The 66,236-nt window shown below is 56.5% G+C and overlaps 5 protein-coding genes across 10 annotated transcripts; 2 read left to right on the forward strand and 3 right to left on the reverse strand.

Moving 5' to 3' along the window:
* Positions 1-936: 936 nt before the first annotated feature.
* RING1 (ring finger protein 1) lies at positions 937-4,832 on the reverse strand. Its single transcript, XM_070361273.1, is given in 9 exon segments — positions 937-1,354; positions 1,587-1,863; positions 2,040-2,373; positions 2,376-2,428; positions 3,278-3,299; positions 3,302-3,492; positions 3,592-3,752; positions 4,457-4,579; positions 4,674-4,832. Coding segments are annotated over 8 exon segments (1,218 nt in total). The 5' UTR covers positions 4,535-4,579; positions 4,674-4,832; the 3' UTR covers positions 937-1,252.
* Positions 4,833-6,577: 1,745 nt separating this feature from the next.
* On the reverse strand, positions 6,578-8,830 carry HSD17B8 (hydroxysteroid 17-beta dehydrogenase 8). 2 transcript variants are annotated; one of them, XM_070361274.1, is made up of 9 exons: positions 8,620-8,830; positions 8,247-8,464; positions 8,023-8,139; positions 7,794-7,907; positions 7,627-7,712; positions 7,450-7,534; positions 7,194-7,236; positions 6,965-7,039; positions 6,578-6,761 (listed from the first exon to the last, which is right to left on the reverse strand). In XM_070361274.1, the coding sequence occupies exons 1-9, from the start codon at positions 8,663-8,665 to the stop codon at positions 6,745-6,747; spliced, it is 801 nt and encodes a 266-aa protein (XP_070217375.1). In that variant the 5' UTR covers positions 8,666-8,830; the 3' UTR covers positions 6,578-6,744. The 2 variants fall into 2 exon arrangements, with proteins under 2 accessions (XP_070217375.1, XP_070217376.1); XM_070361275.1 differs by having other exon boundaries at positions 7,815-7,907; positions 8,620-8,808.
* A 54-nt stretch (positions 8,831-8,884) lies between these two features.
* SLC39A7 (solute carrier family 39 member 7) lies at positions 8,885-13,476 on the reverse strand. Of its 2 annotated transcripts, XM_005891390.3 has the most exons (8): positions 13,334-13,476; positions 12,611-13,025; positions 12,353-12,521; positions 12,142-12,195; positions 11,844-12,008; positions 11,555-11,695; positions 11,152-11,348; positions 8,885-9,744 (listed from the first exon to the last, which is right to left on the reverse strand). In XM_005891390.3, the coding sequence occupies exons 2-8, from the start codon at positions 13,019-13,021 to the stop codon at positions 9,472-9,474; spliced, it is 1,410 nt and encodes a 469-aa protein (XP_005891452.1). In that variant the 5' UTR covers positions 13,022-13,025; positions 13,334-13,476; the 3' UTR covers positions 8,885-9,471. The 2 variants fall into 2 exon arrangements, with proteins under 2 accessions (XP_005891452.1, XP_014332364.1); XM_014476878.2 differs by lacking the exon at positions 13,334-13,476 and having other exon boundaries at positions 12,611-13,325.
* A 153-nt stretch (positions 13,477-13,629) lies between these two features.
* Positions 13,630-20,344, forward strand: RXRB (retinoid X receptor beta). 2 transcript variants are annotated; one of them, XM_070361271.1, is made up of 10 exons: positions 13,630-14,028; positions 14,679-14,926; positions 15,426-15,582; positions 15,926-16,105; positions 17,227-17,399; positions 17,945-18,074; positions 18,286-18,418; positions 18,519-18,622; positions 18,941-19,046; positions 19,157-20,344. In XM_070361271.1, the coding sequence occupies exons 1-10, from the start codon at positions 13,797-13,799 to the stop codon at positions 19,302-19,304; spliced, it is 1,611 nt and encodes a 536-aa protein (XP_070217372.1). In that variant the 5' UTR covers positions 13,630-13,796; the 3' UTR covers positions 19,305-20,344. The 2 variants fall into 2 exon arrangements, with proteins under 2 accessions (XP_070217372.1, XP_070217373.1); XM_070361272.1 differs by having other exon boundaries at positions 18,531-18,622.
* A 1,148-nt stretch (positions 20,345-21,492) lies between these two features.
* On the forward strand, positions 21,493-50,867 carry COL11A2 (collagen type XI alpha 2 chain). Of its 3 annotated transcripts, XM_070360942.1 has the most exons (66): positions 21,493-21,796; positions 24,531-24,680; positions 24,798-25,008; positions 25,790-25,952; positions 27,386-27,577; positions 28,518-28,595; positions 29,244-29,306; positions 29,967-30,146; positions 32,242-32,301; positions 32,401-32,442; positions 32,674-32,736; positions 33,050-33,124; positions 33,546-33,632; positions 33,896-33,952; positions 34,115-34,168; positions 34,261-34,314; positions 34,404-34,457; positions 34,587-34,640; positions 34,843-34,896; positions 35,023-35,067; positions 35,180-35,233; positions 35,569-35,613; positions 35,810-35,863; positions 36,060-36,104; positions 36,206-36,259; positions 36,498-36,542; positions 36,761-36,814; positions 36,938-36,982; positions 37,318-37,371; positions 37,717-37,824; positions 38,790-38,843; positions 39,137-39,190; positions 39,278-39,322; positions 39,410-39,463; positions 39,585-39,629; positions 39,759-39,812; positions 39,907-39,960; positions 40,171-40,224; positions 40,630-40,737; positions 40,881-40,970; positions 41,147-41,200; positions 41,409-41,516; positions 41,631-41,738; positions 41,869-41,922; positions 42,025-42,078; positions 42,225-42,332; positions 42,533-42,586; positions 42,785-42,838; positions 43,023-43,076; positions 43,331-43,384; positions 43,697-43,804; positions 44,164-44,217; positions 44,395-44,448; positions 44,543-44,596; positions 45,280-45,333; positions 45,576-45,683; positions 45,775-45,828; positions 45,947-46,000; positions 46,223-46,330; positions 46,464-46,517; positions 46,818-46,853; positions 47,039-47,092; positions 47,186-47,453; positions 48,610-48,722; positions 49,016-49,222; positions 49,909-50,867. In XM_070360942.1, exons 1-66 carry the CDS (start codon positions 21,715-21,717, stop codon positions 50,047-50,049), a joined length of 5,211 nt encoding a protein of 1,736 aa, XP_070217043.1. In that variant the 5' UTR covers positions 21,493-21,714; the 3' UTR covers positions 50,050-50,867. The 3 variants fall into 3 exon arrangements, with proteins under 3 accessions (XP_070217043.1, XP_070217044.1, XP_070217045.1); XM_070360943.1 differs by lacking the exons at positions 29,244-29,306; positions 29,967-30,146 and having other exon boundaries at positions 49,909-50,866; XM_070360944.1 differs by lacking the exons at positions 28,518-28,595; positions 29,244-29,306; positions 29,967-30,146 and having other exon boundaries at positions 49,909-50,866.
* The last annotated feature ends 15,369 nt before the right edge of the window (positions 50,868-66,236 follow it).

Here is a 66,236-nt window from a genome sequence, read left to right on the forward strand (position 1 = left end):
GATGGAGGCTCCAGGAAAGGGGAGACGGGGCTCCTCCCGGGAGGAGGAAGCCGGTGTTGTCCATTTCTGCAGGGTGAGCGGTTTCAGGGGTGGGCGCCCGGCCACCAGGGCTGCAGAGGACTCCCCGTGTCCGCCGCACAGAGGGTGGTGGGCACGAGAGGACGCCAGCGAGAAATGCTAAGCGTGCAGTGGGGTGCCCTTTGGGTCAGCAGGTCAGACCCCCAGGCTGACCCCTCCGCTAGGAGGGCCGAGGCTGAGCCAGCCGCAGGAGCTGGGGGCGCATATGGCGACAGAAACAGGAAGTGTGAGGGTCAGAGAGGCCGAAGCGCGGCCGGGGGCAGCTTTGGTCCCTCCTGGAGAGGGACCCCTCCGCAGCCCGGCGCCACACTGCCCAGATGCAGCCCCGCTCTCGAGGTGAGCGGGCAGCGAGCGCTTCACCGAACACCCCCAGCCCGCTGCTCTCAGCCACCTCTGAGACGGTGTGGAACTACAATCCTGGGTAGGGAGGCGGGGTCGCAGCCCTCCCCACCTCCGCACATTTTCTCTCCAGATTTAGAACCAGCTTCTCTGGCAGGGTCAAGGAATCATCCCCCTTCCAAACATCAAGGCCCGCCATGTCTACAGACATACCTTCCTCTCTTAAGTTACTTTTCCTGTGGTACTGACACCCCTGATCCCAGCCTGGGCATTCAGGTCACAGGGGCAAGCTTGGGAACTGACTTCACACCTCTCCACTCTTCCAGCTTCACAGATTGTTTCTATTTTCCTACGTATTTGCTGATTTGAAGATTCAGGAAAATGGGCCCTACACACCATGAATAGCCTTTGACATCTCCTCCCCATTTCCAAGACTACATGATTTCTAGGGTTCTCTCCCCAATCGTTGTTTCCATCTCCTTCTAGTACACCCCTGATAAAGAGACACAGAACCGCAGGTTTCAAAGAGGAAAAAAAGCAAATTTGTTGTTGTTGGTAGGAGGGCACAGAGGGGAGGGCTTTTCACTCTCCCCAGCATCTTGTGGACGGGAGGTTGAGGGCAATAGAAAAGGCAGCAGACGGGGGCCAAGCCCCACTCTGTACAATATAGAAGAATCTGATATAGATACTTTGTATAAAAGCCACTTGTCCTGTTTGTGTCGTCTTGCTGGCTGGTCAGGCTGGGGGGCTCTGGGGGACAAAGAAGCCAGGCAAGGGGTGGGCCAGGACTCTGGGACACCCCCTGGCCCCCATTCTCTGGCCGTCCCTTGTGGGGTCACTTTGGATCCTTGGTAGGGGCGTAGCAGAGCTCCAGTGGTCGGGACACCTTCCAGAACTTCTCATTTACCAGCTCCAGGGTCAGTGAGCCATTCAGTGTCTACAGAGGCGGCGGAAGGGGGAGCAGAAAAGTGAGATGAGACGAAAAGGACCAAAGGGAGAGGAAAGACAAAGAAACAATAAACGGGGTAAAGCGAGGACCCGGATGATGGGGAAGGAGGGACACAGAAAGGAGACAGGGATGCAGAGAAGAGGGCAGATGGGTGAGGGGGTCGGGTCTGCGGCTGCGCACCCGCCCCCCTCCCCGCCCCCCGACACTCAGGGGCGCTCACCGTGAACGCCCCGCCCCCGGGAGCGATGTAGATGGTGTACTGCTTTTCGCTGACGCCCTCCAGACTGGGCAAGGCAGGCTCCTCAGGGCCGTCGGCTCCTCCGGCACCCCCACCCTCCCCACCGCCCCCGTCAGGTCCCGCGGTGGGGTCAGAGGTGCCCCCTCCAGGCCCTCCCGGTTCCCCCGCCTCTTGCTGCTGCCTCCGCTCGAGAGCAATGCGCAGGGCCAAGTACTTGGAGAGATGGTCCACTGTGGCATTCCCAGTGGTCTTCACATACCTGCGGTAGGAAAGGGGGCAGACTGAGGGCACAGACGCCTCAAATGGAGCAGCAAAGTGGGAGATGCGCACAGGGCCTCTGGGCTGGGGACTCTTTCTGGGTCTGGGCGAGGCCCACTCGTGATGGAGACCATGACCCTTGGTCTCTCAGTGGTCTGGGGAGGACGAGGCTCTCACCTAGTCTGGCAGTATTCTCCCTTCTCCACGAGCAGGGGGTGCGGCCGGAACACGAGCTCGATTTCTCCGCCTGGCTCTGGGGGGCTGGGAGCCCCGGGAGGGCTTGGGGGGCCCAGGGTCCCCCCTCCCAGGGTTCCTCCCCGGTCACCCGAGTCTTCAGAGCCGGCGCCCCCACCCACCCCACCAGTGCCACCCCCCCCTGTCCCTACACTGCTGCCCCCTGCACCCCCTCCACGGGGTCGCTTGGGAGCAGGGCCTGGGGCAGAGTCCGGGGCCGAGTCTGAGCTCACGTCCTCTCCATCCCCCTCTCCCTCCCCGGGCTCTCCTTCGCCCCACTCATCGTAGTGGTCTGATCTGAGCCGGGCATCGGCCGCCTCACACGCTGGGCCCTGTGGGAGCAAGTGGTCGAAATTAGAAAGCACCAAGGATAAGGGCTTTAGACTTTAAACTTCAGAGAGTTAAGAAACCAGGGCAATCTTAACGATGATCCCTAATATTTATTCCATACTAATTATGTGCCAAGCACGTTGCCAAGTGTTTGCACTGATTGCCCCAAATTATACAAATCCTACAGACACAGATAGTTATACCATTTTTTTAATGGCTGACGAAACTGAGGCTTAGAGAGGTTAAATAATTAGTCTGAGATCATAGTCCCTTTGCCGCTCAAAGTGTGGTTCGAGGCCCAGGAGCACAGGCTTGGAGAAACAGAATCCAGGCCTAACTCCTGACCTACCGAATTAGAATTTACATTTTAAACAAAACTCTCAGGTAATTCAAATACACATTAAAGACTGAGTGATGCTGCCCTAGGAGGTGATTTAATTCCCGGCAGTGTGAACCCAAAGCTTATGCTGAAAAATCACTCTACTGCTCTAACTTCTAGAAAGTTAGAAGGTGAGGAATTAAGAACAGTGCCAGGGACTTCTCTGGTGGTCCAGCGGCTAAGACTCGGCACTCCCACTGCAGGGGACCTGGGCTGATCCCTAGTCAAGGAACTAGATTCCACATGCTATCACTAAGACCCTCTGCAGCCAAATAAGTAAGTATTAAGAAAAAAACGATAGTAGTGCTAGTTGCCAACGAAAAAGCTATGGTTCACATCCACGACCTCCAGGCATGACAGTTAGATGGTGGTCGGCGCTCACGATGCTGAGGCCTAGAAGCAGAGACCCCCAGGTGTCTGACCCGTGGCTCCGTCCCATCGCCCCGCGTCCACCTCCCTGTGGCCCCCAAACCTGTGCATGGCCTGCATGCGCAGCCCTCCTCGATGCTGGAGCTCAGCGCCTGCTGGTTGTGCAGGCGGCTGAGGCGGATGAGCACCCGGTCTTGGTGGGCCTCATACTCCTCCCGGCTGGGGTAGATCTTAGAGATCAGAGCATCGAAGTTGGGGTCTGGCCGCAGAGACCGCTTGGATACCAGCTTCTTTCGGCAGGTAGGGCACTCCTTATTCCTGGGGTGGGAGAAAGGCGGCCCTGAGCCTTTAGTCACAGGGGACAGAGGCCCCACTCTCTCCCTCTGCCCCCAACCTCAAACACGTCCCTCCTGTTACCCGCTACGCAGTGCCGTGACGATGCAGTCAGAGCAGAACCGGTGGAGGCACTCCTTGGTTGTCATGGTATTCTTCAGCATGTCCAGGCAGATGGGGCACATGAGCTCTGAGTGCAGTGACCGGGGGGAAACCGCAATCTCGGTGCCATCCATGATGGCTTCCTGGAGACGGCAATGAGTGGAAAGGTGGTGGTGTAAAGAGGTAAAAAGGATCTTAGAAACAACTGGTTCATGAAACTGTTGTCTTGAGAAATACAGTGAGATGGCAGAATCTGGGTATCCCATTTGGCTATTTGAGGAAGAGAGAAATCCTAAGAGTAGATGCTTTGAAATAGGATCATCTGAGGTTTGGCGATAGGCCTGGAGATGGGCACGGCACAGATTTTCCTTCTAGGAAAGACTTAAGTCAACAGAATCTCTTCCAGTTCGGTCCTGGTACTGCCTATATCAGAATCCCCTATGGTGCATGCTACAAACGCAGAGTCTGGGGTCCCATCCCATTACTGTTAGTGGCGAGGGGAGGGGGGGCGGTGTGTGTGTGAGATCCGGCCCAGAATTCCATTTTCAATGAACTCCCAAGGGGAGTAGTAAATGCACTGACTTATGCGGAACTGAAGACTAGGTAAGTTAATTTCAGCCTGTTTACTATCTTTCAAGCGAAGACAATAATACTTGGCTCTACCTCTCTGGCACGTCAGTTTTGAGGATTAAACGAGCTAAATGTGAAAAGTGATTCCAAAGCAGGGCAGGGAGTGAGAAGCTGGGCAGAAAGGGGCCAAAAGTGGGAAAGAGGCTGTGAGAAGGGGGTCTGCGGATGGAGCGGTCTAGTGAAAGGCAGTAAGTTGCAGTTGGAGAACCCCTGTCACCTGCGGGGTCCGGTGGAGCTCATACAGGCTCAGTTCCCACGTTTTGCTGGCGTTCTGGGCGTTCGCCGGCGTCGTCATGGTGACCGCACCAGGGCTGCCCTGCCGCCGCGCCGGAGAGGTGGGCTGGCGGATGGGGGAAGGGTGTCAGGGGGCCCGGCCCTCGCGCGGACCCCGCCCTCGAGGGCTCCCCGCACCGCGCCCCCGCGCGGCCCCTCACCCAGGTCCCGCCGTCGGCGCCCCAGCTGCCGCAGCGCCGCTCCCGGGGCCGGGCTCCCCGGCCGAGGCCGTCCGGTCCCCAGCCGCCACTCAGACAGCAGCTGGCGCCGCCGCCGCCGCCGCCGCCATGGCCCGGGCGCTGGGCCCTGCGTCACTTCCGCCCGCCCGCGCCCCCCCCGGCGGCGGGGACGTCACCCGGAGGCGCGCGCGGGTGGCAGCGCCGTGGACGCCGGTCCCCCGCCACCGCCGCCGCCATGGTCCGGGCGCTGGGCCCTGCGTCACTTCCGCCCGCCCGCGCCCCCCCGCCCGGCGGCGGGGACGTCACCCGGAGGCGCGCGCGGGTGGCAGCGCCGTGGACGCCGGTTCCCCGCCCCCGGGGCCCGCGCCGCGCGGGGACCGCGCTCCTGTCCCCGGGCTGGGGCCGTCCCCTCCCCGAAGCCCCCGTGGAGGCCTCCGCTCCGCAGGGCTGGGCCTGGTGTCGCTGAACCCCTGGGAGGGGACGGCGGGCGTGGGGAGAGGGGCCGCCTCCCCCCGGCGGCTCTGGGGGCCTGCGTGCCCGCTTCCCCCGCACGGCTTCTCCGCAGTCCCAGCCCGGGATCCCCGGGCGGAGGCGGGGAAAGCCGCAGAGGAGTCTCTGCCGCTGCCGTCCTCCGGCCCCGTGAACACTGCCGAGTCCCGACTTGCCCAGGATCCCCTCCCCACCCGGGGGACCTGCGCCGCCCTCCGCCTTGGCTCTCCCTACACCCTCCGACCCGCTCTCCCCCTCGAGGTTTGGGGGCGACGGCTCGGGACGTCCAGACTCAACTCTCGGCCAGAGCTAGAGACTCGAGAATTGCGTTTGGACAATCAGGAGCCGCGGCCCGGGGCGGGGGAGGGAGGCGCCCGGGAGGTACAGGGGGATGGAGGCACCACGCGGAAGCAGGGACACACACGCACCCGCACGAGGTGGGGCCCCTCTCGGGGACCGGGTGTGCGCGTGTCGTGGCGGGGGCGGGGGGCCCGCCAGGGGCCGAATGTCTGGAGTGGGAAGCGGGCATAAGCCTCCTCCAGGACTTCGCAGTAAAGGAAGGGTCGGGGAAGGAAGAGAAGAGGTAGGGGCAGACCGGTCCCCATTGAGGGCAGGGGATGAGAGGGGTACGGGGGGCGGGGTGGGGGGAAAAGATCGTGATGGGCGTCCCGTCTCCTCCAGCCTGAACTGGGGTTCCAGGACTTGGGCTGCAACTGCCAGGGGGTGGCCTGTGTCTGGGGCAAGGCCGCAGTGGGTCCCCTCACCCCCTCCCCCGGTTCCCCCTACTTCCCTGTCCTCTCCTTCAGTCCGTGGCCAGTCCTTATGTGGGCTCCAGAGTCGATTAGCGCGGACCCCCTCCCCTTCCTCCTCCTCCTCCCAGCCCCCTCCCTTCCTTCTGCTCTCCTCCAGCCCCTTTCATCGGCTGGCCCACTCCCCTAATCCTGGCCCCCTCCCCTAATCCCCCCATCCGACCCCTGGCCGGCTGCAGCTATTGTAAGGTGGAGAGAAAGGGGAGGGGGAACTCAGAGAAAGGAGAGGGGTGGGGGAGGGCCACCTGTTCCAAGACCCCCTCTCAAGGCTAGACTGGACACCAGGATGGGACCGTGAACAAATCACCCTTGGGGACTGTAAGGACCCAGGGAATTGGGGGAAGGGACTAGGGCTACAGGATCAGTGGCAGGGGTGGGGCAGAGACCCCTCCCTCCAAAAGACCCAGAGTGTCACGCACACACAGGCACACACAGGGACACACACTCTCGCCTCTCACACCCGGCGGCGGGGGTTGCCCTGGGAGACCAGGCAGTGAAAGGGAACAATCCTTCGCAAAAGGGAAAGGAGGGGGAGGTGGGGAAGGGTCTGAGGACTTGGACACAAGAAGAACCGGAGGTGGCAGGGAAGAGGTTTTGGAATTTATTAGGGTCACAAGCACCCCTGCCTCCCATATTCAGCATTCCTGAGCCATACACAGCCACCCCTTTTGTAGCCTGGGAACTCCGAGTCCTCATCAGCAGGAGGCCAGCAGAGCAGTGGGGGTGGTGAGCAGAGTCCAGGGTCCTTGAGGCAGTTACATGAAAAGACCTCCTGGGAGGGGCAGAAACATTTGGACAGATGTGTAGGTGGAGACAAGCCGGCAGCAGGGGAGGCGCCCACTTCTGTCCCTGGCCTCTGGGAACTCCTGCCCTGCCCTTCCCTTCCCTCGGTGGCGCCAGACTCCTCTCGTTAGCTTTCTCCTATCGTCTGGGTTCGACTTCTCTGCCCTCTTTCTCCCCACGATGGCCTCATACCAGTGACTTCCACTGATGCCCCTGTGATGTATCCACTGTCTTCAGATGCCAAGAATGCGACGACATCTGCCACATCTATGGGAGTGGAGGGGAGTGGGCAGAATCCTCACTCACAGACCCAAAGTAGCTGTCACCTCCCACCAGAATCCTCCCTAACCCCCCACTACCAATCTTGGTGAGACCCCCCCCTCAGATACCACAGACTTTGGTATCTTCATTCAGTGCTCACCCTCAGGGTTCCCCATATGTGCCATTGGGATCATTCCAGTAACCTGTAAGGAAACACTCATATGTGAGTGAAAGTTTCTTTTGTGGGTTTTCTGTAGGAAAAGGTGTGATTTTTGGGGGGGACGGGGGGCGATCTTCATTCCCTGTGCAGTTGTTGACTATCTGCTGTTTGCCTTGCACTGGGCCCAGCATCCTCTCTCTGAAGCCCAGAGAGGCTGGCCTCTGAATGGTTCTGCCCTCCACCCACAGTCTCCTACCTTGTCCAGCACTTTCTGTGGCACTTTCTGGGTCATGGGTGTTCTAATGAATCCTGGGAGGACACTGTTACAGCGGATCCCGTGTCTGTGGAAAGGAGAGTGTCTGCTGACTCCAGAAAGGACTGAACACTGACCCCTTCCTCTGACTTTTCACATGCCCCCAGGCGTCTGACCAACCGTCCAAGTTCCCGGGCTGCAGACTGGGTCAGCCCAATCACTCCAGCCTTGGATGCTGCATAGTTTGTCTGTCCCATGTTCCCCACCTATGGGTGCGCCGGAGATGTGGGATGAGTCAGGGGTCACAAGGAGGGGCTCTCCTCTCTGTGCCCACTTGACTGGCTCACCTCCTCCCAGCTCAGCCTGACCTTGCCTATGATGCTACTGATGTTGATGATGGAGCCAGGACAGCCGCTGGACACGAGGGCTTGGGCTGCAGCCTGAGTGACTAGAAAGATGCCCTGGTGGTGGAGAGGGAAAGTCACAAGGCAGGAAGGATCAGTTGGGGTGACGGTCCTCCAACTCTTTCCCCAGGCTAGAGGACCCAGAAGTCACCGGTTCAGAGGTCACCACCACCTTGAGGTTGACAGCTATGACTTTGTCCCAGTTGTCCTCAGACATGTGGAGTAGAAATTCATCTCTGGTGATGCCCGCACAGGACACAACGACAGACGGCGGGCGAGAAAAGCAGGCCTGTGGAGGAGGGGGTCGGGGGTTACACACCGAGAAACCGTGTAGAGCCGAGGGCCGTGGAGGCAACGCTATAGGGCTTTAAAAGGGCGAGGGCGTCTTGCTTTCACCTGCACTTGCTCCAGCAGGCGCCTAGCGGCCCCTGCCTCAGACACATCAGCCTGGAAGGCGGCGTGGGCTCCGCGGGGCGCCCCCTCCTCGGTCCCCGGCCCTCCCAGCAGCTGCACCGTCTCCCGCGCTGCTGCCCCGTCCAGGTCGCAAGCGGCTACGGCGGCCCCCTCAGCGGCGAGGCGCACGCTGATGGCGCGGCCAATGCCGCCGCCCGCACCTGGGACGGGAGAGGACAAGCGGGCGCGGGGTCAGAGGTCAGTGGGGCGCAGAGGTAGTAAGACCCGGGCCGGAGATCAGGGCGACTGCGCGGCCGGACGGCGAGCCCCGACGTCACTGTGGCGCCCCAACCCGCCCGGTAGAGGAGCCCCTCACCTGTAACCAGGGCCAGCGCGGAGCGCAATCGGAGCGGAGACGCCATGACGGCCGGCGGCCAGGCGGGGCTCCACGCTGGGCCACTCCGAGCGCAGAGGGGGCGCGGCTAGCGCGAAGCCGAGCCAATCGAATCCCCGCCGGCGGCCACGGGCGGGGCCGGACCCCGCCGCGGGGGCGTGGCCAGGCGCCGCGGCTTGGGGGACCCGGGGAGCCGAGGGAAGGGAGCCCCCAACCCCCCGAAAAAGACAAAGACTGCGCGTGGAACGAAAGGTCCGAGGGCTTTATTTCCGGTCCCCACCACTCCTCTATTCAAAGTAATATAAAAGAATAGAAACAAAAAAAAAAAAATTAGGCCGTGAGATTAGCAACTAGCCGTCCCCGCCCCACCCCCCAATCACTCCCAAATCAGGTCACACGATTGACGTTTATCCCCGACTTCTGCTACTCCCTTTGTCGAGGGCTCTGGTCTTCCCTGGAGCCTCCACCAACAGGCGGGAGAGAGGGAGGTGGGCCCTGGAGAAGCCTGTGTGTGGCAGCTTGGTCCTCTGTGAACAGGTGGGGTGGGGGACGTGGGGCAGGCTGCCATGACTCCTCTCTCAGCCTTCTGGCTTTAGTCCTCAAACCCAACAACATGGTCAGCACGTGCCCAACACTATGGTCCCTCTGGGCGTCATCCTCACCCCTGCAGCCCCTGTATGCCAGATCTTGACAGCCCTCAAGCCAAAGTCACCATTTCCCTAGGATACAACTCTCTCCTTTGGTAGATGTCCCAGGCCAGGACCCCCAGCTTCCACAGACCCCTGACCTGGAGGGCTTAGAGGCTAGAGGTTTGCGGCTGGTTTACCCCCTCTCTCACTCGAGGTGGGCAATCAACACCATCATGACAACTCCCCCCAGCAGCCCCAGCACCTCCAGAAGTGACTGCAATGGTGATGCCTCCCTCAACAGCTCAGGCAACACCGACACCGTTGCTACATAGATAAAGCCACCAGCAGTGAATGGCAGAATCCAGCCAGGACCTGCGCCACCTGCAACTTCACTGCCCACTGCCCCTCCTTCAGTTAGAAGGGCACAGGCTGTGCCTGCCAGTGCCCCTACTGCCGTCAGTAGTTGCAGACGCATCGCCTGGTGGGCAGAAAAGAGAGAGAGGCACTCATCAACGTCTAAAGGTTATCAGTGGTTTAGACATGGCTGGAATGGTCTAGGTGTACATGAATTGGGTGCATGTCCTTGGAAACTAAAGAGTAAAGCAAAAAGGGGGGGGCTAGAATAGACACTTTCTGAAAGATCTTATAACAAAGAGTTCCTTTTCCACAGACCTTCTGACTCAACAGGTCAGGGTAGGGGGCACGGTGTGAAAGACCCTTATACTATTCAAATGGTTTCTGCATCACAGTTCAAGAACTACTGAACTGCAAGACAAACGTAACTTCTTTTCACTACTAGAGAATCCACTGTCGCCAATACAGGCATACCTCAGAGATACTGTGAGACCATCACAATAAAGCAAGTCACATGAATTTTTTAGTTTCCCAGTGCATATATTTATACTATCCTGTAAGTGTGCATAGCATTATACCTACAATGTAAGAGCTAATTAAAAAATACTCTACTGATTAAAAAAGGCTGCTGCTGCTGCTAAGTCGCTTCAGTCGTGTCTGACTCTGTGCGACCCCACAGACGGCAGCCCACCAGGCTCCCCCGTCCCTGGGATTCTCCAGGCAAGAACACTGGAGTGGGCTGCCATTTCCTTCTCCAATGCATGAAAGTGAAAAATGAAAGTGAAGTCGCTCAGTCGTGTCTGACTCTTAGCCACCCCATGGACTGCAGCCCACCAGGCTCCTCCGTCCATGGGATTTTCCAGGCAAGAGTACTGGAGTGGGGTGCCATTGCCTTCTCCATCACCTAAGCCTTCAGCAAGTTGGAACAAGGCAATGGCACCCCACTCCAGTACTCTTGCCTGGAAATCCCATGGACGGAGGAGCCTGATGGGCTGCAGTCCATGGGGTCGCAAAGAGTCGGACACGACTGAGCGACTTCATTTTCACTTTTTGCTTTCACTTTTCACTTTCATGCATTGGAGAAGGAGATGGCAACCCACTCCAGTATTCTTGCCTGGAGAATCCCAAGGACGGGGGAGCCTGGTGGGCTGCCATCTATGGGGTCGCACAGAGTCTGACACGAGTGAAGTGACTTAGCAGCGGCAGCAGCAGCAACATCAAAGATCACAGATCAACGTAACAAACAATAATGAAAATGCTTGAAATGTTGCAAGAACTACCAAACTGTGACACAGATGTGAAGTAAACAAACAGTGTTGGAAGAAAGGTATCAAAAGGCTTGCTCAACAGAGGGTTGCTACAAATCTGTAAAAAATGCAGGATCTGCTAAGTGCAATACAGAAACACAATAAAACAAAGTATGCCTGTAGTACAATTTCTTTGGAACTCATGAGTGGCAGTCTGGGTTGGGGCTAGGTGAGAGAGGGTAAAGGGCTTGAGGCAACCATGTTTGGTGTACGCCATCACCAACCTGCTTTTTGCTGCAGCCAGACTGGACCAAGATGGCAAAGTCTCCGACTTCATGGGGCACCTCATGGAGCAGAACAGTCATTGTGGTCAGGATCCCCAGCCCCCGGCCCCCTCGAAATGAAGCACCAATGGCTAGACCATCTGTGAAGTTGTGTGCCAGGTCTGCAGCCAAGTTCAGGTACCCTGATACACGCAGGTCTTTTACAGGAGAAAAGGAAGATGAAACAGTTAGAGGCATTCATCACCCCTAGTCCCAGCCATGATCAGCCATTATCACATCTCCCCAAGAAACCACTTCATATCCAGCTCCAGTATTTCCCAGACACCTGCCATCACCCACAGCACTATTTCCAGCAATCCACAACTATGTCTCTTGCCCAAGCCTATGGAACCCTGGCTCTCACCTGACCCTGCTTTCTCCTCTTCAGCATTCTGAGGTCTCACTGGCCCATCTTTGGGCCTTGTACTCCCCCCTCTCCTCTTCCTCAACGCCCCTGCCTCCTTTTCTTCTTCCTCTGAGCTCTGTTTCTCCTTCGAAGAACGCTCTGTACGTGAAGAAAGGAATTGGTGTAAGCGGAGAACAAAGATCTGCCAATGTATCCTCACGAGGGTAGTCTCCCACTTCAGAACCTTAAAATGAGGAGATCCAAAGGTAGGCAATATGGCTTTCAGAAAGACTGTTCCTGGGCTCACCCTGTCTTCCATGTTCATGACTTCCATGTGTGTGACCATGAGCATGTCCATGTCCGTGACTGTGTCCATGTCCTCCTTTTACATGTCTCACAAATTTCTCCACCACAAGAAAGGCGACAATTCCACTGAGGACCCACAGTCCCACAGAGAGAATGGGGCCCTGGCCTGGGAATAGATGCATTGAGACATTAAGGGAGACGTGGATGCCAAACTCTTCCTCCCCAAGCATAGGAGAAGAACAGGAGAGAGAGACCTTCTCCAGCACCCCAACCCATGTCCCTACCCGCCCCTTCCTCACCACTGTGGGAATGTCCATGTCCTGGCTGCTCTGGAGGGTGGTGAGAATGAGGTTCTGGAAGAAAAGGGAGAAAAGGCCAGGTGAGGGAACCAAGCAAGGGGTGTGTATTTGCAGGTACAATGGAAGGTCAGGGGTCACAAAGGGGAAAGAACAGTCTTGCCCAAAGACTAAAATTCATTAAGATTTAAGGTAGAAGCGAAAGATCACTTACCCAAAGCATGAGGGATGAGGTGCAGGAAAGCATCTCCCAAGAGCCCACCAGAAGCAAAACTCAGCAAGATCTGGAGCAGAGAGCGGTGGCGAGGGGAATTTGACTCCACAGGAATAAGAAAGAGGACAAAAAATGGAGCTGCAGAGATCAGCACCGTGGCCCCCAGTGCCTGGTGAGGGAGAGTCAGGGGTTAAGAGGTGTGGGGTTTCCCAACAATACAGCATTAGCCTCCCTCTGCCCCATCCCCAGGGGACTCACATAGGCCCAGAGAGTGACAGTGTCCAGGTCCTGCTTGACGCCTGGAGCCCCAGACTCCCCAGAGCCTCCATGGCTGTGCTCATGGTCATGTCCGTGTCCTCGGTGGTGGAGGCTCTCATGGGAGTGGCCGTGACTATGTCCATGGTGCAAATCCTCGTGTAAATGTCCGTGGTCGTGACCGTGGGTATGCCCATGCCAGATGCTCTCGTGAGTGTGGCCGTGGCCATGGGCATGGCTGTGTCCGTGGTGGAAATCCTCATGTGAGTGCCTGTGGCTGTGGCCGTGGAAGTCCTCGTGCAGGTCTTCGTACAGGTCTCCATGACCCCCGTGTCCGGCCACTAGCAGCCCCAAGGCCGCCCAGGTCAGCAGTCCCACGGCCACCCAGCGGGGGGCCCCCAGGCCTCTGGCCATCACGCTGACCAGAGGGACAGAGAGAGTGACTCCACTTGGCCCTCACTTCTACACCCATGCGGGGTCCGCTTTACTCCGTCCGCGCCCACCGTCCACTTCTATGGGCCGCTCCCCCATTCCGTTCTGTCCCCACCCACATTGTTCCCGAGACTCTCTTTATCCCCGAACCCCTTCCCTGATACAGGGCCCCCGGGGCTCCGCTCTAGGCTTTGATCCTCCACTTTATGGACTCTCTGGGCTCTCGTCTCTATGACCCGCAAGGTGAGGAAAAGGGCCTGGAAAGGACAGTAGAGAAAAGCAGAGAATTCTCACCGGCTCCGGGATCCTCTCCTCTCCCGGTTTGCTCGGACGTGGCAGTCCCGCCCCTAGCTCCCGCGAGAACTGGGAAGTCCCGTTCTACCTCGGTCCCAGTACCTTTACCAATATGGCCGCACTCCGGGCTGCGGGGATGCGGGCCAGCCCTGGCGCGCATGCGCGGACGTGGAGGTTATTTGAGGGGATGCCGGGCGAGACTGGCAACAGGCGGGAGAAGACCGCCTCCTCCGTTTCCAACTGGACGAGGGGGCGGGAACTAGCGCGAAGACTTCCCGTCTATACCAAGATGGCTGCCACATTGGCGCTGTCATTTTGGTACAGGGCCGGGCGAAGCGCTTAGTTTGACCTGGTTGAAGCCAGAGTCGTTTTCTCTGGGGCTTCCTCGTGCTCGGCTCGTCCCCCCGAGCGGTCCTCGGGAATCCCTGGTGCCGCTCGGCGTCCTTACACTCTGCCGGGAGTCATGTCTTGGGCTGCGCGCCCGCCCTTCCTCCCCCAGCGGCATGCCGCAGGGCAGTGTGGGCCGGTGGGGGTGCGAAAAGAAATGCATTGTGGGGTCGCGTCCCGGTGGCGGCGGCGGCGGCCCTGGCTGGATCCCGCGGCGGCGGCGGCGGCGGCGGCGGCCGGAGGACAGCAGGCCCCGGAGCCGGAGCCGGGGGAGGCTGGACGGGACGGGATGGGCGACAGCGGGCGGGGTGAGTGAGCCCGCAGACGGGCCCGGGCGCCGAGACCCCGACGCCGGCGGCCCCTTCCCCCTCCCGGGCGCTCTCCCGGGCGCCCCCGCCCCCTTGTTTGTAAACACGCGTCCCCTCCTCCCGGGGGCCGCAGTGCCCTGCCCCCGGGGCGGGGCGGCCAGGGGGCGCTTCCGCTCTCCCAGTGGCGGCCGCCGGAGGCCCGGCTCCCCCGCGGTCCCCGGCGCAGGGCCCCAGTCCTCGAGCCTGAGGACCCTGGACGTTGGGAGGCGAGTTCCGCGCCCTCGGCGGGGTCTCTCCCCTGCACGTTCGGGCGGCGAGCTGGGAGTGCAGAGGCTGGCGGGTTCCCCCCACGTGCTGCCCCACCCACACGAGACGCGTCCGGCCTGGGGTGGCCAAATTCACTACTTGGAGCTTGCCTCCCGTCAGCTCTCCTCTCGTTTGTCAGCCCCCTCCTCCCACCACGATTAGGGGTTCAGCCCTTGTTTGGCAGTAGGCTGTCTGGACTTGGGAAGGGGTGAGATGGGGGCGCGGTGGGGAAATCAGAGAGAGAGAATGAAGTCTCCCGTTGGGTGATCCAAGACTCATTTTCTCTTTTTGTCTCTCCTGTCTCTGTGTGTCTGTGCCTGTGTGTACCCTCCCTCGCCCCCCAGACTCCCGGAGCCCAGACAGTTCCTCCCCAAATCCCCTTCCCCAGGGGGCCGCTCCCCCTTCTCCTCCAGGACCACCCTTGCCCCCTTCAGCAGCTGCGTCCCTTGGAGGTTCTGGGGCTCCACCACCACCCTCGATGCCACCCCCACCACTGGGCTCCCCCTTCCCAGTTATCAGCTCTTCCATGGGGTCCCCCGGCCTGCCCCCTCCAGCTCCCCCAGGATTCTCCGGGCCTGTCAGCAGTCCCCAGGTGAGAGGTCGTGACCACTTAACTGCCTCTCCACTTTCGTTTCCTTGTTTTCTTCCTGACCCTAGATCCTTGTATGAACTTCCCTGGTGCACTGAACTTCTAGTCTTGGCAGGCTTGTGGTCCTTGTGAAACCCCTGGCCCTTCCTGAGGTGCCACTGAGCTTTCAGTGCACGCCTCCTCCCCAGTACTACAAAAGAACCTACTATTCTTGATGTCCGTTTTGTCTATCAGTGATTTTTTTGCCTTTTTGGTCCCATCTGCCCTTCTGAGATAAAAGCCCTTTGGGGCCGCTGTGTTGCACAGTTTCAGGGGACCGTTATGTCTTATCTCTTCGGGGTTGTGCTCCAGGGGTGGCCTTTCCCAGGCACGGCAGTGTAGTGTTCTTTGTAACGTGCAGTGCAGGGCCCTGCCTAGGTGGTAGAGAATGATGTCCGTCCCCTCTGAGAGATTATCCTTCCCAATGAGTCTCCCTGTGACTTCCCTATTTCCCCCATCCCAGATTAACTCAACAGTGTCGCTCCCTGGGGGTGGGTCTGGCCCCCCTGAAGATGTGAAGCCACCAGTCTTAGGGGTCCGGGGCCTGCACTGTCCACCCCCTCCAGGTGGCCCTGGGGCTGGCAAACGGCTATGTGCAATCTGCGGGGACCGAAGCTCAGGTATGGGGCTCAGAGGACTAGCAGGAAGGAAGAGAGTGTGTGTACCACGTACCATCATCTGGGGGATTCCCAGGGGCTCGTGAGGTTTTGTTTGAGCTAGTGAACTGGGAGAGGCGTGATGAGAATTGAGGAACCTCCAGCTTAGATTTGGGGTGGGGGTTGGTCAGAGGGGGAAGGGGACTGGGCTAGGGTTTTTGAACCCTGAGAAGAATGGAACTGTATCATCCCTCACATCCTGGTTCACTAAGTTTGCTGGGGGTAGGGTGGGCAGGAGGAGGTGGACAGGAGCCCTAGTGGCCCAGGGTGTGCGTGCAGTCTCACTGTCCCTCCTCTCGTCTCACAGGCAAACACTACGGGGTTTACAGCTGCGAGGGCTGCAAAGGCTTCTTCAAGCGCACCATCCGTAAGGACCTGACCTACTCGTGCCGGGACAACAAGGACTGCACGGTGGACAAGCGCCAGCGGAACCGCTGTCAGTACTGCCGCTACCAGAAGTGCCTGGCTACTGGCATGAAGAGGGAGGGTAAGGGCCTGCCCCAGGCCTCCCCTTGTGTCCTGTGGGAGGAGGGGGAGGGAGCACTTCCGGGTCCGCCCTCTCTGGAAGGCGGGGCCCCTCTCTCTCCTCCAGAGGGCGCTGTTTCATTCATCTCTCCCATGCACATTCGCTCTCCTCCCTGGTACCCTGATCTGGTCCCTTGAGTTTCCTTCTTAATGGTTCTGCCACTCTGGCCTGAACCTCTGACCACCACCCACCCCCCTCACCCCAGGCTGGTGCTAGGATCACTTTTACTTCTCCAGGATGGTTTCTCTAGCTCCCCCTCTCTAACCGGATTAGCTTTTCTTGTCTTTGAACCCGCCTTCCACTCTGGCCTCTGTCTCCGTGGTATCTGTGTTGGCTTCTCCAAACTCTGGGACTGTGCTCTCTTAAACTGCAGCCTTTACTAAAAGACTCCCAAAACATCTTTCCTCTTTTTTCTCTCTGTTTTATCTTAGTCTGATTCTGAAATCCTGAGAGAGATGCTTTAGGGAGTTTATGTTGGTCACCTGCCTCATTTTAGAGAAGATGAGCTTGAAGCCTGGCTTTCCCAAGGTCATGCAACAAAAGAATGACAGGTCTGGGATCAGAATCCATGTCCCTGAAGACCCAGGCCCAGTGCGCCTTCTCCTGCCACTTGGTTGAGTCGGAAGAACACCAGATTTGCAGTTAGGAACACTTAGGTTTACATGTATGATGTGCCATGTATTGTGTGAACTTGGACAAACTGTTTTAATGAACTGCCTCAAAATCAATATCTTTAAAAATGGGGTCAAGAGCTCACAGGGTGGTTATAAATACTGGAATGAATGTTAAAGCACGCTTGGCATGTTTTTTAGTATGTAGAAGGCCTTCTGTTTAAATGTTAGTTTTCTGCTAATTTCTCTGTCCACCTCTTTTACTTCTTGGAGTAGTCATCTGTTCTTTCATAACTCCTGTGTCTAGACTGCCACAAATATGCCATGGTTTCAAGTGACTTCCCCAATTTCTATAAATATCTTCTGAGTTAGGCCAGGAGACCCCGATATGGCCCTAAGGACACTTTGGAATCTCCTCACGGCTGGCTACTGACTCTCCATTTTTCTCTCCTCCTTCCCCCTCCCCCTTAGCTGTACAGGAGGAGCGTCAGCGGGGGAAAGACAAAGACGGGGATGGGGAGGGTGCTGGGGGAGCCCCCGAGGAGATGCCTGTGGACAGGATCCTGGAGGCAGAGCTTGCTGTGGAGCAGAAGAGCGACCAGGGCGTGGAGGGTCCCGGGGGGACCGGGGGCAGCGGCAGCAGCGTGAGTGCGCTCCTTCCTGCTGGGGGTGGGGGGCCGCGGGCTAGGTCTGTGCTGTCTCCTGCTCCCGTCCCTTCCCCTCACCACGACTTCACACTGCCGGGGGCTGGAAGTGCCCCCAGACATGGTCTCTCACATCTGAGGTGGGCATGGTAGCATCCTCTGTTCTCACTCCCAAAACAGCCACAGGCAAGTCCCAAATTAACAGTTGTCTTCCTGAATGCCAGAAGAGCAGGAGTGGGTTCAGAAGGGGCTTGAAGAGCTAAGGTGCTGGTTTAGTCGCTAAGTTGTGTCCGACTTTGCGACCCCATGGACTGTAGCCCCCCGGGCTCCTCTGTCCATGGGATTTTCCAAGCAAGAGTACTGGAGTGGGTTGTCATTTCCTTCTCCAGAGGATCTTCCCCACCCAGGCACTGAACCTGGGTCTCCTGCTTTGCAGGTGGATTCTTTATCAACTGAGCCACCAGGGAACTGTCCAAAGGGTTTATGGTGGGGGGTTTCCCAGTGTGCTTCAAACCACCTGTAACTCTGAGCCCTCATCCCTGCAGCCAAATGACCCTGTGACCAACATCTGCCAGGCAGCTGACAAACAGCTCTTCACACTTGTTGAGTGGGCAAAGAGGATCCCCCACTTTTCCTCCTTGCCTCTGGATGACCAGGTCATATTGCTACGGGCAGGTCAGTGACCATGGACCCCTCAGACCTCTTGTCTTTGGACCCCTCTTGGACCTCCTGACCTTCAGGGACCCCAGAGACCTTACCTTGCATTTTCAGGGAGCCAGTCTCGTTGACCTCACCCCCTCTTCTCCCCTTCCCTCAATGTGCTCTCCATCCCGTGGCCTCGTCCCTGGCCCCTGACCCTTGTGGCGTCCCCCCCCCGCCCCCCCAGGGTGGAACGAGCTGCTCATCGCCTCCTTCTCTCACCGATCCATCGATGTCCGAGATGGCATCCTCCTCGCCACAGGTCTCCACGTGCATCGCAACTCGGCCCATTCCGCAGGCGTGGGAGCCATCTTTGATAGGTCAGTGGCCCTCAGCTGGGCTGGCCTGGTGGTCGAGGGGGGGCTATAGGCTGGTCCGTGTCCAAGGCTGGCTGAGCTGTGACCTTTGAGTGACCTGCAGGTCCCTCTCCAGGGTGCTGACAGAGCTAGTGTCCAAAATGCGGGACATGAGGATGGACAAGACAGAACTTGGCTGCCTGCGGGCAATCATTCTGTTCAATCCAGGTAAGAGGAGGGCTGCCCCTGTTCCTCAAGACCCAGGCAGCCTTGCAGCCGCCTCTTCTTCGGAGACTCCTCAGTTACCCAGCTGCCCCCCTCAACCTAGAAATCTCCCAGCTGACCAAGAGGAACCCACATTCGTTGAAAAACATCCCCTTTCCAGTCCCATCCCCCAGACCCTTTGTGCCCCGCTTCCCTGGCCAGGCATTTGGTGAAGGGTGTGTAGGTGGGGCCCAGAAGGAACTTCGTGTGGGCCATGTCTCCGCATTTGTCCTGGTTTGATTGGTCCTCCTTCCTCTTCCTCCTCTCTTCCTGCCATCCCAGATGCCAAGGGCCTCTCCAACCCCAGCGAGGTTGAGGTCCTGCGAGAGAAAGTATATGCATCCCTGGAGACCTACTGCAAACAGAAGTACCCTGAGCAACAGGGCCGGTGAGATAGCGCTGAGGGGCCCCGGGCCCGCACTGGGGTGGGGGTGCCACCGGGGCGTGTTCAGGGCCCGCGTGGCCCCAGCTCTTACTCAGCATCTCCCATGCCCTCAGGTTTGCGAAGCTGCTGCTGCGTCTTCCTGCTCTCAGGTCCATAGGCCTTAAGTGTCTAGAGCATCTGTTTTTCTTCAAGCTCATCGGCGACACCCCCATCGACACCTTCCTCATGGAGATGCTTGAGGCTCCCCACCAACTGGCCTGAGCCCACTCACAGACGTGCTGTTCCTCATGCTGGGGGAGGGCACAGCGGCGAGGGATTCTGGGCCTTCGGGCTGGGTGGGGAGGGACTGTGTTCCTAGAATCTTGATGGGAAGGAGGAGCACAGGGCAGAACTGAGGCCTCCAGGGGGTGTCCCTAAACCCTGCAAGGGTTTGCTTGAGGTCCCAAGTCAGAGGGACCCAGACCTGGTGGGCCTCTCCCTGCGGCGGCCTCGAGTCTCCGAGTTTGGCTCTGCCATGGTCTGGGGGGCTTTCAGAACTCCAGCCTGGAGTGGCCTCTCCTCCCCCAGCACAAAGCCCTGGCCTTGCTCCCAGGTCCTTGCTTCTTGTCGTTTTGCCTGACTCGGCATCCCCATCCGAAGAATGGAAAGAGAACTCCCGCAGAGATGGACGTTGGGGGGCAGGCCCCCCAAACTGATGGACATGGGAGGCAAGCTCTGACAGGCCTTCCTCTAACCCAGCCTGGCAGATGGGGGCTTCTCTGGAAGGAAGGGACCCTGTCACTGTCTCCTGGCCAGAGTCCTGTCTCACACTTCCCCACCTCCAGCAGTCAGACTGAAAAAGGTGGTGGTGGTGAAGGGGTGGTGGGAACCCATCTGCTATTTTTAATTTCCTCGAGGACAGAGACTTGCAGTTAGACTCAAAGAAGTACTGTACTTCCCCAGGTTGACTAAGAGATGCCAGTGGTGGAGGTGGTGTCTGGGAAAGGCAGGGGCCGGGGTGCTCTGGGTTCTCTGCGGCTCTTATGTCTGTCTTGGGGAAGGGGCCTGGGCTGAGGGCAGGGCCGGGGTGGTGAGTTGTCCTCAGGCCTTTCCCGTTTCAGCTCCCCCTGCAGCCCTGGGCTCACCCCGCAGAGCCTGGGACACTGAGTGTCAGGGCCTGATTGAGGGGAGATGGCCGGCCTGCGGAGGTGGGGTGCTGGGGCTGCATGACTTCTGCCCGGCGGCTCTTCTCTCCGGGGTTCTCTTCCCCTGTCTTTCACTCACATAAAATCGCTTTCAAATTAAAATCGCTGTTTTCTGGACCGAGGTGACTCTTGGGGGTGGGGAGGAACGCCGTCCCTGGCCGCGGGTGGGAGGGTATCCGGTGGGGCGTGCTCCCTGGACGCCGCTGCGGCCGCCGCCGTAGTTCCCTGGGGCTGGGAGGCGGGCGCGGGGGTGGGGGGACACAAGGCGCGCTTTGTGGCGAGGGAGGGGGCCGAGGGTGCGCCGGCCGGGGCGGGGCGGCCGTGGAGGAGGGCGGCCGGCTCTCAAAGGCTCCTTGTTCCCCGGCGCCCTCCCAGCGCCAGCGGGCGGCGGCGCCTCGGCTCGCTCCGGGCAGCCCTCCGGCCACGCCACGGGCTCCGGGCAGACCCGGCGCCGTGCCCGCCCGTGGGGGCGCCCTGGGCGTAGAGCGCCGCGGCCTCCTCCGGCGTTGCCCCCCTGGAGGCGGCCTCGTCCCCGAGTGACCCCGATTCCCGGACTCTGCCAACCAGTGTGGCCGCCCCTGCCGCCCCCTCCCCGACTGGATGCCTCTCCACCTGGGCTCCAGGACGCCCTTACGTGGTGCCCTCCCCTCCATCCCCTGGGACCCGATCAGCCTGTATGTGTGTCTGTCCAGTCTCGGGCCTCCCCTCTAGCGCACCCCCGCCCAGCCTTGACGCCCCCGCCCCCCACGCTGCCCGCGGCCGTCGGGTTGCAGGTCCCCAGTCGCTATCTATAGCGGTGTCTATAAATACCCAGCTCCGGGCCGGGCTCTGTAATTACAGCGGGCGGGCCGGGCAGAGGGGAAATAATTATGGAGACCAGATGGGGTGAGGGGAGGTAGCGACCCCTGGGCCCGTCTCTCCCCTCCCACTACATCCCGCCCCGGACTCTGCTGAAAAGGGGCTCTGGGTCTCCAAGGGGGAGGATCGGGGGAGGGGTCTTGTGACTGGACCTCTGGGTCCCCCCAAAGTAGACTAGGGAAGAGATATTGGGGTTCCCCGAAAAGAGCATCCTAAAGTACAGGCCACTGAGTCCCTGCGAGAAGCAGAGGAGAGCAGCCCGAGGGCTGCGAGGGAGGGTTCCCATTCGCGCCCCCCCCCCAACCAGGTGGAGATAGGGGGTGGGGTTTCCCTCGGTGGCTGTGGGCGGGCGGTTGGAGGCGGGGGCTGGGCCGGGGGCGGGAGCGAGCTGGGGGCTCTGGGCCGCTAGGGTGGCCGGGGACACACAGGAGCGGCGGCCACCGAGGAGGGAACAGCGCCGGAGCCCCGACGGCGCCCCACTGCATGGAGCTGGGTCCCTGAGAGCCGTGGCCACCCGGCAGCCTCCGACTTCCCCAGGAGCCCGGCGTGCTCGCTCTCTTGTAGCCTCGGGGTACCCAGCGCCACCGGCGTCCCCTGGTCCCCGGGACCGGGCGTTCCGGGTGCCAGCTATGGAGCGGTGCAGCCGCTGCCATCACCTCCTGCTGCTGGTGCTGCTATTGCTGGGGCTGAGCGCCGCCCCCGCCTGGGCAGGTAAGCGGAGTCCCAACGCCTGGGTCGTCGGAATCAGGCTGGAGGTCCGCATGTCCTCGGGACAGGGGACAGCGGATATGTAGGGACGAGGGGGGACGCTTCTGGGTCTGAGAATGGGATTTGGGGCGGTCAAGGGTCCAGGCTGGAGGGCAGGACACCTGGGTCCCTTGGAGCCAGAATGGAGATTTGTTTTCCTCTCTGAAGTGACCAGGGGAGGGCAGGTAAGGCTGAATGGTGGAGGGTCACTGAGTGGGGCTGGATGCTGGGGTCCTCCAGCAAGGCCAGTGTGGTCCAGCCAGGTGCTGGAGTCAGGGGCAGATGCGAGTGTTGATGGATGGGAGGTGCATGTCTGTCTTCTTCCTGCCCACATCTGTGGGGTGTGAGGGCGAGCATCCTTGGATAGGAGCAGAGCCCGGTAGGTAGAGAAAGAAGGGGTACCTGGACTGTTTGTCTCACTGGTTCCCCCGACAGGATCCCCTTCCCCCTCCGTGCCCTCGATCCTGCCACGCGGCTGGCTCTGGGGAGCCGTGGGGCTGACTGCCAACAGGACGGCCGCTGGACAGGCCAGGATCAGGTGTCTGAGGCGGGAGCCAACGCTCTGCATTCCTGCCCTGCCCCTCCCCCTCTGCCCAGCCGGGCTCCCCTGGGACTCTGGCCTCCACAATCCCAACCTTTTCCTTCTTTTCCCCGGTATCCAGAAGTCCTGGCTCTGGGGAAAGGGGGTTTGACGTCGGAGAGGAGGAGGCTGAGAGTACCTGGGTACTAGGCAGGCTGGAGTAAGCCCCCCCACCCCAAACCCTGGAGACTGATTGGCATATAATTTGACTATTTATTTCTTCTGGTCAGAAAAGCAGCATCAAGGATTTAGATTAGATTTCGGAAGGAAGAACTTTCAAGACAGGAGGAGCTCAGGGACAGAAAATTGAAGTACGGGATGTCTGTAGACCCTAGAAGTTTTTTTTAGAGAGAAAAGGGATCCTTTAAGGTGGAGGCAGGGAGGTGGCTGAGATGACTCTCTCTTATTTGGGGGCTGAGTGGGTAGAGGTGGGACTCTGGAGGGAAGTGGGTTAGTGTGGAATTCATCAGAACTGGGCAGAGTGGTGGGGGTGATGGGGTCACCAGTGGGGAGACTGGGGCAGACTGAGGCCAGAGCCAGGGGGGCCCCTATGTGACATGAAGTAGGAAGCCGGGTGGGCAGACCTGTGGCTAGGCCGTCTATAGGGTTGAGCTGGACTCTCCTGGGGTTTGGTAGAGGGTGGGGGCCCCTGAGGTCTCCTTGGCCTGGGGTCTCTGTGAGTCTCTGTGTCTCTGTCTTACTTACCCTTCGTCTCTCAAAGCGGCCCTTGTGTGTTGATGTTTGCGGAGCTGCCACACGCGGGGGCCAGGCTAGGGCAGGGAGGTGGGAGGGGGCAAGGCCGTGGTTTCCCGGCTTCTGGACTCAAAGGGCCTTTTCTCTGCCTGCCCGCCCCACCTCACCCACCCCACCCAGCTCTGCGCTCCTGATCTCTCTGGCCCCTGCCCTGCCCCACACTTCTCTGAAAGTTTTGCTGGAACTTTCTTTGGTTTTCTTCCAATCTGGAACTGATGGTGTGAGCAGCGTGTGTTTGGGGGAGTGAGGGAGAAAGAGGTGACCTCTGTTTCCTGGGGAGTTTGAGCCCTCGGAAGCCGAGTTCTAGGTGGACAGGGCTGGTGGCCTGGCTCTAGAATCTTTGGGCCACGGGTGGCGGGGGTGGTGGGGCAGGGTCGAAGTTCCAGGTGTGGGGAGCTTGCCCGGGTTTTGGGCAGAGGACTCTGATGGGATCTGCAGATGTGTGGCTCTGGGCCCTGGATCTGCTCCGGCTCTGCGTGGCAGCTTCAGGCTCCCCGTGTGCCCCCCCACCCCAGCCCATCTCCCCAGCCAGGGGCACGGGCTCCGGGGCTGGCTCCTTCTTGTATCTCCTTTCTCTGTGTGGTCGGAGCGGCCCCCGCCTCCCCCAAACACGGGGCCTGCAGCAGCTTGACGCCCCCTCTCCATAGAGCTGCCTGTCTACCCCCTCCCTGGTGGCCCCCAGCCCCTCCCGTGCCCAGGATGATGGCTTGCCCAGATGTTGTTTATGCTGGAGACACTGGACAGAGGCCAGAGACCCAGAGACCGAGAGGAAGGAAGAGCCAGAGAAAGGAAAAGATGGGTAGAGGGCGAGGGAAGCAGAGGAAGATGGAGGAACCAGAGAGAGAGACCAACAGATACGGAGACCGACAGAGCACGTGAAGGGGAGGCAGGTGGAGAGTTGGAGGAGAGAGATGAATAGAGAGACTTCCCTGGTGGTCCCGTGGTTAAGGGGGCACGGGTTTGATCCCCGCTGGGCAAATAGGGTCCTACATGCCAAGCGGCACAGCCAGAAAGTAAATAATAAACTGATTAAAATAGTTACTCGGGCTTTCTTTAAAAAAAAAAGAAAGACAGAATAGAGATTCATAGGCTGAGAGATGGAGACAGGGAGAGCGTGAGGGAGGCCGAGGCTGGGAGGAGGGGTGGTGGTGGGCATGGAGCTGAGTGCAGGCCCAGCGCTGCCTTTGTACAGGTGACTTGGTTTCCCATCCATGCATGCTCTGTTCAGAAGCGTGGAAGGGCGAGGTGACTTATATCCTGCAGGGAGTTTGAGCCCCAGGAACCTGATCTCTAGACCCCCAAAGTCCCCTGTGCGTGCCCCCCTGGGAGTGCGCGCCTTGCCCTGACCCTCACAAACTCTCCCAGGCACAGCCCCCGTGGACGTGCTTCGGGCCCTGAGGTTCCCCGCCCTCCCTGACGGTGTCCGGAGGGCAAGAGGTATCTGTCCAGCTGATGTGGCCTACCGAGTGTCCCGACCCGCCCAGCTCAGTGCACCCACCCGTCAGCTCTTTCCAGGTATGGGTGACCTGCCGAAGCAGGGATAACTGCGGGCGAGGCCGGGGGGTGGGATCAGAGGGGAAGGGGTTGATGGCTCACCTTGCCTCTCCCTCCCGCTGTGTGTCTGTGTCCCAGGAGGCTTTCCCAAAGATTTCTCTCTGCTGACTGCGGTCCGGGCCCGCCCGGGCCTCCAGGCGCCCCTCCTGACCCTCTACAGTGCCCAGGGCGTCCGGCAGCTGGGCCTGGAGCTCGGCCGACCTGTCCGCTTCCTGTACGAGGACCAGACTGGGCGGCCGCAACCGCCGGCTCAGCCTGTCTTCCGAGGCCTCAGCCTGGCGGATGGCAAGTAAGTCAGTGCACTCCTCTGGCCTGTCAGGACTGTCTCTTAGGAGCTCCCCTCTGGTTCCTGCTCCCAGAACGCCCACCCCCTAATCCTTGTTGTTCAGTAGCTAAGTCGTGTCTGACTCTTTGTGACCCCTTGACTGCAGCATGCCAGGCTTCCCTGTCCTTCACCATCTCCTGGAGCTTGCTCAAACTCATGTCCATTGAGTCGGTGATGCCATCCAACCATCTCATCCTCTGTCACCCACTTCTCCTCCTGCCTTCAATTTCCGCCCCCTAATCTAGGAGATCCCTTTGGGCCACCACTCGCTTACCCACTGCCCAAACTTTAGTCAAGTCTCTTCTAGCCCAGAGTTTGGGCTTCAGAGATTAAATCCTGGTGCGTAGGACTACCTTGTACCTTGGGCAAGTTACTCGAGTGTTTTTTTTTCTTTTATTCATTTTTATTAAAAAAAAACTTTTGATTTTATATTGGAGTATAGCCAATTAACAATGTTGTGATAGTTTCAGGTAGATAGCAAAGGGACTCAGCCATACATATCTGCTTGACTTTTTTGAGACTTGGTTTCTATGTCTGAAAAATAGGGATAGTAGAATTATGAAAATCAAATGAGAAAGTGATTGCATGGTGCCTGGGGTGTTGTAAGCACCCAGTAAATGGTAGCTACTGTGACTGCTACTGTGTTACCATTGGCTTGTCAGCCTTTTCATCAGCAGCTCCCCAGCTCTCGTGACTTTCCTCCCGTCAGTCAGTCACTGGAACCTCTCCCCACTCCCATGACCAGGTGGCACCGTGTGGCTGTGGCTGTGAAGGGCCAGTCTGTCACCCTCATAATTGACTGTAAGAAGCGAGTCACTCGACCCCTCCCCCGGAGCGCCCGTCCAGTACTGGACACCCGGGGCGTGATCATCTTCGGTGCTCGGATCCTGGATGAGGAAGTCTTTGAGGTAACCGCAGCAACTAGAGAGAGGACGCTGGTCCTGTATCTGCGTTCACTCCCCTCCTGACCTCAGTACTCCATCTTCCTGTGTCTTGACCCTTCACTTTTCCTTTCATAAGTCTATTTCTACTTCCTCTCTTTAGGACTACTTTTTTTTTTTTGTAGAATTAAGTGCCCGTTTATATGGCAGGATTGTCCATAGTCATTTATTCCGTCAGGCCGTTTTCATTAGTCTACCCATCCATCCACTCCCTCAACTGATCCATCCACCCATCCATCCACCCATCTGTTCATTTACATACTCACCCACCTACTCAAGCATTTGGGCTTGTATTCTCCCACCTGCCTATTTTTCCCCTGCTTAGCCACTCCTTCCTCGAAACCACCCATCTATTCATCTGTCCTTCCGTCCATCCATCCATCCAAGTCATGCATCCATCTACTCATTCATCCATCTGCTCATCCACCCTATCTGCATGTGCATGGAAGGATACATGCAGGCATCCCGTTTACCCACCCATCTCTTCAACCCCCGACTCTCCATCCAGCCATTTCTTCACTTCTTCCATCTACTTCCATTTCTATCTACTCTATGCCTCTCATTTTCCTCTGTATCAGTCCACCCATACATACATTCACTCACTCATCATCCATCCACCCTCTCATTCAGTCAAGTGTCTGAGCCCCCATTCACCCACCCAGCCATCTATCCATCTACCCATCCATCCGTCCATGCACCCACCCAGCCAGTCAATGTTTTCTGAATACCTGCTGGCTCAGAGCCAAGGGGAACGCCGAAGAATATCATCAGATCTCTATCATCCCAAGTTCTGCTCTGGAGTTGAGACAGTATTCCCAAGCTATAACCCACCCCCGAACAGGGTTTGCTCAGTACCACATGTGGGCACAAGTATATGCCATTGGAAATCAGAATTGGCTTCCTCCCATTTCTAGAGGTCCAGAGAATTCTTATCATCACTGCATTGGAAGGTCAAAGCAACTAAGGTTGGGTCTCCAACCTTAGGTCTCCAGAAGCCCCTGTAAACAGGCTCATGCATGATCACATGAGCAGGGTGTAGGCCAAGAGCTGAACTTAGGGTGGAAGGCTTGAAGTCTAGTCCTGATTCTACCACTTGGCGTGACCTTGGGCCAGTCATCATCCCTTGGAACTTTTATGAGTTCACTGTGCTTGGAAAATGAGCATGAAGATCCTTGTCCTGCTGACTCTGATCCTTGTCCAGCTGTCTAGTTGTTGTGAAGGTTCAATGGGATTATGAGAGAAGGTCCTTTGAGACCTGGAAAGAAACCATGCATGTGGGCGGGCTGGTGCTGGCTGTCTCCATCATGTAGTCTAACCTCTGACCCATGTCCCAGGCTCTATGCTGCGTCTCTCTGAAGCCCTCTCCACCTGCCTCCATTCCTGTCCCTTCCTCTTTGCAGGGTGATATTCAGGAGCTTTCCATCATCCCGGGAGTGCAAGCTGCCTACGAATCCTGTGACCAGAAGGAGCTGGAGTGCGAGGGGGGTTGGAGGGAGAGACCTCAGAGACAGCCATCTCACAGAACGCAGAGATCTCCGAAGCAGCAACCACCAAGACTTCACAGGCCACAAAACCAGGAACCCCAGGCACAGGTGAGGGAGCTGGGTGCACCCCAAACTGCAGCACACCCCGGGGAGGGAAGCCGCCACCACAGTGCCCCAGGGGAATTCCCCCAATGGCCCAGAGCCCCCGTCCAATGTTGGGCTCCTGTTCTCCCCCCCAGTACCCCCTCCCCAACCATCCCCTCTATTGCCATCACCCTGCCCTCCTCCCAGTCCTCATTCATCAACCTTTTTATTTTCATTTAAAAATAAAAAGTCGTTATGAAGAATTCGTGGCTGGGCACTGTGTCCCCTGCTTGTGTCTCCTCCTCTGCTAGTCTTCCTGGAACTGTGTCCTTGGGTTTTCCATCTCTTCCTTGAATTAAGAGATTGGGAGGCCATGGAGGGTGGGGGTGAGAATTGGGGGATGTGGGCAGAGGTTGGGAGAGCTGAGGAGGGAGAGACAGAGACAGGAGAAGTTGAACTGAGGAGACCCAGGAAGAGATGTGGAGAAGGAGTAGGAGGTAGAGGCCTGTGCAAGCTAGCGGGCAGGGCCCTGTCTCTGGCCCCTGCTTGCCCCAGGAGGGGCAGGATCGGGGGCTGTTGGTGGGGGTGGAGGGAAGGGCAGGGAGGCTCTGAGTGGGGTGGAGTCCTGACAGCTAGAGTGACAAGTGTGATCTGGGGTCAGTGGTCTGAAGGTTGGAGGCTCAATCTCTTAATCATGTCTGCTTCTGTCCCACATTCGGGACTCACCCCCCTTCCCACCCCGCTTCCCCACCCCCCTTCCCATCCTCCTCCCCACCCCGCTTCCCATCCTCCTCCCCACCCCCCTTCCCATCCTCCTCCCCACCCTGCTTCCCATCCACCTCCCCACCCCCCTCCTCACCCCCATCTCTCTCCTGACTCCTATCCCTCCATCATCCCCAACTCCCATCCACCTCCTCTTCCCTCCCCCCCACCCCCGTTCCCACCGCCCCTCCCCCAACCCCAGTCCACTGAGTCTCTCTACTATGACTACGAGCCCCCCTATTATGATGTGATGACTACGGGCACCACCCCTGATTATCAGGTAAACTTGAGGGACCCCTTCCCTTGCCCTGTTCTCCCCACCAACCCCTTGCAAACATCTAAGACACGGTCCTCCCCTTCCCACTTTGGGGAGAGCCACCTTGTATCTAGATTAAGGGCGTGTGCTCACTGCCCCTCCCGTGTCTCTCCACTGCAGCGACCTCCAAGCCCCAACCACAGGGCTCCCCCTCCCCCCAGGGGGCGTCGGACCCCTCCCCGAAAGCCTGCCCCTCCTGCCAAGAGGTCAGCAGCCCGGCAGGCGTCCCCCTCACCAGGCCAGAGGCCTTCTCGAAGTGGAGGTTCCAGCCCAGCCCGGGGCCAGCCTCCCCTCTCCCGGCACCCAGCTCAGCAGGCAGCTCCCCCCACTGCCCGGGGCCCCCCCAGGACCAGAGGCAGCGGTTACCGGCAGGTAGAGCCGGGGCATCCAGATCTCTGCCCCCGAACCTCTCTGACCTCAGAGATTCACTCTCCCTAAACTGTACCCCCTCCAAAGGGGCTGCAAGATCTGAGATTGCCCCCACCCCCCAGCACAGACAGATGCTGCCCTCAGGACGGGCCAGGACGGGCTGCTGCTTGGCCTCCCTTGCCGCTAACCTCTTTCCTCCTTCCCGCCCTCTGCTCCTCTCCCCTCCCTTCCCCTTGGGGGTAGGACCCCACCCCGGGTGAAGAGGAAGGAATCCTGGAGTCAAGCCCTTTGCCACCCCCTGAGGAGGTAACTCCATCCCCACCCTCGCCCCAGCTAGGGCTGGTGGGCGTCTGTGACCGGCTCCCCTTGCCCTAGGTCGTCTTGATGAACCAGCCCCTCTTCTGGCCGGAGGGCTCTTTGTCACCTTGTTCACGATGCTCTGTCTCCTGGTTACTCCAGATCTTTGAGTCTGCTTGTCTCTCAGGACAGCCATTTTTCTCCAGTGTCCATGTCTCCTGCCATGATTCTTTGGCTCTAGGGTCATCCCCTTCCGTGTTGACGTTAATGGTTGTACTTCTGTCACATTTCTGTTCCCAGGAGCCATTTTTTGTCCAACCCTGTCACTTTTCGTCTTTCCACCAATTTCTTTGGTCATTCCTTGGGCCCCTTCTTCCATCGTTATGTCCATGGACTGTCCACTCTGTGTCCAGCCCTCCGGCCACCCTTCTCGTTACCCCTCATTTCTTCCAACCACACCCACTTTCTGGACCTCTCTCCTTGTTGGGGGCCTTTGATGGCCATCCCCCTTCTCTACAATGGCTCCCCTTGCTCTTCTTGGGAGGAAAATGGCCCCCATCACCCTCAGTACCCCTTGGGCTGGAAGTCGTCACATCCTGGGGTCCAGGGGAGACCTCCTCTTAGCCCTAACGCCCCCGTCTACCCCTCTCCCTCCCCACCCCTGGGAAGGAGCAGACAGATCTCCAGGTCCCCCCCACAGCTGACAGGTTCCTGACAGAGGAGTATGGGGAGGGTGGCACAGAGCCCCCAGCAGGGCCCTACGATTACACCTATGCCTATGGGGACGATTACCACGAGGAGACGGAGCTTGGCCCTGCCCTGTCTGCCGAGACAGCCCGCTCGGAAGCCGTAAGTCCGAGAAGCTCCTCTTTCACGCTTGACCTCCAGCGGGAATCGCTTCCTGTTGTCTTTGGTTGTTGTCTGTCTTCTGAGAGCTACTTCCCACCGGTGATTTACCATTTTTTGTTCACGTGGATTGTATCTGTTGCTTGAAAAGATTACTCCCTGCCTTCCCTTGTCAAATGTCTTACTCTGTGACTCCTTATGGTTCCTTCTGTCTGAAGCATTTGTTTTTTTTTTCCAATCCTATGGCCACTTCCTGTCTTTCTTGGTCCCTTCCTATCTCCATCAAGCTGGATTTCATAGGCCTTTGGTCATAAGCCCCTGTTGTATGTCCATTTTCAATCTGTCTCCATCATTTCTTCTTGATCAAAACCATTTCTTATCCATGTTGCTGCCAATCTAACTTTCTCTGTCACATTTTCTAAGCTACAGGCCACTTCCTGTCTGTCCCCTCTGCTCCCAGTCATGACATCCGTTTGGGTGACTGTGTCAGATTGGACTGGAGGGGACTTATTCTTTGTGTTTCTGCTCTAGTTTTTCATGCTGTTTTATCCTTTGATAATAAGCCACTTCGTATGTGTCTCTGATCATCCAAATCATAAAGTTTCCATTGTGGGTCTAGATATTTATCATGGCCACTTGCTGTGTGTATGTTTTCTGGAAGATGTGTGTTTGCTGGAAGAATTGTCTTTCTTTGTCATAATCCATTTCCCAGAGTCACTTTCTGTCTGTTTTGTGAATTTCTTTTCTTTCTTGGTTGTGGCAGCCATATTGTTTTGAAGGTCCACTTCCTGTATCCTCTTTCCTTGGCTGCTTCCTGTCTGTCCCACCACTTCCTGTTTATCTGGTTCATTTTCTAACCATCTTGGCCGTGTTTGATTTTTCTTGGCCCTGGTATCTTTCTTGCTTCCAAGAGTTTGTCCCTTTGTTCTGTCTCCCTTAATTGTGCCCTGTGTCTTCAGCCACTCCCTGTCAGTGGGGTATTTCCTGTGCTCACTTCATCTTTTGCCTGCCTTGCGGTCAGAGCTCTCTCCCCAACCCTGCTGCCTCATTCCACCCTCCGTGCTCTAATATTGCCACCCTTGACCCTCTGCTGCCTTTCCCTTATGCCGGAAACTTAGGATTGATCTGGGACATGGGAGAGTTTGGAAAATGATCGTTACTGTTCGGTCAGGATGGAGGTAGAGGGGGGCATTTTGAAGATCTTTGTTGAGAGAGTCAGGGGACGTGGTGAATAAATATCCCCCAATCTCCCTGTCCCTATCTTGGTTGTGGCCCCAGAGCTGGGGGTGGGCATTTGACTGGAAGTGTGGAAGAGAGGCTACTGGTAGGCTTGAAGTTTAAATGAGGGTTAGAGGAAGGGTGTAGCTTCCATGCTGGGAGCGGCGCTGGAAGGAGCTGAGGGGCTCCGTGCCGGGGCTTGAGTAACTGAGCCCGAATTGTATTTTTTCAAAATCCAGTTATAAGCTCTAAGTTGGAGGTATCAGTGGGGACTGCTCTCCAAATACACTTAAAGTATGAATGTCTAATCTCTGGGGAGTTTTAAACTTGTGAACCCCTTGAAACTCTAAGTAAAATTCTGTGCATAAGGGCATACCCTTTTTCTTTTCTGGAGAAAGACACTATAGATTACGTCAGATTCTCATATGGATGCATGACCTCTCCCAAACCCAAGTAAAAATCTATCCAAAATCTTAGAATCTTACTTGGCGAGTTGGGTTAAAGGTGAGGAAGTTGATGGTTTCTTAAGGTCCTAAGGAAGTGTGGGGGATAAGGTGCAGTCCTCCAGGAGAGGGTCTGGGAAGACTGGGGGACTGGTGTCCCAGGAACTGTCTGGGGACCTTCCTGAGAGAGGTTCTCAGGGAGATGCGGAGGGTGTGTTTGCTGAGGTGGGGCAGGGAATTGGGGGGTGGGGAACCCCGAGATATCCCTTGGCAGACCTGGGAGGTCTGTGAAGAGGGAGTGTTGGAGGAGGACCAGGGAGTTCGAGGGGTTAGGTCAGGGAGATCTCTGGAGGACCTGTGACTGCACCAGGGTGGGGGCAGTCCCGGTGGGGGCTGCTCACAGGCCCCACTGGGGGTTACATGTGTGTCTCCCTCAGGCTGCCCGTGGCCCCCGGGGGCTGAAGGGAGAGAAGGGGGAGCCTGCTGTGCTGGAACCTGTAAGTCACTCTGGTCACTGAGCAGAGGGCAGTGGGAAGAAGGGAAGGAGGCAGGGTGCTAGCCCTATAGCCTCTGACTTTTAACCTTTGGCTCCGCAGGGCATGCTAGTGGAGGGGCCCCCTGGTCCAGAAGGCCCTGCGGTGAGTTCTAGCTGTGACCCCCCAGCCTCCATTCTTTTTGCAGAAACGCTTCCTACCTGCTCACTTGTGCCTTCCCAGCATTGGCCCAGGCCTCCTTCTTAGAACTTGGAGCATCCTTCCAATCAGAGCTTCCCAGAACCCCAGATTTCTTCTGCGGAGACCACCCCCAGCCACATACCCCTCTTCCATCTGACCGCCCACATCTGACCCCCCTCTTCTTGTGTTCTCCAGGGATTTCCTGGTCCCCCTGGTATCCAAGGCAACCCAGGCCCAGTTGGAGACCCAGGCGAGAGGGTATGAGAGCATCCTGTGGGGGCGGGGAGGACTACAAAGGAGCCGCTGGTATCCAGGGGGGTACCATTCTCGGTGACTTCTCATCAGCTGGTTGATTAATGATGGAGGGGCTGCTTGCCCTCAGCACCCAGAAAAGAAGGCAGCGTGTGGTTGGAGAGGGGAGCAGTCTGGTGTCTCACTGTCGATTTTCTCCATGACATGTTTCTCCACTGGGTGTGGGGAGATCTAGGAAAGTCTGCATCTGTTCCATTGAGGAGGGCTTCAAGATGATGCCAGGGGCCTAACAACACGCTGTCACTCTGTCTTTCTCCAGGGCCCCCCGGGCCGAGCAGGGCTCCCTGGATCAGACGGTGCCCCTGGCCCTCCCGGAACATCCCTCATGCTCCCCGTGAGTGGTCTTCTGGGCTTTGTGGAACAGGCTGAGGGGAGGGCAGGGAACCAGAAGGGGAAGAAAACCTAGGAGGAGTCTCTCGGGACGATCCACCCAAAGAATGTGATCATCGGGGTGGAGGGTCTAAGGCCTCATTAATGATCTAGAACCAAACATGGAGCATCTAGAATCGGGCAGAAAATCCTAGATTTCAGGGAATCTAGGAGGAAGAGGCTGAGAGGGAGGGAGGGAGACAGGAGCTGAATTTCTGAAAACCTCTGAGTGATAAGCCAGAGCCCGGGGGAGACACTGGAGGGAGGGCTTAGGGTATCTGGAACCTGGGACATGGGGGCCCAAGTGCTGGATGATCCCTCTGGTTTTGGGGGTCTCATGGATTTCCTGGAAGAATCTAGACTTTCTTCTTCTCCTTGCCCCACAGTTCCGGTTCGGCAGTGGTGGGGGTGACAAGGGCCCCGTGGTGGCAGCCCAGGAGGCCCAGGCCCAGGCGATTCTGCAGCAGGCACGGGTAAGTAGGGCTAGGGGTCTTGGGGGGGCATGGGAGGGGTGTGGTAGGTGGACGAAGGCACTAGGAGGGGTTGGAAAGGTAGGTCGGTGTGACTGTAGGGCAGGGAGAGGTCTGGGTTGGATTGGGGGCTGACATGGAGGTTGAGGATGATCAGGGCAGCGGAATGAAGGTCAGGGAAGAAGGGTAAATCTGGGAGGTGACCCGGAGTCTGGGGTGCTCCTGCTGCCTGTGCTCAGCTCTGCCGTCTCCTCTGCCCTCCCTAGATGGCCCTCCGAGGACCCCCTGGCCCCATGGGATACACAGGCCGCCCTGGCCCCCTGGTGAGTGCGTGGGGTGTTGTGATAGGGGATCCTTTATCCATGTGTGGGGGTATGGACAGTCCTGGAAAAGGACCAATTTGAGAGATATTTTGCTGCATTGGGGGAAGGCTCTGTGGCCACCGATGGGCGTGTCCTTCAGCAAGCCCCCCTCTCTCCTCACAGGGACAACCCGGGAGCCCTGGCATGAAAGGAGAGTCTGGAGACCTGGGACCTCAGGTGGCAGCCTCCCCCGACCTGGTCCCCAGCTCAGTGCTGCCCCCCCCCCCCGACCTGTGCTCACTAACCCTGCCCCTGTTTCTCCCTCCTAGGGCCCCAGAGGACCTCAGGGCCTCATGGGCCCTCCTGGCAAGGCGGGGCGAAGGGTGAGTGACTGGGGTGGGAGATGGAAACAGGGTGCAGGGGGTGGAGGGCTGGGCCCCTGCTTGCTCTGACACCTCCCCTGCACCCCCAGGGCCGAGCAGGTGCTGACGGAGCCCGAGGGATGCCTGGGGAACCTGGAGTGAAGGTAACAGGCTTGGGCCCCTTTCTGGTGCCCACCCGGAACTCATCTGTTTCCTGGGGATAGCCCCGCCCCGCTCATGACATGATGGGAAAGGGGCGGGCACCTCACCTGGGCTGCCCCTCTCCTCCTTAGGGTGACCGAGGATTTGATGGCCTCCCGGGGCTGCCTGGGGAGAAGGGACACAGAGTGAGTATGGGGGCCGCAGGGTGCTGTGATGGGGGTGGATCTTCCCTGGAGGGGAAGGGAGGGAGGGATTTCAAGGTCAGGGCAGGAGGCTGGCGGTCCCAGCAGGAGCTGAGAGGAGGAGCTTCCTTGGACCCTGAAGACGGTCTGCGTCTGTCTGTGTTGGGGGCTCGGTACCCCTCTTACCTGGTGGCCCATTTTTCAGGGTGATACTGGTGCCCAGGGCCTTCCTGGGCCCCCTGGTGAGGATGGAGAGAGGGTAAGTGTTGCAGCCTGCGTGGGCGGGTGGGGTGGGGGCCGGGGGTAGGGGGGGTCCGGGGTGGGGGCTGGGGCTGGGGGCGGGGGGGTTCTGGAAGGCGAGGCTGCTTCACATGTCCTCCTCCAGGGAGACGACGGAGAGATCGGGCCTCGGGGGCTGCCTGGGGAGTCGGTGAGTGTCGGGGGGCAGGAAGTGTGGCTCGGACCCCAGAGGAGGGGCGTGGGCGTGAAAGGGATGCGCTCTCTCACCTACGTGGTCCTGTCTTCCCCTCACCTGAATGCAGGGACCTCGAGGTCTCCTTGGCCCCAAAGGCCCTCCTGGGATTCCTGGACCCCCGGTGAGTGACTGTCCCTGACTCTGACCCCGCCCTCTCCACCTTCCCTGAATGCCTCCCCGCCCCGCCCCCACTGCCCCTTGAGCCGCACCCGCAGGTGCCCACGCGGGGCCATATCCTGTAATGCATCAAACACTTTGGGCATAGTAAAAAAAAGGTCCTCAAGAGAAACAAAACAAAACAAACCCACAGACCAGAGCCCCATGCCCTGTGGATCCAGGCGGCCATGTTTGCTTAGGTTCAGAGGGCGGCTGCCACGCGCCTGCCCTATCCGGCGGGGATGGCCTGGCGTGGGAAACCACAGGTCCGTCCGGACTCACGCCCCTCTCATGTTTCAGGGAGTCCGAGGCATGGATGGCCCCCACGGTCCCAAAGGCAGCTTGGTAAGTGATGGGTGTGGAGACCCTGCCCGACCCTCCGCCCCTCGCGTCTCTGCCAAGGTCTCCTCCCTTTGCCCCTCTGACCCCCTCCTGCTTCTGGCACTTGCCCCCTCGTCTGTCCCTCCTGGGACTCAGCTCCCCTGCCCGGTTTGTTCTGTCACCATTTCCTTCTGACCCCTGCCTGGCTGCCTGTTTCCAGGGACCCCAGGGAGAACCAGGACCTCCGGGACAGCAGGGCACCCCTGGGACCCAGGTGAGTGGTCCTGTCTGCCCCCCCCCAACCTGAGGGGCCCCCCCTGGGCTCCCACAGTGGGTCAGACCCTGCATGGGGACTGGAAATGAAGGGTTTCAAGTTTTTGCTGCTTGTACTGTGAACTGGGGGTGCTGGCTGGGGGAGAAAGCAGGACCCACCCCTGGGGGCCCCTGTAATGTCTCTCTCTGGTGTCTAGGGTCTCCCCGGGCCCCAGGGTGCCATTGGCCCTCATGGAGAGAAGGTAAGTGACTAAGGGATCTGGGGGATGGTGGGTGTGCTGAGGCGGGTTGCAGGGAGCCCCCAAATGTCTGGCTGTGACTGAGTGTCCTCATCTCCCTGCAGGGTCCTCGAGGGAAACCAGGGCTGCCTGGCATGCCCGGCTCAGATGGACCCCCGGTGAGTGCCCCCACCTCGTCATGCAAATCCCCCTTGACCTTCCACCCCAGGGAGTGACTTGCAGGCACCTCAGTGAGTATCCTTACAGAGTGTCCCTTGTCCTGGGAAGTCACTGGTGATGCCGCCAATGGTCAGTCAGCTTCATTAGGACCTGGGGGCATTTGGGTCCAAGAAGTGTAGAGAGGGATGCAGGAAGTGACAGGGACCAGTGGTCACGCTCTCCTTCCCCTACCCCCAGGGTCACCCGGGCAAGGAAGGCCCTCCCGGAACCAAAGGAAACCAGGTAAGCTCTTCCATGGCCCCTCACATCCCCTGGCAGGGTCGCCACCCAGACCTGGGCACCCAAGTCCTTGGGATCTCCTCGTATCTTCACGTGGCTCTAACAGTCCACCCCCTGCAACCCTCTCCAGACTCCAATTGGTCACTTCCCTTTCTCCCGCCCCTGGGCGTCCTCAGTGACCCCCTGAGACCCTTTATTGACAACTCTCTGTCCTCTTGCAGGGTCCATCTGGACCTCAGGGTCCTCTGGGGTACCCAGGACCTCGGGGCATCAAGGTAAGAGACCAGCCAGCTGGGAGAGGAAGGCTGAGGTCAGGGCGGCCAGCTGGGCCCTGGAGCTTGGTCCTGCCAGCTTCGCCACCCCTCCTGACCACTCCGTCTCTCCCCTTCCAATTCCAGGGCGTGGATGGAATTCGGGGTCTGAAGGGTCACAAGGGTGAAAAGGTGAGCAATGGCCCTCAGCCCCAGCTGCCCTCACCACCCTCCGCCCCTTCTCCTGCCCACCTCTGTCTACCCCTCCTTCCATCATCCGTGATGTCCTCTCGCCCTCACCACCCTCCACCCCTTCTGCCGCCCACCTCTGTCTACCCCTCCTTCCATCATCCGTGATGTCCTCTCGCCCTCACCACCCTCCGCCCCTTCTCCTGCCCACCTCTGTCTACCCCTCCTTCCATCATCCGTGGTGTCCTCTCGCCCTCACCACCCTCCGCCCCTTCTGCCCACCTCTGTGTACCCCTCCTTCCATCATCCGTGATGTCCTCTCGCCCCATATTTTTCAGGGCGAGGATGGCTTTCCCGGCTTCAAAGGGGACATGGGTGTGAAAGGCGACAGGGTGAGTAGAGACCTCCTCATTGCCCCCAACTCCGAGCGCTGGTGACCCTCCCCTTTGAGCCCCAATTACCAGCCTCCCCCTGACACCCCTGGATGGCCCATCTCCAGGCTCCCTCGAGGATCTGACCTCCCTTTGGAGCCCGATCCAAGCAGGACCCAGCCCTGTGCTCTGTGACCCACCGGCTGGCTGGTCACCGCCCTCTCCCTGCCCCTCGGGGCTCCTCGTCTTGCAGGAACTTCAGGGACCCCCACTGACCCCACCAGCCTCACCAGGGCCTGCCCCCCATCTCGGGGCTCAGCTCCCACCCCAAGTCCCGATCTCTCACTCTCTAACCCTCTCCTCCAGGGCGAGGTCGGAGTCCCCGGTTCCAGGGGCGAGGATGGTCCTGAGGGGCCGAAGGGGCGCACTGGACCCACGGGGGACCCTGGGCCCCCGGGGCTCATGGGCGAGAAGGTGACGGGGGAGAGGGGGCCAATGTCTACGTGCTCTAGGACGTGGAGGGGGTGAGGCTTGGGGTGCTGGGGTCAGAGTGGGTGCAGGGATGCCAGTGGCTGAAGTCAGAAAGTCAAAGATGACTGTGCATTAATTATGTTCCTCTCTGTGTCTGGCACCCCCTAGACACTGACAGGTTGAGAGGGGCTACACAAGAAGCCTAGGAAAGTCCCCGTTATAAAGAGTTCACAACACATTAGTGGGGACATGCAGAGAGGCTGTCATAGGGTTCCTGGGGGTGCCAGGCAGAGGGAAAGTGTGTGCAGACTCAGACCAGTAGGTACTCCGAGAAGGAAAAGAGTTGGAGAGGCGGTGAGCTCTGACATCTTCACGGTTAACCTGGCTGACGGTGTCCTGTCAGCCCCGCGGGGTGGGGACTTCTACGGTCCTGAAGCACCAGGAGGTTTGGGGGCTTGTTCGTCACAGCCAGTGCAGGGTAGAACCAGGGTTGGAGCCCCAGGAGTCAGGCGGCCGGATCCCTGCTCCCCACATCCACTCCTTGGCAAGACAGGTCCTGAGGCCTCAGGGGGCAGGGCGTGGGGCGCTGGAGGTGGGGGCTGCAAAGCTGAGCCTGCAGCAAGGCGGGGCGGGGGCTGCAAAGGGGCTGGTCTTGGAGGAGCGGTTGTGTGTGCTGGGGAGGAGGGAGCAGAGGTGCTGGGCAGGCAGGGGATCCCAGTGCCCGCAGGGCGTGAGCTGCTGATTTTAAGATACAGGGGAGACGAGATTCCAGCCCTGGAGTTTGGGGAAAATCCACTCTCAGGAAGGAGAGATTACAAAAGCCAGGCAGCCTGGGGTGGGGTTGGTGGGGGATGAGGGCGGTGGGGGTTGGGGGCACGCTAGATGTTTGCTGTTTGGGGGCTGGGTCTCCAGGATGGAGTGGGATCCGTGGCCCCACTTGTTCCTGATGGCCCTCTGTCTGTCCACAGGGCAAGCTGGGTGTTCCTGGTCTGCCTGGCTACCCCGGACGCCAGGGCCCCAAGGTGACTTGATGCCCCACTGCGCCCCTCCTCCTTTTCCTTCCCTGAGCTCTAATTGCAGGAAGCACAGACGGACAGAACAGTGGGGACCCTAGACAGAATTTAGTTCACGCCCATTCTACAGATGGGGAAACAGAGGCTCAGAAAGCACCAGGGCTTGTCTAAGGCCACCAAGCTATTGGCAGAGCCTGGGTCTCCCACCCCCTGCCTCTGTCACCTCTCCTGACCCCCCTTGGCCTTTCCCCAGCCCACCCTCTTCTCGACTTCTCGGTTTCCCCCTTTTCCATCCTCACCAGGGGTCGCTGGGATTTCCGGGTTTTCCTGGAGCCAGTGGAGAGAAGGGAGCCCGGGTAAGCCGGGGAATGGGGGGCTGTGGGGGGAGGGGTGGCTCTGGGGGGCTCAGAGCTGATGCCTTGTCTTCACTTTGCCACCACCAGGGCCTGTCAGGGAAATCAGGGCCTCGAGGAGAGCGCGGCCCCACGGTGAGTGCAGCGGAAGAGGCGTGCGGCTCAGGAGCCCAAGGGGGTGCTTTGGGGGTCTTTCTGACATCTCCCTTGTCCTCTCTCTAGGGTCCGCGTGGTCAGCGGGGACCTCGAGGTGCCACCGGGAAGTCTGGAGCCAAGGTTGGTGGTCACAGCAGGGCTCCATCTCCCCTCTGCTCCGGCGCCCAGCTGCGTCCCCTCCTCTGACCTTGGGGTTGGCTAGAAGTCAGCCTCTCTTCCTCTCTGACCATCTCCCCCACAGGGAACCTCAGGTGGAGACGGCCCCCATGGGCCTCCTGGAGAGAGGGTGAGTGTGGTCGAGTCCCCTGCACCCCGGCGCTGTCCAGGGGCCAGTGGCGCCGGCTCCCTCTCCACGGGGCAGATCCCCTGCCCAGCCCGCTCCCCATTCTCCTGGCTCAACCAGATCTGTCTCTAGGGTCTCCCTGGGCCTCAGGGCCCCAACGGATTTCCTGGCCCCAAAGGACCTCCGGTAAGCTGCCCTCTGACTTGCCTTGGCTCTGAGTGTCCCTCCTCCTCACCCCCTGCCCGGTCTAAAGCTCACCTGACCTCTGAACCCCTTCCAGGGTCCCCCCGGGAAGGACGGGCTGCCAGGACACCCAGGCCAGAGAGGAGAAGTGGTGAGTGGTGCTCTGGTGCCTGCAGACCCCATCCCAGCCCCCCGTCCTGTCTGGAAGGCCCCCAAGGAAGGGTCTCCTCGGAGTGGCCCCTATCCTAATGCTACTCATACCGCAGCCAAGGACTCGGTGGTGACCCGGGAGCCTGGGGTCCATGCCGTGTCCATGCCAGACTGTGTGTTCCAACCCCCCTCTCCTCTCTTTCTCTCTCAGGGCTTCCAAGGGAAGACCGGCCCCCCTGGCCCCCCAGGAGTGGTGGGACCCCAGGTATGCTTGCCCCCCCACCCCTCCCCACAGAGACAAAGCATCCTAGACCCTGGGGGTTGGAATGTCTGCCTTTCTTCTCTCTTCTCCTGATCCGGGGCCCCCAACCCTCCTTTGCCTGTGGGGCCCCGGGACTGGGGTGCATGGTAGGGGCTGGGTTTGGAGCAGAGATCTCAGATTTCCATCTGTTTCCTGGACCAGTTCTCCTCTTCTTGCGTCTTGGAGCGGAGGAAGGTCCCCGACAGGGACACTGGGTGGTGTGGCTACCCCACACAGGGGAAGGGAGACCAGCGTGGAGGCCTAGGAGAGCCCTGGGGCAGACAGGAAGGGGTCCTGGGGGGTACCGTGAGGTGACCAGAGTGAGACCGGGGCGGGGGTGAGACTGGAGTCTGTTTGCCTCTTTCCCAGGGAGCCGCAGGGGAAACCGGGCCCATGGGGGAGAGAGGTCACCCAGGCCCCCCCGGCCCCCCTGGAGAGCAGGGACTGACTGGAACAGCTGGAAAAGAAGGCACGAAGGTCAGCAGAGGGCCCGGGAGGGGGCACTTGGGAGAACGGGGTTCGGTGCCTAAAGGGACAGCCCGTTGGGGGTTTGAGGGGGCAGAGGTCGCTCTGCTCAACTGGGGAGGCTGGCAGTGTTCATCACCTTGGTTTCCTTTTAGGGCGATCCCGGACCCCCTGGGGCCCCGGGGAAGGATGGTCCCGCTGGTCTGAGGGGCTTTCCGGGAGAGAGAGGCCTCCCTGGCACTGCTGTGAGTGTGACCCCGACCCAGATGCCTGTGAAGAGGCCCCGCACCTCCTGGCTCCCCAGCGTCACCCTGCGCCCACATCCCAGCCCCCACCCTTCCCCGCGTGTCTCCTAAGCTCCGGGCCTGTGAGGTCCCCCTCTTCCGTCTCACGTCTGTTATCCCCAATCTCTGGCTCACAGGGCGGTCCTGGTCTGAAGGGGAATGAAGGCCCGGCTGGTCCCCCAGGCCCTGCGGTGAGTCTGGGGCCCCTGGGGGGCGGTGGGAGGAAGGGTGCGGGGCAGCATCTGGGTTCAGGTAGGGCTGCGGGACCTGGCAGAGGGAGGCTGGGGGAATAAGGCCTCTGATGCTGGGCCTTTCTCCTGGGAACTGTGGCTGGGCATGCTCTGGTGTCGGGGGCTGTGGTCTCCCCTTTAGCGGGTCTGACGCTTGCCTCTGTTGCAGGGATCCCCTGGTGAGCGAGGTTCGGCAGGATCTGGGGGACCCATTGGCCCCCCAGGGCGCCCGGGACCGCAGGGTCCGCCTGGAGCAGCGGGAGAGAAAGGGGTCCCGGTGAGTGCAGGGTCCTTGGGAGGCGCTGTAGGCGGTCTGGAAGCTGCTGGGTCTCAAGGGGCCTCCAGGGTGACAGCATCTGTGGGTCACGACGCCTGCCTTCCTCTCCCACAGGGCGAGAAGGGCCCCATTGGTCCGACTGGCCGCGATGGGGTGCAGGGTCCCGTGGGGCTTCCTGGCCCTGCTGGGCCCCCGGGCGTGGCGGGAGAGGATGGAGACAAGGTGAGAGAACCCCAGGCCCCGGAATGAGCTTTCTGCACGTGAGCTCGCTGGGCTGGGCAGCCCCAGGGCCCGTGGCTCCTTCTGCCCTCCTGCCCGCTGCGTCCTCTAACGTCCCCCCACATTCCCCTAGGGCGAGGTGGGAGACCCTGGCCAGAAGGGCGCCAAAGGCAACAAGGGGGAGCACGTGAGTGTTCATCCCTCTGACTTCTCCCCGCTGCCCCTGAACCCCAGCCCCTCCTGGCCCCACCCCTTGTCTTGGTGTCTCTGACTCTTCTTTCTCCCCCAGGGCCCCCCTGGGCCCCCCGGACCCATCGGGCCTGTGGGGCAGCCTGGTGCTGCGGTGAGTGACCAGTGCCCCGATTCTGCCCTCGGAGTTGGGGGTGGGGGTAGGGGGCTCCAGGCCTGCTGCCCGGTTCTGGGCGGGACTAGAAAACCCCAGACCCAGGACCATCTCTGAGTCCTCGTCCCTGCCCTCCCCGACCTCAGGGGGCAGATGGGGAGCCTGGAGCTCGGGGTCCCCAGGGACACTTCGGAGCCAAAGGTGACGAAGGAACAAGAGGATTCAATGGGCCCCCGGGACCCATTGGTCTGCAGGTGAGCTGGAGAGAGGAGGCAGGGGCTGCGAGGTGGGGGTCACAGCGGGGCTGGTGTCTGCCCCGGACCCTCGCCAGCCCCTGCTCAGGAAGGAGGGCAGGGGGGTGGGGGCAGGGGCTGGGATCTGGGGAGAGGGGCCGGGAGAGGGTGTGCTCCAGGTGTGTTGGTCACCTGGGTCCGTGTCGTGTACACCTGCGCAGGGCTTGCCAGGCCCCTCGGGGGAGAAGGGAGAGACAGGAGACGTGGGCCCGATGGTGAGTGCGGCCCCCTTGACGGGGTGAACCCCTCCTGACTCCAGCCTCACCTGCTAGTCCCCCCTGCTTCCAGTGCCCACCCCGCCCTGGCCTAACTGCCTCCCTCCCCGCCCGCTCCCCTGGCCCCGCCACTCCGGGCATCCTTGGCTCACCTTCTCTCACCTCCTGGCCTGTCTCTGGGCGTCTGCTTCTCTCCAGGGACCACCTGGCCCCCCAGGACCTCGAGGCCCAGCTGGACCCAACGGAGCAGATGTGAGTCCTCTGGCCCCAGTGTGGCAAGTGCCCTGCCTCCCTTCCCCTAGACTGTAACCTCTGGCCTCATCACAGATGCCGAGACGCCGCTGGGCCTGCCGTCTCACGGCGGTGACCTCAGGCAGTCGTCCAGGCTCTGCGCCCACGGGGCACCCCCTCCCCTTTATTTCTGGTTCTCTTTCAGGGTCCACAAGGCCCCCCAGGAGGTGTTGGGAACTTGGGTCCCCCTGGAGAGAAGGTACTGGGAAAGGGTACATGGACGGTCTTGGGGGGTGAGTTTCCGCCAGTTTCGGTGGGGGCCTCAAAGGAGAGTGATAAGGCGGGGGACCCCGGTGGTCCCGTGCTTGGAGTCAGTGCTTTCACTGCCGTGGCCTGTGCTCAGTCGTCTGAGGAACTGTGCAGTGTGACTGAAAAAAGAGAGAGAAAGACTGGGAATATCAGGATTTTGGGGGGGCCGGGGAATGAAGATTCTTGACCCCCATCTCCTTGCAGGGGGAGCCAGGAGAGTCAGGATCTCCAGGAGTCCAGGGCGAGCCAGGGGTCAAGGTGAGTGGTTGCTCTGGGGCCTGGCTCCCCAAGCCCCCTCCACCCCCTCATTCCCACCCCCACCTTTTCTGTGACCTCCTGGAGCTGCAGCTCCCAGCCGTTCTCAGGGGGCCTGGTCCCTGGATCTGAGTGGGCTCCACCCCTCTTTCCTCAAAAGAAAGAGGGGCCCAGACTCCCCCCATGGGTTCGACTTCTGTGTGCACCCTGATGTTAGCTGGCGGAGGGGGATGAGGGCGAGGCTGAAGGCGTCTTGGAAGTGGGGGCTGCATCCTCCTCCTTTGGGACCATCTGTAACCTCCGCCCATCCTTCAGGGTCCACGTGGGGAGCGCGGGGAGAAAGGAGAGACTGGGCAGGCGGGAGAGGCAGGACCACCGGGGCCTAAGGGCCCCACTGGCGACGACGGTCCCAAAGGGAACCCTGTGAGTTTGGGAAGGGGGCTTGGAGGAGGGCCCTGTGCATGGAGACCTGGGAATGTGTGTGAGGATCTTGGAGTCGGGGGGCAAGGCTGTGGGAGACTTGGGGGGGGGAACGGGGTCTCCTGGGAGGGATTATGGAGTTTAGGATCCAGAGAGAAAATGAAATATGACCTGAAAGCCTTGGAGGGCAGGCCGTGCATGAGGTGGGGAGAAGGGCTACTGGAGGCCCTCTTCCTAGGGCGGTGCGGGTGGGCACTGCCTGTAGAGAGGGAGCGTGAGCCCTGTACCCATGGGGGTCGTGTTGGCGCTGGGTGGGCTTAGGAGGAGCTGTGACCCTGACCCTTGGATTCCCTCCGGATCAGGGTCCTGTTGGTTTTCCTGGTGACCCTGGCCCTCCTGGAGAAGTTGGCCCTCGGGTGAGTCTTACCCAGGGGGAGGGATGGGTGAAGAGGGTGGTCTGCTTTGGAGGCACTCTGTGTGGCGGGTGGGAACTGGGGATGTGGGGGGCAGACGGAAGAATGGGAAGCTCGGCAGGTTTGGGGGTGAGGTCAGCCAGGCCTGGGGCTCCCTCTGACAGTGCTGTGTCTCTGCAGGGCCAGGATGGTGCCAAGGGTGACCGTGGAGAGGACGGGGAGCCAGGACAGCCTGTGAGTAGCCGTGACCCCCCACCCGCAGGCCCAATCCCCTCTGCTGTGCCCACACCTGAGGGCTCCCTCACCACCACTGTCCCTCCCTCCACAGGGGTCCCCCGGTCCTACGGGGGAGAATGGACCTCCTGGACCGCTTGGAAAGAGGGTAAGCGAGGCAGACCTTGCGGGCAGTCCTGGGGGAGGCTGGATGGCCGCTGGGGTGAGGGGGGGCAGGATGGGGAGAGGCCTGGTGTCCCAGCCGTCCTTGGGGGAGGTGTGTGTGTGTGATCACATGTGTTTGCGAGTGTGCTGTGCAGATTTGGGTATCTTTGCTCCTGTATGTCCTGTCTGATCTTGCCAGGGGTGGTGGTGTGTGTACCAACCAATCAGAATAGACGTGGGGGGAGATTTCCTGGTGGTCCAGTGGTTGCGGCTCTTTGATCCCACTGCGGGGGGGGCAGTGGGCACAAATTTAATCCTTGGTCTGGGGGCTAGGAGGAAAAGGGCTGGCAGGGGATGAACCCTTTGTTTACTGGTGGTATGTGGGCAGGAGGCTCTTCTCCCAATGCACAGGACTTCTCAGTATTTTGATAGCTGGTACCGTTGTAGCAGCTCTCACACCTGTGAGTGAGTCTCTGTGATTGTGTCTGTGTGTGCGCAGGTGTCTGTGTGTGTACCAGGAGGACTGCTTTGGGGAGGGAGATGAGTCAGCCTCTGTGATTGTGTGTGTGTGTGCGTGCAGGTGTGTGTGCGCACAGGGGTGTGTGTGTGTACCAGGAGGATGCTCGGGTGGGAGGTGAGCCTGGCTGCTCACGGCCGCCTGCACCCCCTCCCCTCCTCCACCTGCAGGGGCCTGCAGGGACGCCTGGTCCTGAAGGGCGACAAGGAGAGAAGGGCGCCAAGGTGGGGAGAGCCTCCTGGATGCTGGGACGCCCACTGCACCGCCCCGCCCCTCCCAGTCCTCACCCTCCAGCCCCCAGACGCCTCTCCCATGCCCCATCCTCCAGGCAGGGTTCCCTGTCCTCCCTACCCCAGGGGTCTCGGGGGCTAGGCCCCTCCCCTCTGTCTCTCCCCACCCACCTTGGATCTGCTGCCCCTACCATACCATCCTCTGCCTTTCGTCCTCACCCTTTGGTGTGTTTCAGGGGGATCCTGGTGCTGTGGGCGCCCCAGGGAAGACAGGCCCTGTGGGTCCTGCAGGCCCAGCAGGAAAGCCTGGTCCTGACGGCCTGAGAGGTCTCCCTGGCTCAGTGGTATGTCATGATGCAGAGGTTTGGCCGGGCTGGGAGGGGTGTGGTGCTGGGGACACGTCTCCTGATGCCTGCGGTCCCTTCAAATCTGCAGGGTCAGCAAGGCCGTCCCGGGGCCACAGGCCAGGCTGGGCCTCCAGGCCCTGTGGTGAGTGACTGTGGATGGGGTGGGATGGGGTGGGGCCCCCGGGGCTGGACGTCCAAGCCTTGGAGGAAGTTGGAGTGGTGGTCCCCACAGGAGAAAGTGACTTCCTGTCTCCTCACAGGGACCCCCAGGGCTGCCTGGCCTCCGGGGCGACACTGGGGCCAAGGGTGAGAAGGTGAGTGACCATGTGCAGCCAGGGGTCTCAGCCTCCTCCCTGAAGCCTCCGGGGACCCCATGTTCTCGGGGGGCCCCTCCTCAGTCAGGGCTGTGGCAGCCCCAGGCTTCCTGCAGCCCCACCTGAGTCCCTCCTGCCCTCTGGACTCCAACCCCTGTGGTCCTCCTTCTCCCCATCATGGGTCTTCTGTGCCTCCCCCTTACCACCTGTCCGCTTTTCCAGGGTCACCCAGGTCTCATCGGACTCATCGGCCCCCCTGGGGAGCAGGGGGAGAAGGGTGATCGCGGGCTTCCTGGTCCTCAGGGCTCCACCGGGCAAAAGGGAGAGACGGTGAGTGCAGGGCGTGGTGCTGGGAGGTCTGGGCAGATGAAGGGTGGGGATTCAGGGGGCGTGCTGCGGGTGGGGTGGGGGTGGGCAGCGGGGCGGGGAGGAGGACGCACTTGAACCAGGCCCCCCCTTCTAGGGCATTCCGGGAGCATCTGGCCCCATTGGTCCTGGAGGGCCCCCCGGCCTCCCTGTGAGTATCCCATCTGTTCCTCCCCTCAATCCTCTAAACCCCGAGGCCCCCATAATCCCCCTGGTTTCCACGGCAACCGCCAGCCTAACACGCAGAGGCCCCCGTGTCCCCCATATGTTCCTGCACCTGCAGAGTTTCCAACCTGTCCTTCCAGCGCCTCCCGGGTGTCCCCTTGTCTCCCCCGCCTGCCCCTCCTGGGTGGCCTCAGGGTCCTGTGGACTCGTGACCTCGCCTCTGCAGTTCTCCATGTCCTGACCCTCCCCTGAGGTGACCGCCTCTTTCTCGTGCCTCATTTCACAGGGACCTGCTGGCCCCAAAGGAGCCAAAGGAGCCACAGTGAGTGACCCCCATCAGCTCTGACCGCCCCCCGCCCCCACACAGCTGAACTTGACACTGTCTCTCCAGGACAAACATCCCACCCATCCCCTCATCCCTAGCCCTTGACCGATTTCATCCTCTGTAACATTAATCGCCTACTTGACCTCTTGACCCCTCCATGACCTCATTGCCTCCTTTGGCAGGGCCCGGCCGGACCTAAGGGAGAGAAGGGAGTCCAGGGCCCTCCGGGACACCCGGTGAGTCACGAGGCAGGGCCCGCGTTTCTGATGGCCCTCTCTGTCTGGGTGTTTCTCCGCGTCTCCCTCACCTTGACCTCATCTCTCACCCAGGGCCCCCCGGGAGAGGTGATCCAGCCCCTGCCCATCCAGATGCCCAAGAAGACGCGGCGCTCGGTGGACGGAAGCCGCCTGATGCAGGAAGATGAAGCTGTGCCGACTGGGGGTGCCCCGGGTAGTCCTGGGGGCCTGGAGGAGATCTTTGGCTCCCTGGACTCCCTGCGGGAGGAGATCGAGCAAATGAGGCGGCCCATGGGGACCCAGGACAGCCCTGCTCGCACCTGCCAGGACCTGAAGCTCTGCCACCCAGAGCTGCCTGATGGTCAGTGCCAGCCTCAGGAGCTTGGCTTGTGAACCACAGCACCGATGTGAACAAGGAGCATGGATGTCGGGGAGGCCTGGGGAAGCTGTCAGGGAGGCCTGGGGAAGCTGTTGGGTAGGCCTGGGGAAGCTGTCGGGGTGGGGATGAGGTGGGGGGCCAGCTTGGGGCGGCAGCTCTTACCAACCAGATAAGAAGCATTTCAATATTTAGCAACTGGTGTGATGGCTCAGTGGGTAAAGAATCTGCCTGCAAGGCAGGAGATACAGGAGACACAGGTTTGATCCCTGGGTCAGGAAGATCCCCTGGAGGAAGAAACGGCAGCCCACTCCAGTATTCTTGCCTGAAGAATCCCACGGACAGAGGAGCCTGGCGGGCTGCAGTCCAAGGAAGGGAAAGAGCAGGACAGGACTGAGTGATCACAGACACACAAAATAGCTCATTCGGTCGTGGGCTACTGTTAGAAAGGGTTTTTAAAGAGCTGCCCAGGCGGTAGTGATAGAGAATCTGCCTGCCAATTCAGGAGACGCAACAGATGCAGGTTCAGTTCCTGGGTTGGGAGGATCCCTTGTAGTGGGAAATGGTAGCCCACTCCAGTATTCTCGCCTGGAAAATTCCACAGACAGAGGAACCTGGTAGGCTACAGTCCACGGGGTCGCACAGAGTCAGACACAACTGAGTGCGCACGTGTGCGCGCACACACACGCACACATACACACACGTGCACGCACACGCGCACACACACGCACACATACACGCGCACACACACACACACACACACGCACACACACGTCCTCCCAGGGTCGTCAGCTCACCGTCTGCCCAGTGTCTACAGGAACAGATAAACATACACCCGTGGACAACATGCTGGCATTCACACACACAGACACATGTGCAAGCCTGTGACCACACATTGTACCAGGGTGCGGGTGTCAGCGCTCCTACCAACTCCAGCCGCCAGCCTGGGGTGCTGCCCGGGGGAGGGGTGGCAGCTGCGGGAAGGGGCATAAAGTGACGAGGGAGACTGAAGTGAGGCGGGCTATGCCTGGGGGACAGGGCGGGTGGGGGCGGCCGGTGGGAGCCGCAGATGGACGTGTGGGGCAGAGAGCCTCTTGGGTACAAGGCCCAGGCGCCCTGACCGCCCCCCCTCACTTGACAGGAGAGTACTGGGTCGACCCCAACCAGGGATGTGCTCGGGATGCCTTCCGGGTTTTCTGCAACTTTACGGCTGGAGGGGAAACCTGTGTGACGCCCAGGGACGATGTCACTCAGGTGAGAGCTGGCCCCTGGCCGCCCTGACCCTGTGCAGTCCCCCTCTGGGCCTAGAGGCTCCCGGATTTCTGACGTCCCCTGGCCTTTGACCCCGTGGAGCCGGCTGACGCTTCTGTTCCTTCTCGGCAGTCTCCTGCTGCTAACTTCGTCTCCTGCCCCTGACCACCTGCAGCAAAACTTTGCCCTCTGTTTGACCCCTGCCCCCTATTTCTCCCCCGGCCCTTCCCCGTTCACTCCGCTCTCGTGACCCCGGCCCCGGCCCTGCCTGTGACCGCAGCCCCCCTCTCCCCCAGTTCTCCTACGTGGACTCCGAGGGCGCCCCGGTAGGCGTGGTGCAGCTCACCTTCCTGCGCCTGCTCAGCGTCTCAGCCCGCCAGAACATCTCCTACCCGTGCTCTGGGGAGGCCCAGGACAGCCCCCTGAAGCTCCGGGGGGCCAACGAGGACGAGCTGAGCCCGGAGACCAGCCCCTACATCAAGGAGATCCGGGACGGCTGCCAGGTGGGCACCAGGGAGAGCTGGGTGGGGGTGGGCCCGGACTCAGGCTGGAGGGGCAGGGGCGCTGGGCTGAGCAGGAGGAAGCCTGCTTCTGGTGTCGGGAAGGGCAGGAAGGCTGGGCAGTGGAGGACGGGTTCACTCAAAGCCCGGCATGCAGGCTCGTAAGCATATTTACATGTTTTCCCCTTTGCACACATGGGGCTGTTAACACTGCTCACTCCCCAGGGAGGACACCCCCAATCTGTACACGCGTCTCCAGAGTTGCCTGGAGAGGGTCACACAGGTACACACACGTGCGGAATCATGTTGGCTGTCATCACACACAGCCGCAAACACAGGTACACACATCCCTGTGGAGTCACACGAGCTCGCACAAACCACTACAGACTGATAATCTCAAAAACAAACCCACAGCTGTCCAGATTGGCTCAAGAGTGCATGCACATGTGTGTACACACACACACACACACACACACACACACACCCCCAACTTTCCCAGCTTTCCCAGTCCTGACTCTCTGGAAGAAACTTTAGAAAGGAAATGTAGCACAGTTTGAACTCGTGATGCAGATGAGGGGATCACGGCGCCAAAGGAGCAGGGGCCTGGGCCTGCGGTTGGGTGGCCCAGGCTCCCGCTTGCCTTTCCCACGCTCACTCCTCTTGCTCTTGTGTGTCTCCCCCTCCTCAAGACCCAGCAAGGCCGGACGGTGCTGGAGGTTCGCACGCCTGTACTGGAGCAGCTGCCGGTGCTGGACGCCTCTTTCTCAGAACTGGGGGCCCCTCCGAGGCGGGGCGGGGTGCTGCTGGGGCCTGTCTGCTTCATGGGCTAGGACCTTCTCCTCCATCTGACCCTGTCCGCCGACACCAGGCCCACCTGGAGTCCCACAGCGTGGGACTCTGCCACCTCGCAGGAGGGCTTCTCGCCATCTGGGGGCCTCCAGCCAGGGCACTGAGAGTCCCCCATCAGGGGCAAAGCAGGGGAGGGGCGCCCCGGGCCTCGCGGCCCTCCCCCCTGGAGCCTGGGCCCTGCTCGACAGCCGAGACCCTTATTTAAAATTTACCTCCCAGTCACCCCAAACACGTGGAAGAGAAGAGAAAGGACACTGTGTATTTTGTATTTAAAAGTAATTATATTAATTATTTAAAGCGTGGAAAACAAAATGACAAAAAAGATAAAGAGAGAAATGCCAACAAAAATCAGCGGACTTTGGAGACGGGGCTCTCCAGGGGCGAGCCCCAGCACCCTCCTCCTTGCCTCAGGGCTTTCCTCAGTGACTGTGGGGGGCTGGGGGCTGACCCCCGCCTCCCTCACACCCACCTGCAGCACCCACTGTGAACGCTGGAATACACGGTCTCCTTTGTCTCAGGGCTCTGCCTCTCTCTGCCCAGGTGGGGCTCGCTCATCTCTACCTACTGGGTGTCTGGCTCCCTGACCTGCCTGCCTGCTGTCTTTCTCTCAGTCTGGGGTCTTGCAGGAACGCCTGTTACTTGGGGACCCGGCTACTCCCCCAGGGGAGATGTGGAATAGTGAGGGGTGTGTGCAGGGCCAGTGGTCAGCAGATGCTTGAAATACTGAGATTCCTCCACATTAGTTGGGAAACCACGGTGGCCCTGAGTCCCTTGAGCATCCCACCAACGTCCTGGCCAGCCCCATCCTTGCCCTGGATACCCCCACCCTTCCTGATCCTTCAGTTATCATGCGATCTGGATGGAAGGGACTCCCAGGACCTCGTCCAGCACTATGATCTGCGTCCACTCTGGTGGTTAAAAAATGTGATTGTCTCCTCCTGGGGTGTATGTGCCTGCTGCTTGTGTTGTTATTTCAATCCTCACCGGACCCCCCTCCCACCACGCCCCTTACTCCTGGCTGAGCTGTTATCAGAAATGGATGGCTTAATCCGTTTCCTGGAGGACTTGTCCTGTTGAGGTGCTAGGATGCAGAGAGAGTTGATAACAGACCACCCAGCGACATCAGGTGGGAGCCCAGGGTTCTGTGTGACCCTGGCGCCTGAGCGGTTCAGAGTGAGGGCGCCTGACCCTCCCTGGTTTTAACGGACACCCCTTCCAGACCGTTAGGGCCCTCGAGGCTGGAAGGGGCCTTAGATGCCTGGTCTGAGCTCCTTGCGAATGAGGAGACCGAGGCTGACTTTCACGATGGCGTTTACTGCCCCTGCCTTTGGTGCAGGCTTGCCTGCCCCGTCATTAATAGCCAGGGCTGCGGCCGGGGCTCCCCAGGCTCGTGGGTATCAGCGTTCACGTTCCTCCAGGCTTCCTGCCATGGCAAGACGCACAGGGCTCGGCTGGAGTCTCCTCCGACTCCGGGCCGCCCCCCAGCGCCGGCGCCCTACCCCCACCATCCCGGGGCTTGTTCAGCAGCTCCGAGCCTTCCGGGCCAGGTGTACCCTCTGCTCAGGGCTGGCCGCATCGCTGGGCATCCCTGGAGGCTCCCGGGCTGCGCATCCCGCCTCCCGCCCGTCTGGGCAGGAGACGAACGCTTCTTCCGGGACCTCCGGGTCGCGAGGCCACTTTCCTCGCCCGATGTCCGGCTGCAGGCGCGGGAGGGGCACGCGTGTACGAGCGTCTGCACGTGTGTGCGCGTCTTGGCTTCCAGTCCGCAGACCCCAGGGAGCCGGCGGGAGAGGGGCTGCCTTGCACCCCCGAGCCGGAGTTCCGGGAGGCAGCGCCCTCGCTCCTCCTCCCGGGGATCCCCGACGACGCCGCCTGAACCGCGTCCCCGCCCCCGAGGACAGAGCCCGGATCCCTGAAACCCTGCAGTGCCGGAGCTGGCTCGGTCTCAGCCCCAGGGCGCCCCGCCATGCAGAAGCCCAGCCTCGCGGCGGCGGGCGCGCGGGAAAACCGGGCTCAGGTGTAGACCCCTTTCGGCGCGGGCGCCCGGGAGGCGCGCGTCTCTGCTTCTGCTGCCCCCTGGTGCCAGCGCCCAGGGCGCCCCCGCGCGCAAGCGCAGCGATTCCGAGCCCCCAAAACACCCCTGCCCGCCGCCCCTCCGGAGTCACCAGCAGAGCTCTCACTCCCACAGCACAAGGGCGGAAGCCCTTGAACGTCGTCTGTTTGGGGTCAGGCGATGGATGTGGTTTCTGGGATCACCCACGCTCTCGTCTCCATCTCAACGGCTTCAGACGTCCTTCTCTCCCCGCCCCCCCGAACCCCAGGCCTCGGCTGAAGAGACGATTAGACCTAAATAGACACTCCCCACGCTGCCCGCCCGCACCCACTCCCAGCCAAGCCAGGGCCAGAGCCGAGGTTTCTCCAGAGCTTTCTCTGCAGCTGGAGCCAAACCGCAGAGGTCGCCCTCGGAGCACAAAGGGGAGTGTCCCCAAAGGTCACTTTTGGTCAGATGCTCTGAGCTCAGAGGGCTTTTCTCCGAGGAAACAAAGCCATGTATTTACTCCAATAACATTTATACACGGCGGTTAGGTCCCCAGGCCAATCCACAAAAAGCCTATTTTAACTAGTATGCCAAGCAACCCCATATAACAGTTTTATGAGCGATTCCGTGCCAAGCTGCAGGCGAGGACGCCAGGACCACAGTTCTCTGCTTGCGGTGGGGATTCTCGTTCCCCTGCAGCAAGCTGGGGACTGGCTCTAAGGAAGGATGAGGGGAGTTCAAGGGCAGGGCTCAGAGGTGGAAGTTTCGGGGTGGGGCTGGGCATGGGTGGGGCAAGTGTTCCGGCATCTGGACATGTGGGTGCTGGCGGCACCTTCAGTGGCTTGTGGGCAGTGGAGGCTTCTAGATGGGGTGATGAGGAGATATATACGGGGAAACAGAAACCTGGGGAGTGAATTTGGGTTTGGTTGAGTCAGAACCTAAATTCTTGTAGGAGGGCCTGGGTTCTGAAATGTCTTGGCTGCCTCTCAAAAGGGTTTAACTTGAACCTAATAAGGAAGAGGGAGTTACTGATGGCATTTGGAACTGTACGTGCTTTGATGGAGTTGTCTGCAGGCAACTCCCCTCATCCCCCAGGTTGGAGGAGGGTGTGAGGGTTCCAGACACAGGCACACAGCCAACAGCAGGTTGGCAGGCTTAGGAAGGGGGGACTTGGAGTAGGGAAGTCAGTAAGACTATATAGTATGAATGCTGGGGATGGGTCCTCTAGTCTGCCACACTTTGGACTGCTTCTTAGCCTTAAGCTGATATTTGTGGCATCTGTGAAAGTGAAAGTCGCTCAGTCGTGTCCAACTCTGTGACCCCATGGACTATACAGTCCATGGAATTCTCCAGGCCAGAATACTGGAGTGGGCAGCCTTTCCCTTCTCCAGGGGATCTTCCCAACCCAGGGATCGAACCCAGGTCTCGCACATTGCAGGCAGATTCTTTACTACCAGCTGATCCACAGGGAAGCCCAAGAACACTGGAGTGGGTAGCCTATCCCTTCTCCAGGGGATCTTCCTGACCCAGGAATTGAACTGGGGTCTCCTGCATTGCAGGCAGACTCTTTACTAACTGAGCTACCAGGGGCTTATGGTAAAAGAACAATCTGTAAAATTTGGACCACTTAGATAACTGTACTTGGGAGCACTACATATCCCAGAAGGTTGTGGACTCCCTAACTCTGCTTCTGCTTGGTCATCAAGTCAGCGAGAGATGGCATCACTGGGTGAATTTCTTTGGCTAGAGTATAACACATGTTTTGGTTATAGCTGTTGTGCTTTTGTTAATATCACCGTCAAACATGACGTTGGGCGAAAAAGAAAAGCTGCATTAGCGCTTCCCTGGTGGTCCAGAGTTAAGAATCTGCCTTCCAATGCAAGGGACACCAGTTGGATCTCTGGCCCAGGAAGATCCCACATGCTGTGGAGCAGCTAAGCCCATGCCCCACAACTACTGAGCCCAGTGTGCAGCTACTGAAGCCCTGCACCGAGAGCTGGTGCTCCACAAGAAAAGACCCCGCATCGCACGAGAGGAAGCCCATGGGCAGCAACAAAGACCCCCCACTGCCAAAACAAACAGCTGAATGAAAGAAAAGCTGCCTTAGAAAGCCTGACACCACTTAGTGGTGGAAATAACCAGTTCCACCTGTTATGTTTTTAAAGATTGATTTTATGGCTATTGCAAATACTTTGAAGATACTAAGTCTCCTACCTGGCAGATGAGGATGCAACATGGAATACTGGAAAGCATAACAGTTGCTGAATGGTCTTATTGATTAATTACCACAAAGAAATCTACACCGGTCCTTTCTCAAATCCTTTGAGATGGCACCAAGCTCAATAGATGCACACAGACCCACAAAGCAGCATCTGAGATTCATTCTCCATCCCGTCAGCTGCAGTTTCAGGGCTCACAGACCCTCCCTTGCTCTTTACTGACAAGCACTGTGGAGGGTGTCTTGCTGACAAGGCACCAAGTGAGGTGTGATTACCGCGCAGATAAACTGCCGAGAGAGACATTCGTCAGGGTTCTGCCTTGGGACTGTATCTGATGACTGAGGGTGATATATACATTGAGAGCTCCGTTTTATATTTCCATGAGTTACTCTTGTTCTGTTTTCATTGTGAACCAGAGATGCTGTATATATTGGTTCAGATTGACTGAGCTGTGAGAAGCAGAAAACCCTAAGAACAATTGTGATTTCACTAAGACAAACTTTCATTTCTCTCTTGCGTTGAAGCCTGGAGCTGATATGGTGTTTAACTGTGTCAGAGATTCAGACTTTTCCCATCTTGTTGCAGTAGCCTCAACGTGGTTCTTACCTCTCAGGTCCAATATGACTGCTGGAGTTCCAGCTTTCATGTTTGCCTTCCATCAGCAGGAAAGAGGAAGCAGAAAGAAGGATCCAACACCACCTTCTAGAAGCTGCACACAGCAGTTCTGCTTACAATGCACTGGCCAGAACTCACACGTGGCCACAGGTAATGGGAAGGAGGATGGAAAACTAGGACTCATTCTCCAAGTCTATGAGTCCAAATAACATGGAAATTTCTATCAGGGAATTGTGGGTTTAAAGATATGGGGGGACAATTCTCTGCATGCCCTGTCTCTAAATAATTTCTTGAGAAAATCTAGAAAGGGAGGACTGTGCGGTGGCTACTTTTACCAATGAAGCAGTCCCACAGTTAACACATCTATGTAGAATCTAGAAAAATGGTATAGATGATCTTCTTTGCAAAAGAGAAATAGAGACACAGACAGAGAGAACAAACATATGGACACTAAGGGGGAAAAGGGAGGGGTGGGACAAACTGGGAGACTGGGATGGACATAAGTATACTATTAATACTATGGATAAAATAGGGAAGTATTGAGAACCTCCTGTGGATCACAGGGAACTCTCCTCAGTGCTCTGTGGTGACCTAAAGGGGAAGGAAATCCAAAAATAGGTGTTATATGTATACGTATAGCTGTTTCACTTTGTAGAGACTAGCACAACATTGTAAAACAACTATACGCTCATAAAATCTAGTTAAAAAAAAAGAATTTTAAAAAAGCGGTCCCGCAACTTCCTTAAAAATCAACTGTTTAATAGTTTATTTTTGCCTCCATGGGAGGGGGTTCCAATGTAACCTACCATGAGTGGTGGCCTAAAAACCAACAGCTTTAAGCAATGCATTAAGCAGAAATTTAAATATAAATAGGCTGTTCAGGAATCCTGTTTTGCTGGCAAACCTCCCTCTAGGGATTGCTTACAGTTCTGCAGCCTGTTATAGGCACCTACAGCATGTCACAGACTCTGCCATGAGTTATCTCTACTGGTGTGCTTGCCTCTGAGTGTCCGAGAAGGTCATTGACTTTGTTGGAGTACCAGTGGAATAGCTATAGTATGTATCATCTCAAGATGATTTTATTTTATTTTTAATTTATGTCTGTTTATTTCTGGCTGTGCTGGGCCTTCGTTGGTTTGCAGCACAGGCTCAGTAGTTGTGGTACATGGGCTTAGTTGCCCTGTGGCATGCGAGATCTTCCTGGAGTAGGGATGGAACCCGTGTCCCCTGCATTGGTAGGCTGACAACGTACTACCAGGGAAGTCCTCAAGATGATTTTAATCAGAAATGTCAGCGAATTTTCAGAGACCCGTGCTATACAGTTATGTGTTCAGTACCCGTCTGTAAACTCCAGTGGTCTACATACCTGTTTGGCTGCTAGAGCAGTGCTGTCCAGTAGATCCTTCTGTGATGACAGATATATTCTACATCTCTGCAATCCAGCACGGTGGCCACTAGCTGCATGTGGCTATCAAGCAGTTGAAAGAACAGGTTAGTGCACCTAAAGAATTTTATTTTTAGTTTTATGAAATTTTAATTAATCTCAATGGCCGCATGTAGCTAGAGGCTACCATATTAGACAGCATAGCCCTAAGGCATCTTACTGTTTAAAGATCCATATCAGCACTGAAACATGTCTATTACCATATGTGAAACGGATGACCAGTGCAAGTTCGATGCATGAAGCAGGGCACTCAAAGCCGGTGCTCTGGGATAACCCAGATGGGTGGGATGGGGAGGGACGTGGGAGGGGGTTTCGGGATGGGGGGGCACATGTAGACCCGTGGATGATTCATGTCAATGCTTGGCAAAAACCACTACAATATTGTAATTAGCCTCCAATTCAAATAAATAAATAAAATTTTAAAAATCCACATGAATTTGGATCCATTTTTAGTAATATGATGAAGAGATCCCAGTTTAATACAGATGTGGGAGATTCAGATTTCAGAATTCAAACAGGCCAATTAATTTCTGCTCTTCTTTTTGGGGGTAGGGAATTTCAAGGGCCTGATCTTAGGCAAAATTTTCTTCCCCAAAATTTACTGAAGATTTTGTGGTTTTATGGTGCATTCTCTTTTCATAATAAAATCAATAGGGGAAGACAGAGTTTTGGGGTGCAGTTAAAAAAAAAACAGGTTTACTGAGATATCATTTACATATAACCATTTCATGCTTTTTAACTATCCTGTCCTGTAAGTTTTGACAAGCATATTCATTGTGTAATCGTCACCTCTATCAAAATAAAGGCTATGTCTACCATCCCCATAAAGGTCCTCACAGACATAATTGTTTTCAAGTCACCCTGGTTAATGGGTCGTAAATTTAATGAACACTTTTAATCCTTGCACTGGGTTTAGGTCATCTCTTTAACTTCTGCTTATTGGATTGAGCCTCAGGGTGAAAATATCTCCTGCGGTCCTGTCTCGAATGTGATTTGCTGGGGCAGTCGAGGGAAAACAAGCTGGTGCTGGGCATAGTTCATTGGTTTCAAGAAGAGTATCAGCCAGATGAGTGCCTACATGCTAGTCAAGGGTTGATTGAGAGAGATCTTTCACTAAGGAAATAACACCAGGTACAGTGCTAACCACATTTTACTTTTAAATAATTAGATGAGTGAAATATATGAAAAGTACTTAGGGACTTCCCTGGTGGTCCAGGCTAAGATTTCAAATTCCCAATAACTGGGGCCTGGGTTCGAGCCCTAGTCAGGGAACTAGACCCCATACGCTGCAGCTGAAGATCCTGCATGCTATTGGGAAGATCCCTTGGAAGAGGAAATGGCAACCCACTCCAGTATTCTTGCTGGAAAATCCCATGGACAGAGGAGCCTGGCAGGCTGTGTATAGTCCATGGGATCCGAAAGAGTCAGACACAACAGAGCAACCGAGCATGCACGCTGCAACTAAGACCTGGCAGAGCCAAATAAATGAATAAAATAAATGTTTTAAAAAGTACTTAGAACAGTCCCTGGCGTCTAGTAAGCACGATTTAAGAATTACCTATTTAAAAAAGAGAATTTGCTATTATTCTTTTAAAAAATGCGACAGTTGATTTGTAATATTGTATTTGTTTCAAGTGTACAACAAAGGGATTCCGTTATATATATTTTTCAGGTTAAATTGTATTATAGATTATTACAAGATATTGAATATAACTCCGTGAGCTATACAGTAAATCCTTCTTGCTTATCTACTTTATGAATAGTAGTTTGTATCTGTTAATTCCCTTCTCCTAATTTGTCCCTCCCTCCCCGCTCCCCTTTGGGAACCATAGATTTGTTTTTATGTCTGTGGGTCTGTTTTGCATATAGATTCATCTATATTATTTTTGGATTCCACATAGAAGTGTTATCATATAGTATGTGTCTTTCTCTGACATCACTAGGTATAATATTCTCTAAGTCCGTCCACGTTGCTGCAAATGGCAATATTTCATTCTTTTTTTATTGTTTAATTAAAAACTTTTTCACTTTCTAAGCATTTAAAATTGAAGTACAGTTGGTTTACAGTGTTGTGTTAATTTCTACAGTACAGCACAGTGACTCAGTTCTTATATATATTTTATTTTTATATTCTCTTCCATTATAGTTTATTCCAGGATATTAAATGCAGTTCCATGTGCTATAAAGTAGGACCTTGTTGTCCAACAATTCATTCTTTTTTTTCTTATCACTGAGTAATATTAATAATTGGGGTTCCCAGGTGGCTCAGTGGTAAAGAATCTGCCTGCCAGTGCAGAAGATTCCTGGGAAGGGAAGATCCCCTGGAGGAGGGCGTGGCAATCCACTCCAGTATTCTTGCCTGGAGAATCCCATGGACAGAAGAGCCTGGCCGGCTACAGTCCATGGGGGTCACAAAAGAGTCAGACACAACTTAGCAACTAAACAACAACATTAAGAATTAGCTATTGCTGGAGACACTCACAGAAAAGTCTAGGTCAGTATCCTGTGGGGTCACTGCTCCTTTCTCCTGGGTCCTGGTGCACACAAGTTGCTGTTTGTACCCTCCAAGAGTCTATTTCCCAGTCCTGTGTAAATTCTGGCAGCTCTATGGTGGAGTTAATGGTGACCTCCTCCAAGAGGGCTTATGCCATACCCAGGTCTGCTGCTCCCAGAGCCCCTGCCCCTTCGGCAGTCCACTGCTGATCCGGACCTCCTCAGGAGATGCTCAGACACAGTTCTGTCTCAGTCTCTGTGGGGTCCCTGGGTCTTGGTACCAGACCACCTGACTTGCCTCTTGAGAAATCTGTTGGCAGGTCAGGAAGCAACAGTTAGAACTGGACATGGAACAATAGCCTGGTTCCAAATAGGAAAAGGAGTATGTCAAGGCTGTATATTGTCACCCTGCTTACTTAACTCATATGCAGAGTACATCATGAGAAACGCTGGGCTGGAGGAAGCACAAGCTGAAATCAAGATTGCCTGGAGAAATATCAATAACCTCAGATATGCAGATGACATCACCTTATGGCAGAAAGCAAAGAACTAAAGAGCCTCTTGATGCAAGTGAAAGAGGAGAGTGAAAAAGTTGGCTTAAAGCTCAACATTCAGAAAACTAAGATCATGGCATTTGGTCCCATCACTTTATGGGCAATAGATGGTGAAACAGTGGAAAGAGTGGCAGACTTTATTGTCTTGGGCTCCAAAATCACTGCAGATGGTGACTGCAGCCATGAAATTGAAAGACGTTTATTCCTTGGAAGAAAAGTTATGACCAACCTAGACAGCATATTAAAAAGCAGAGACATTACTTTGCCAACAAAGGTCTGTCTAGTCAAGGCTATGGTTTTTCCAGTAGTCATGTATGGATGTGAGAGTTGGACTATAAAGAAAGCTGAGTGCCGAATTGATGCTTTTGAACTGTGGTGTTGAAGAAGACTCTTGAGAGTCTCTTGGACTGCAAGGAGATCCAACCAGTCCATTCTAAAGGAAATCAGTCCTGAATATTCATTGGAGGGACTGATGTTGAAGCTGAAACTCCAATACTTTGGCCACCTGATGCGAAGAACTGACTCATTTGAAAGGACCCTGATGATGGGAAAGATTGAAGGTGGGAGGAGAAGGGGACGACAGAGGATGAGATGGTTGGAGGGCATCACCAACTCAATGGACATGGGTTTGGGTGGACTCCGGGAGCTGGTGATGGACAGGGAGGCCTGGCGTGCTGAACTGAACTGAACTGAACTGATTGCTGGAGAAGGATAAATTGGGTGATTGGGATTGACATATACACACTACTGTAATAAAATAGACGACTAATAAGAACGTATTGAATAGTACAGGGAACTTTTACTCAAGACTCTGAAATAGGCTGCATGGGAAAAGAATCTAAAAAGAGAAAAGAATGGATATATTCACTCACTTCATTGTAAACCTGAAACTAAGTCTTAGCAACCCCATAGACGATACAGTCCATGGAGCTCTCCAGGCCAGAATACTAGAGTGGGTAGCCTTTCCCTTCTCCCAGGGGATCTTCCCAACCCAGAGATCGAACCCGGGTCTCCTGCATTGCAGGCAGATTCTTTACCAGCTGAGCCACAAGGGAAGCCTGAAAATACTGGAGTCGGTAGCCTATCCCTTCTCCAGGGCATCTTCCGGACCCAGGAATTGAACTTCGGTCTCCTGCATTTCGGGCAGATTCTTTACCAACTGAGCTATCAGGGAAGCCCCATGAAACTAATGCAACGTTGTAAACCAACTGTTGTAAATCAAATTCAATAAAAAATTTTAAAAGAATTAGCTGTTATTCTTAATATTGCTATAATTCACAATTAACTTCCAAGATTCACCTGTCTTTTGACTGAACAAAATGAGATGTTTAAGAGTTCTGTTTGGGACTTTCCTGGGAGTTCAGTGGTTAAGACTCCACATTCCAGTGCAGGGGGCGTGGTTTGATCCCTTATCAGGGAATGAAGAATTAAGATCCCACATGTGGGGAGGGGGGAGGAGGGGTCTTAAGATATGGCAAAAAAAAAAAAAAAAAAAGAGTGTGTTGGTGGGATGGATTACTTCAAGTTTCTCCAACTATTTTGTCATAATTGTTTTTTTGCATACTCTTCTAGAGACCTGGCCCTATTTCTTTTTTTTTTTTTTTTTTTTTTTTCCTATTTCTTACTGACATGTTTTTGTGGGAACATGGAATTCCAAGGGTTCAAAGTGGAAGCTTTTCTATTTCCCAAAATTGCAGTAATATATTCAAAGAACATATGCAGGGACAGGTGAAATCACCATAGAAACATTTGGTCTCTCTGTAACCCCATTGGATGTCATCACAACCTATCCCTTTAGATTCTTTCTCCTTCAGATGCCCCAACCATCAAAATAGCCCTCTTATTATATCCCTTTAGATTCTTTCTCCTTCAGACGCCCCAACCATCAAAATAGCCCTCTTATTAGATTAGGTTTCCTAATTAAAAGTTGCTGTTGATCGTGTATCTGAAAGTTCCTAGAATTTTGCAATACTGTCCTTTTCCCAACGTTTATTAATAGAGTGTAGTGTTTCCAGCGGAGAATGCAATGGCAACCCACTCCAGTACTCTTGCCTGGAAAATCCCATGGACGGAGGAGCCTGGTAGGCTGCAGTCCATCGGGTTGCTAGGAGTTGGAGACAACTGAGCAACTTCACTTTCACTTTTCACTTTCATGCTTTGGAGAAGGAAATAGCAACCCACTCCAGCGTTCTTGCCTGGAGAATCCCAGGGACGGGGGAGCCTGGTGGGCTCTGTCTATGGGGTTACACAGAGTCGGACACGACTGAAGCGACTTAGCAGCAGCAGCAGCAGCAGTGCTTCCAGACAGAACTAACCCTGTTACACACAGATCCGGAGGGAATGACATCGGAGTCATTTGTGCATTCTGGGAGAGGGTCTGGCTTGATCTTCAGGGCGAAGTTTTTTAGACTCAGAAGGTGACTCCGAGGAGGTGTGTGGAGATGCCCCCTTCCCGTATGTGCTGTGTTCTCAAAGTTGGTGAGCTTTTTGTCTTGGTAATTCCCTTTGGCTTCATTCCCAGCATTTTCCAACTACATGAGGGTTTGCCAAGATTCCTTCTATGGCTGTAGCTTCTGTATCTGCCAGAACTGGACTGTTCCTTCATCTCTTTTGTAAACATATGAAGTTGCTAGTGGGCCTCTTCGGTTTTTGAGATTTTGCTTTCCCCATATCTAATGATCCAGTGACCAGAGAAGACTTTATCTCTACCTTCCCTGTGCTTACTCAAATGCTTTTTCATTTTTCAGTTTTCTAGCAACTTATCTTACAGATGGTCCTGCTTCCATTAAAGGCTACAAGAGAAGGCCCTCATTTATTTGTTTTATTTATATTTTTTGGCTGTGCTGTGTGGGATCTTAGTTCCCTGACTGGGGGTTGAAGACACAGCCTCAGCAGTGAAAGTGTCAAGTCCTAACCACTGGACCACCAGGGAATTCCAAGAGGGCCTATGTTTTTTTTAGAGAATGATTGTAAACTCAACTCTGCCCGTCCAATATGGTAGTCACTAGTCACATGTGGCTATAATAATTAAATTTGACTAATTTAGAATTAAATGAAAAATTGAACCCACTTGTCGCACCAGCCACTGGCATTTTCGGTACTCAGGAGTAGTGGCTGGCAGGACCCTGCCGGGCAGCTCAGATGCAAACACTCCCATCAGGAAAGCTCTACTGGGCAGTGCTGCTGACGATTCCACTCGCTTTATGGATACGAGGACTCTGCTTACATAGACCTTCTTCTTTCCAAAGTTGATTTTGAAGGGTTGGCTTCTGTTGGTATGTTTCTTTATATGCAATTATTTAAAAATATAAATAGAGACTTCCCTGGCGATCTAGTGGTTAAGATGCTTCCAAATGCAGGGAGTGCAGGTTCAATCCCTGGTCAGGAAACTAAGATTCCCACATATCATGCTGCCAAAAAAAAAAAAAATTGATTAAAAAAGTATAAATATTGGAAAGAGCAATGATTAGCATATTTCCATGGGGGCTGTCAAAGGCACAGCCAAACCACAGAAGTGCTGGTGCTGCCAAAGCCTCTACATTTGGTTATATTTATTCTAACTTTTATACGTCTAACCTTTCCATTGTGAATGTAGGATTACTCCAACAAATTGTGGACAAATCCCTTGGTTTCTTGTTCCAAGTTTAAATTCCACCATTGGCCACTAGGGGGCGATGGTAGCCTACTGAATATTCTCTAAAGAACATGTAAAATCAGATTCTTGGCAGTGGATAATTTTGCCTTTTCTCTCAAAAATCTTAGACTATTTCTCATAAAAATTACAAGTATCCCACAGTTTTGTCTTTTTTTAAGTTTTATGTTCATTTATTTTTAAAATTTTATTTTAATTGCAGTATACTTGATTTACAATATTGTGTCAATTTCTGCTATACAGCAGAGTGACTTAATTATACACAGAGACATTCTTTTTTTTTTTTTTTTGAGACATTCTTTTAAACTATCTTTTCCATCATGCTGTATCATAGGATGTTGAATGTAGTTCCTTTGTGCTGTAAGGTAGGACTTTGCTTTTTATCCATCCTGTATGTAATACTTTACATCTGCAAATCCTAAATTCCCAATCTTTCCTTCCCTCATCCACAGGTTTAATTTCCTATAGTTGCCCAATAAAAAAGGGAAAGGAAAAGAAGCATTTAATAATTTATCTTCCATGTTTCCTTGTGATAATTTTCTACCCCCAAGAGGGCAAATTTCAAACCTGATTTGATGCTTAAAATCCTGAGTTGACTCACAACTTTATGACTGTGCTCTGATGATAGCACATTAGAAGGAATTCTTGGTCAAACAGAAAGTCAGAATGCTGAAGAATTGATGCTTTTGAACTGTGGTGCTAGAGAAGACTCTTGAGAGTCCCTTGGAGAGCAAGGAGATCAAACCAGTCAATCCTAAAGGAAATCAACCCTGAATATTCATTAGAAGGACTGATGCTGAAGCTGAGCTCCAATCCTTTGGCCACCTGAGGAGAAGACCTGACTCATTGGAAAAGACCATAATGCTGGGAAAGATTGAAGGCAGGAGGAGAAGGGGATGACAGAGGATGAGATGGTTGGATGGCATCACTGACTCAATGGACATGAGTTTGAGCACGCTTCAGGAGTTGGTGATGAACAGGGAGGGAGGCCTGGTGTGCTGCAGTCCATGGGGTCACAAAGAGTCGGACACGACTGAGCGACTGAACAACAGCAACATAAGCAGAGGGTGGAATGTTCAGGACTCTAAGGCAACACCCAGAATGATTTTCAAACTAAGATTAAAAAATAGGATTACGAAGTAGTTATAAAGTCACAGATATAGAGAACAAACTTGTGGTTACCAAGAGGGAAAGGACAGGAGGAGGGCTAAGTTGGAAGACTGGAATTGACATACACACACTGTTGTTGTTCAGTCGCTCAGTCGTGTCCGACTCTCTGTGATCCCAAGGACTGCAGCTCACCAGGCTTCCCTGTCCTTCACTATCTCCTGGAGTTTACTCAAACCCATGTCCATTGAGTCAGTGATGCCACCTAACCATCTCATCCTCTGTCGTCCCCTTCTCCTCCTGCCTTCAATCTTTCCCAGCATCAGGGTCTTTTTTGAGTTGGCACTTCGCATCATGTGGCCAAAATATTGAAGCTTCAGCATCAGTCCTCCCAATGAATATTCAGTGTTGATTTCCTCTAGGATTGACTGGTTTGATCTCCTTGCAGTCCGAGGGACTCTCAAGAGTCTTCTTCAACATCAAAGTTCAAAAGCATCAATTCTTCAGTGCTCAGCCTTCTTTATGGTCTATCTCTTACATCCATACATGACATGGAAAAACCATAGCTTTGACTAGACAGACCTTTGTCTGCAAAGTAATGTCTGCTTTTTAATATGCTGTCTAGGTTAAGAGAAGACTCTACATATGGACATCACCAGATGGTCAACACCGAAATCAGATTGACTATATCCTTTGCAGCCAAAGATGGAGAAGCTCTATACAGTCAGCAAAAACAAGACCACGAGCAGACTGTGGCTCAGATCATGAACTCCTTATTGCCAAATTCAGACTTAAATTGAAGAAAGTGGGGAAAACCATTAGACCATTCAGCTATGACCTAAATTAAATCCCTTATGACTATACAGTGGAAGTGAGAAATAGATTTAAGGGACTAGATCTGATAGACAGAGTGCCTGATGAACTATGGATGGAGGTTCATGACATTGTACAGGAGACAGGGAGCAAGACCATCCCCAAGAAAAAGAAATGCAAAAAAGCAAAATGGTTGTCTGAGGAGGCCTTACAAATAGCTGTGAAAAGAAAAGTGAAAAGCAAAGGAGAAAAGGAAAGATACACCCATTTGAATGCAGAGTTCCAAAGAATAGCAAGGAGAGATAAGAAAGCCTTCCTCAGCGATGAATGCAAAGAAATAGAGGAAAACAATAAAATGGGAAAGACTAGAAATTTCTTCAAGAAAATTAGAGATACCAAGGGAACATTTCATGCAAAGATGGGCTCAATAAAGGACAGAAATGATATGGACCTAACAGAAGCAGAAGATATTAAGAAGAGGTGGCAAGAATACACAGAACTGTACAAAAAAGATCTTCAAAACCCAAATAATCACAATGGTGTGATCACTGACCTAGAGCCAGACATCCCGGAATGTGAAGTCAAGTGGGCCTTAGGAAGCATCACCATAAACAAAGCTAGTGGAGGTGATGGAATTCCAGTTGAGCTATTTCAAATCCTAAAAGATGATGCTGTGAAAGTGCTGCACTAAATATGTCAGTAAATTTGGAAAACTCAGCAATGGCCACAGGACTGGAAAAGGTCAGTTTTCATTCCAATCCCAAAGAGAGGTAATGCCAAAGAATGCTCAAACTACCACACAATTGCACTCATCTCACAAGCTAGTAAAGTAATGCTCAAAATTCTCCAAGCCAGGCTTCAGCAATACGTGAACTGTGAACTTCCAGATGTTCAAGCTGGTTTTAGAAAAGGCAGAGGAAGCAGAGATCCGCTGGATCTCTGAGAACATCCCCTGGATCATTGAGAAAGCAAGAGAGTTCCAGAAAAACATCTATTTCTGCTTTATTGACCATGCCAAAGCCTTTGACTGTGTGGATCACAATAAACTGTGGAACATTCTTCAAGAGATAGGAATACCAGACCACATGACCTGCCTCTTGAGAAACCTGTATACAGGTCAGGAGGACATGGAATAACAGCCTGGTTCCAAATAGGAAAAGGAGTATGTCAAGGCTGTATATTGTCACCCTGCTTATTTAACTCATATGCGGAGTACATCATGAGAAACGCTGG

Source organism: Bos mutus, chromosome 23 (assembly GCF_027580195.1).
Source record: "Bos mutus isolate GX-2022 chromosome 23, NWIPB_WYAK_1.1, whole genome shotgun sequence".
Lineage (NCBI taxonomy): Eukaryota > Metazoa > Chordata > Mammalia > Artiodactyla > Bovidae > Bos > Bos mutus.

Coding starts and splice junctions, on each gene's coding strand:
- HSD17B8 (XM_070361274.1), bottom strand. CDS start 8,665: ATGGCGTCTCCGCTCCGATTGCGCTCCGCGCTGGCCCTGGTTACAG. Junction 7,908..8,022: donor TCATAGCTGTCAACCTCAAG/GTGGTGGTGACC, acceptor CTCCACCACCAG/GGCATCTTTCTAGTCACTCA. Junction 7,713..7,793: donor TCAGGCTGAGCTGGGAGGAG/GTGAGCCAGTCA, acceptor GCGCACCCATAG/GTGGGGAACATGGGACAGAC.
- RXRB (XM_070361271.1), top strand. CDS start 13,797: ATGTCTTGGGCTGCGCGCCCGCCCTTCCTCCCCCAGCGGCATGCCGCA. Junction 18,075..18,285: donor GGTCATATTGCTACGGGCAG/GTCAGTGACCAT, acceptor CCGCCCCCCCAG/GGTGGAACGAGCTGCTCATC. Junction 18,419..18,518: donor GTGGGAGCCATCTTTGATAG/GTCAGTGGCCCT, acceptor AGTGACCTGCAG/GTCCCTCTCCAGGGTGCTGA.
- SLC39A7 (XM_005891390.3), bottom strand. CDS start 13,021: ATGGCCAGAGGCCTGGGGGCCCCCCGCTGGGTGGCCGTGGGACTGCTG. Junction 12,009..12,141: donor ACATGGACATTCCCACAGTG/GTGAGGAAGGGG, acceptor ATCTATTCCCAG/GCCAGGGCCCCATTCTCTCT. Junction 11,696..11,843: donor TCATGAACATGGAAGACAGG/GTGAGCCCAGGA, acceptor CTTCACGTACAG/AGCGTTCTTCGAAGGAGAAA.
- COL11A2 (XM_070360942.1), top strand. CDS start 21,715: ATGGAGCGGTGCAGCCGCTGCCATCACCTCCTGCTGCTGGTGCTGCTA. Junction 42,839..43,022: donor CTGGACCCAACGGAGCAGAT/GTGAGTCCTCTG, acceptor GTTCTCTTTCAG/GGTCCACAAGGCCCCCCAGG. Junction 44,449..44,542: donor ACGGGGAGCCAGGACAGCCT/GTGAGTAGCCGT, acceptor CTCCCTCCACAG/GGGTCCCCCGGTCCTACGGG.